Source organism: Bos taurus, chromosome 4 (assembly GCF_002263795.3).
Source record: "Bos taurus isolate L1 Dominette 01449 registration number 42190680 breed Hereford chromosome 4, ARS-UCD2.0, whole genome shotgun sequence".
Taxonomy (NCBI): Eukaryota; Metazoa; Chordata; class Mammalia; order Artiodactyla; family Bovidae; genus Bos; species Bos taurus.
The window spans coordinates 107259412-107331500 of NC_037331.1; the positions used below are offsets into that span (position 1 = coordinate 107259412).

At 40.2% G+C, this 72089-nt stretch overlaps 4 protein-coding genes and 1 non-coding gene across 5 annotated transcripts; all 5 read left to right on the top strand.

Annotated features, from left to right (window-relative positions):
* The first annotated feature begins 3426 nt into the window (after nucleotides 1-3426).
* Nucleotides 3427-4359, top strand: OR2A12 (olfactory receptor family 2 subfamily A member 12). Its single transcript, NM_001389762.1, has one exon. The coding sequence runs from the start codon at nucleotides 3427-3429 to the stop codon at nucleotides 4357-4359; it is 933 nt and encodes a 310-aa protein (NP_001376691.1).
* Nucleotides 4360-23980: 19621 nt separating this feature from the next.
* Nucleotides 23981-24053, top strand: TRNAG-UCC (transfer RNA glycine (anticodon UCC)). The gene has a single exon. It is a non-coding gene; the product is annotated as a tRNA-Gly (tRNA).
* Nucleotides 24054-33890: 9837 nt separating this feature from the next.
* OR2A14B (olfactory receptor family 2 subfamily A member 14B) lies at nucleotides 33891-35169 on the top strand. The gene has a single exon (XM_015470790.3). It carries the CDS (start codon nucleotides 33989-33991, stop codon nucleotides 35021-35023), a length of 1035 nt encoding a protein of 344 aa, XP_015326276.2. The 5' UTR covers nucleotides 33891-33988; the 3' UTR covers nucleotides 35024-35169.
* Nucleotides 35170-46109: 10940 nt separating this feature from the next.
* OR2A14 (olfactory receptor family 2 subfamily A member 14) lies at nucleotides 46110-47088 on the top strand. The gene has a single exon (XM_024990941.2). It carries the CDS (start codon nucleotides 46156-46158, stop codon nucleotides 47086-47088), a length of 933 nt encoding a protein of 310 aa, XP_024846709.1. The 5' UTR covers nucleotides 46110-46155.
* Nucleotides 47089-61374: 14286 nt separating this feature from the next.
* On the top strand, nucleotides 61375-62304 carry OR2A13 (olfactory receptor family 2 subfamily A member 13). The gene has a single exon (NM_001390508.1). It carries the CDS (start codon nucleotides 61375-61377, stop codon nucleotides 62302-62304), a length of 930 nt encoding a protein of 309 aa, NP_001377437.1.
* Nucleotides 62305-72089: the final 9785 nt, after the last annotated feature.

Consider the following 72089-nt stretch of genomic DNA (forward strand, 5'->3'; position numbering starts at 1 on the left):
AGTTTTATAGTACTTGATTTTAATCAATAAATTCCTTTTATTTCATTTTTTATTCTCAGATATTTTTGGCTATCCTTGATCTTTGACATTTTTGTATACAAAATTTAGAATAAGATTATTAATTTCCACAAATAAAGAAAATTTCCTAGAATTCTGATTTGGATTTCATTGAAAGTATAGATGAATTTGGAGAAGTTTAGAATCTTTACAAATTTTCCAGGTTTTAAACATCTATATATTTTCATTTTTTGCATTGACTTTTAATCCAGAATTTTTATAATTACACTTAATTTCAACAGTTCATCTATAGTTTTTTCTTCATACACAATTGGTATTTTGTATTTTCTATTTTAATGTGCTCTTTATTATTCTTTTTGCCTGTTACTGACTAGTTGAGTCAATGTTAAATAGACGCATTTTCAGTGAAGCATATTAGGTTTATTTTCTAACTCATAAGAAAAGTTTTTATCATTTTACCATTAAATATAATTTTTCTGTAAGTTTTGGAGATATTTTTCTCAGATTAAAGATGTTTCTTCCTATCTGATGTTTGCTGTCTTTGTAGGGAATACATTCTGAATTTTATCATTTTGGAGGATTACCGTTTCATTGTTATTCTGTAGTAGTTCCTGTGTGTCTTAAATGCTTTGAAGTTATCTCAGTATTGCAACTACCAGATTCTGTTTGGCTCAAACATGCTTTCCCATTATTTCATCTGTAACCTTGGTCCGTGTGTGAGAAAGACGGAGATGGAGACAAGGGCAGTGACAGAGAGTTTGCATGTTTGTATTTACGTGTAGGTAGTTTAGGTATGACTCTTGAAAAGATTTTGTAACTTGATTTTCTTTTTTCCTTTTATTATGATTAACTATATCTTTTAATGGAGAAGGAAATGGCAACCCACTCCAGTATTCTTGCCTGTAAAATCCCATGGATGGAGGAGCCTGGTGGGCTACAGTCCATGAGGTCACAAAGAGTCAGACAAGACTGAGTGACTTCACTTTCACCTGTCTTTTAATGTCTTCAATTTATGCATACTGTTTAATTTATATACATAGATTTATTAATATCAGCTTAAACTGTGTTTTCTGTTTGTTATAAAATTATTTGTTCCTTTATTTCTCCTTTTCTTCCTTCTGCTGCTGTGGATTCATAATGCTTTTACTTTCTTTTCATTTGTCTTGTAATTTGGGGATCCATAGATTTTATGTCATACCTTTTTAAAATGATTTCCATTAATTGATAGTGTCTATATTTAATCAACTACTGTAACAAATTTCAAGTGATTCAAGATTCAATTCTTATCAAGAACATTTATATTAACTATCTAATGTCCCTTTCTCTGTTTACTCATTTTCAAAAATTTAATGTCCCCTTTTAAAATGCCAAAATAATCATTTTATAATCTATAGGTTCAAAACTAATCAATATAACTTTTTCAAATTATAAATGCTTTGAAAAAATAGGTAGAGGGGATAGATGGTAACCTGGCATCTTTCATAGAATAAATGTGCAATTGAATGATAGTTATAAAATGTCTAAAACATGATGAAAAGAGTAAAAAGAAATCTAAGAGGATAATTAAGAGCCTTAAGATAGGTTGATAGACTACAACATTGATTGAATAGGAACTCCACAAGGTCAATACACAGTGAAATGTAGAGAATGAAGAAAAGACAATAGTCAAAGAGATGATTGTTGAGAATTTACAGTTTTTTGAGAATTTATTTTTTATTTATCCTACTCTGTTCTCTGAGTACATTTTTTTTCTAAAGATTATATCATCTTCAGTTATGAAAAATTGCTTGAGTGTATATTATGTTTATGTATTGCAATCATTAAGTGTGATAAATATTTGCATCTTAAGGACTTAGGTCTATTTTTAATAATGGAATGTTTATGTGAAATCTCTTCAAATACTATTTCTTCACCATTTTCTTCATTCTTTTTTGCTCTGGAAACTTTATCTTTTCTAAGCGCAGCCTCTTATCTATTATTCATGTCTCTAAACTCCATTTTCAAAATATTACCCCTCTTTCTGTATTCAAGTCTGAGTGGATTCTTAATGTGACCTCCCAAGACTCTATTTTCCTCCTTAACATTAGGACTGGAAATCATTTTATTTATTGATTTTTAAAAATTGTATGGCTATATTTCTTATTTCAGAGGTTCATAGTTGATCTATTTTTACACACTGATTGTGTTTTCCTGCTTTCCTTATTTATTTTTCTTAACTTCTTAAACATTTGAATAAATAGCATACCCTTTATTAATGTATTGAAACATCTTAACCATCCTTTATTATATTAGAGTTTTATGAAGATTCTTCTATAAATTTAGTTTCATCTTGAACAAATCAAATTTCAATTATTTACCTTGTTTTCCTCTTTAGCATGAAATTTTTTTGTATGCTTTTTAGGCACATATTTTGAGTGAAAGTCTTTTTGTTTTTGCCAGTATTTTTATTTTGATTTGGTCTTTCCACCTTTTTTTCTTCCTCCCTTGTGGTTTTAAGTTTTTTTTGCTCTTCAGATGACTTCATGGGCCCTTTACATAGAATCAGGTCCTATATAATAGTGTCTCAGGCACTAGTGATCTATTGACACAGCCAGCGAGCATATTGACTTCCTTAGAATCACTCTATCTAGCAGCCCAACGGCAGTGTTTTTTGTTTTGTTTTGTTTTTATCTCATTTTATGGGCCCAACCCAAGCCTGTAGTTTCAATCAACCATATTAGTACCCCATATCCAAAAATCTGTCCTGACCACATACCAGGTGAGTTCCAGGTATGATTCTCTGATTTCATACTTGGACCATATCATGTTTCTGATTAATTTCTGTTTGAAGAATTGTCTTGCTTTAAACTCTGGTTGTGTATTTGTGGGTGGGGGGTGAGTTCATTTTATATTTTATTTCTATGTGTTTGAAGTACAGGAGAACCTAAGAACTCATCTTGAGGATGAATATTTACTTTTTCCTTAATAAAATATAAATCAATAGTTTAAGTATACTGATAAAATTGTTCAGCATCATTAAACTTCATTTTCTGTGAGAAAATAGAGATTAGTGAAAATAGTGGTAAATGAAACAATCTGCCACTATCTTCTCATTAGCTTCAGCTAATGAATTTTAAGAAATGAAAAATATTTTATTTTTTGAAAAGAAGACAGAGATCCCAATTTTTATGCAAAATCTACTAATTTTAAAAATTGATCAATAACTAAAATTGTTAAAATATCAATAAAAGGCAAATTATCTAATCAATACCACAGGACTTTGGGCTGATTGGATACAGGAATTACTGATTTGTGGCCTCTGGCATAAATTCTCACTTTGTATGAGTATATCAACTTTTTTCCTTCTCTGCCCCTTAGCTCTAAAATTTCTGTCCCAAGTGCAGCGTTTTATTTATCTGTCAAAAGAGCATGGGAAGCAATCAGACATGGATCTCAGAAGTCATCCTGCTGGGATTCCAAATTGACCCAGAACTTGAAGTTTTCCTCTTTGGCCTCTTGTTGTTATTCTACAGCCTCACGCTGCTGGGGAACGGGGTCATCCTGGGGCTCATCTGCCTGGACTCCAGACTGCATACCCCCATGTACTTCTTCCTGTCACACCTGGCCATCGTTGACATGGCCTATGCCTCAAGCACTGTCCCTAAGATGCTGGCGAATCTTATACTGCAGAAGAAAACCATCTCTTTTGCTCCATGCATACTTCAGACTTTTCTGTATTTGGCATTTGCAGTCACAGAGTGTCTGAGTCTGGTGGTGATGTCCTACGATCGGTACGTGGCCATCTGCCACCCCCTGTACTACTCGGTCATCATGAGCTGGAGAGTGTGCACAGTCCTGGCTGCCACATGCTGGATTTTCAGCTTCCTCTTGGCTCTGGTCCATATTTCTCTCATTCTGAGGCTACCCTTTTGTGGAGCACAAAAAATAAACCACTTTTTCTGTCAAATCATATCAGTATTCAAATTGGCCTGTGCCAACACCAGGCTCAACCAAATTGTCCTGTTTGTAGGCTCCGTGTTTGTCTTAGTCGGGCCCCTCTGCCTGGTTCTGGGCTCCTATGCACGGATCCTGGCCGCCATCCTGAGGATCCAGTCAGCTGAGGGCCGCAGGAAGGCCTTCTCCACCTGCTCCTCCCACCTCTGTGTGGTCGGGCTCTTCTTTGGCACTGCCATCGTCATGTACTTGGCGCCCAAGTCCAGCCATTCTCAAGAACAAAGGAAGATTCTGTCATTGTTTTACAGTCTTTTCAACCCTATGCTGAATCCCTTAATCTACAGTTTGAGGAATGCAGAGGTGAAGGGTGCCCTGAGGAGATTTCTGGAGAAGAAGAGATCCTTGTGAGAGATGGTTTGAAGTATGGTGTGTGAGCCTGTCCTTGTGACTCTGAACCTTGAATGTCTTTTTGAGTCCTTTAACAAACCCTGTACTCTTTATTTTTGGAATTCTTATAAAATGAGAAAATAAGTATCTTTACTGTTTAAGCTCTTGATAGTAGCCCTGAGTTAAACATTATGAAATAGAAAACACAGTCTAATCCTATTCATGAATACAAATGCAAATATCTTAAAATATTAGTAAAACAAGTCCATAAAAAGTAAATTATGATAAAGTTTTTATCCTGAAAAATAAATAATTGTTTAACTTTCAATGAAAAAAAAAAATTGTCACATTAACAAAATATACAATGAAGAAATTGACAAAATTTAACATCAGTTAATGGTAAAACTCTTTTCAAACTAAAGATTTACCACCAAAATATAAATAAAACAATCAGAATAATAAATTAACTTATTAATGTAATCCATAGTTAAAATGAAATTTTATAAAATGTCACCATAAGTAACAAATTTAAAATGCTTAGAAATAAATCTAACAAAAGATGTACAAAAGTATAAAGAGACAATTAGAAAAATTATTGAGGCCCTATGGTAACTAAATATACATATATATGATATGAGATATATCAGGCTCTTGAATTGAGAGACATAATGTTGTAAATATTTAGTGTCTCCAAATTGATGAATATATTCAGTGTAATTCTAATAAATATCTTACAATATCTCAGAAATGTGTGGGTATCTGCAGAACTTGAAAAGCTGATTCTAAAATATGAAGAGCAACAGCTAGACCAAGCACCATTAAAAAGGATGAAGTACAAGGTGGGAGGATTTTATAACAAAATGTACTATAAAGTGCAAATAAGTAAAACAGTATAGTCTTTATCCAGGGATTCACCAATAAACAAACTGGAAAAAAAAAAAGTAAGGAAGCTGACTCATGACTTTATAAACAGTTGCTATGTGAGTCCATATATGACATAGAATATCACTGGGGAAAGGAAGGGCTTTGCAGGAAATACTTCTGGTACTATTGACTAACCATGTAGATGCTCAAGCATGCTAAAAAACCATTCCTAGCATTTTCAAGTCCTAAGTGTCAAAGGCAAAACTATAAAGCTTTTAAAAGTATGAAAGGGAAGGATTTTTAAACCAATGTACAAATGAGCCACCAGAGAAAACATTGATAAATTTGACTAGATTGGAATTAAAAATATCTATCAATCAGCAAAAAGCTTAAAAAGACTGAGAAGACAAGACGGAGATTCCTATTTTACTGGATCTTCTAATTCATCAGGTCTCAAACATCATAGACTTCAAATTTCTTCCTCAAAGACCAGCATATTTCAGAGTCCCACTTGTCAGAACTAGGTGAGTTTCTATCACATATCTCTGAAGTGTCTCTTTTTCATGACATTTTCAAGTATCTGAAGTTTTCCTCCTTTGTATTTGCTCATAGGTTTATTTACAGTTTACAATCTCTAACATACAAAATCACTATCACCATAAGTATTCCCTTTGTCTTCCTCATAGCTGTGTCTGTAGTAACTAGAACAGAACAAGACACAGAGAAAGTCCTCCTTAAATCTCTGTAGACAAACTGACCAATAGGCATCCCCATGTTTTCTTCTTGAAACCAAGGAGCACTCAAGTTAGGGGAGAGACAAATACATTTTTATTTTATACTTTTAAATCTCATTTTTTAAACATGAGAAGACCAAGGAATAGAGAGGCTGAGTAATTTATCCAGAGTCATTGTTGAGGTAGCATATGAAAAAGTTGGTGCTAATGTTGTAGCCATGTGTTCTGGGAAACAAACTCACTCAGAAGGACAGTGCAGATAGTGGAGTGCAGTTTATTACACTGGCGGGCCCAAGGCAGAGTCTCCTCTTAGCCAAGGACCCTGACCAACTTTTGTGAAATCCTTAAGTGTACTGCTGAAGCCCACATCCCCACATTCCTTGAACCTAGCCTGGAAAGTGTTAAAGGGAGATACAATCAGATTACAGCCATGATTCATAATCAGAAGGGTCAGCTGGTTATACACTGTAGCCTACACCAGTGGGTGCCATAAAGATTACAAAGGTGATTGACTACGTTTGGGATTACTAGATTCTTTTTGGCAATGGGAATTCTTGTTATGGAATCTGGTGTTTATCAGCCTGGGAGGCCGGTTTGGCCATAGGTATGTTATCCCCATGGCTACTAGGCACATGGTCCAAAGCTCACTAAAAGTGCAAGATGGAGTTTCCTTCTTTTCCAAGATGGAATCAGCTCAGCCTGTTCCTTTCCTCCCTCATTCCCCACCCTCTTGATGCTCCCAACTTCCAGTGTGAGCATCACTCATCAGGATGAACTGCATTTTAGGTTTCCTGCTATATATTTGGGTAAATGAATTTAGCCTCCGTGATACAAAGTTACCAACACATTGGAGAATACAAGGTCCACATAACAGAATAAACAGAACAACTATAACAATGGTTAATATAGTTTTCACCAATCACCCTTTACCCATGATAGAATAGAAGTCCAAAAAGGAAGATTATCATCAGACATAGCTTTTACCTGACCTTTCATGTCATCTAGGGTGGCTGATATATAGCCAGATAAATCAGGAATATATACATAGCATTCAATTATACCACAGGTCCCTCCTTGTGCTGAAACTATGGTTAGTCTCAAGATGATACCAGCAAGTCCTTGTAGCAGCAGTTGATTGTAGAGCTTCATCTCTTCTTCTTCTTTAAGATAATCTTGGTTTCATGGGGATCAGTGGGCTCCTTTTGTGTAGTCCACTCAGTGTCCTCTGAGTCTGTGTGGCATGCTTTCTTCAGCCTCATCTGGTGGATCCAGGGAGTGACACCTGTAACTTTAACTGCTATAGGGCTGGTTAGAACAACAGTACATGGACCCTTCCAATGTGGGGCCAAGGAGTCATGTTTCCAGTCCTTGACCCACACCTGAGCCCCAGGCACAAATTCGTGAATCTGTTCCCCAAAGGGGAATGGCACCTTTTCTTGTACAAACTTAGTTACCTGATTTATTATCTTACCCAGTTGTTCCATCTGCTGTGAAATCTCATCTCCCCTTACCTGAGGCAAATTTGTTGACACCTGTTTTACAATGGGAGGGGGCCTCCCAGACACAATTTTGTATGGAGAATAGCCATGGAACCATGGGTCATCTTGAGTCTGGGCAGAGCCTTTGGAAGCAAGTCCACCGGGGAGCAGTCAGTCTCTATGATCCACTTGGAAAGTGTTTCTTTGAAGTGTCTGGTTGGTTCGTTCCACCATCCCAGAACTATGGGGCCTATATGCCATATGTAATTTCCACTTGATATTTAGAGCTTTACATACCTCTTGAATTAAGTCAGCTACAAAGGCAGGGCGTTGTCTGATCCTATACTGGTTGGAAACCCAATCTGGGGATTATTTCTCAAAGCAGACAGTGAGCCACTTCATTTGCTTTTTCAGTTGGGGTGGGGAAGGCCTCCACCCATCCTGAGAAGGTACATACCATGAGTGTCAGCAGGGTTTAAAGTCCACTTAGAGTGCCTTTTATCTGTATTCCTGGAGGTTTTTGTTCATGTCCCAGGGCAGCATTGCCCTTTTTCATTTTTGGTGGCCCTTTCTGCTTCAGCCAGCTGGTCTTGGGCCAGGGTATACTGTGGGAGAGTTAAAGTTAACTCAGGCATTTTTGAGAGTACAAAGGTTCTGAAAGATGCCTCCCCCCCACCCCACAAGCAGGCCCAGATTTCTCAGCCGCGTGTTTTGCGGCTTTATCTGCTAGTCGGTTTCCCCTCGTTTGTGGGGTGTCTTCCTTTTGGTGACCCCAACAATGCATCACTGCTACCTTTTCAAGTTCCCATACAGCACCTAATGGAGTTGAGATTTCTTCTTTGTTTTTAATGTCCTTTCTGTTGGCTGTCAGAGGACCTTGCTCTTTATATAAAGCCCTGTGTACATGTAAAGTAGCAAAAGCATACCTGGAGTCTGTGTAAATGTTTGTCTTCTTGCCTTTTGAGAGCTGGAGGGCCCGGATTAGACACATATTTCAGCCCATTGAGCAGACCAGTGTGATGGCAGAGAGCGAGCCTCAACGATGGCTTCTTCCGTGACTACTGCGTATCCCGACAGTGGTCGTCCTTGTTTCGCCAGGCTGGTGCCTTTGTGTACAGGACCCACTCTGGGTCTGGGATTGGCTGGTCTCTCAAGTCAGGTCTGCTGGCATAAACTTCTTCTAGGATTTCCTTGCAATCATGTGAGGGCCTACCTTCTCCCACAGGAAGGAGAGTGGCTGGATTCAGGGCCTGACAAGGCTCAATAGTAACGTGGGGATTCTCACATAACAGTCCCTGGTACTGAGTAATCCGGGATGTCGACAGCCATTTATGGGGGTCCCCTCACAGGAGAGTGTTGACCTTGTGTGGGACTTTTACGATCAAATCTTGTCCTGAAGTCAGCTTGGTTGCCTCCTGGACCAGTAAGGCAACCATAGCAACTGTCTGTAAGCATCCCGGCCATCCAGGGGCAACATTGTCCAGCCAATTCAAGAGATAAGCCACGGGTCTGTCCTGTGTCCCCATAGTCTGGGACAACACTCCCATAGCCACCTTGTCCTTTTCAGTCATGTAAAGAGTCAGCAGCTTAGCAAGGTCTGGCAGGCCCAAGGCGGGTGCGGACGTAATTGTACCGGGTTTGAGGGTTTGAGTTCTATTACCAGTGGGACTTGTTTTGCAAGCCTGGGTGGGGGGCGGGGGGCCGGTGGTTGTCTTCCGCCCAGACCTCAGGGAATTGTTGAGTTAACTCTCTTTCTCAACTGGTCAGCTTGTTCAGTTTCCCTTCTGGGAAATCGTGCAATCTCCATTCATCTTGAGGGGTTACTGAGAGAAAGAGTAAATAGGTGGTTGAGCCCACTTGAAGAGTGGGTATTTCGTGGGGGGAAAGGTCACTCGTGCCCCCAATTTAGACAGCAAGTCTCTTCCAAACTAAGGTACTGGGCATTCAGGGATGTATAAAAATTCATGAGTTGCCAGTCAAAATGGCTGTGATCCAAAAGTCTACAAGCAATAAATGCTGGAGAGGGTGTGGAGAAAAGGGAACCCTCTTACACTGTTGGTGGGAATGCAAACTAGTACAGCCACTATGGAGAACAGGGTGGAGATTCCTTAAAAAACTGGAAATAGAACTGCCTTATGATCCAGCAATCCCACTGCTGGGCATACACACTGAGGAAACCAGAAGGGAAAGAGACAGGTGTACCCCAATGTTCATCGCAGCACTGTTTATAATAGCCAGGACATGGAAGCAACCTAGATGTCCATCAGCAGATGAATGGATAAGAAAGCAGTAGTACATATACACAATGGAGTATTACTCAGCCATTAAAAAGAATACATTTGAATCAGTTCTAATGAGGTGGATGAAACTGGAGCCTATTATACAGAATGAAGTAAGCCAGAAAGAAAAACACCAATACAGTATACTAACGCATATATATGGAATTTAGAAAGATGGTAACAATACCCCTGTATACGAGACAGCAAAAGAGACACTGATGTATGGAACAGTCTTTTGGACTCTGTGGGAGGGGGAGAGGGTGGGATGATTTGGGAGAATGGCATTGAAATACACATAATATCATATATGGAACGAGTTGCCAGTCCAGGTTCGACCCACGATACTGGATGCTTGGGGCTGGTGCACTGGGATGACCCAGAGGGATGGTATGGGGAGGGAGGAGGGAGGAGGGTTCAGGATGGGGAATACATGTATACCTGTGGTGGATTCATTTTGATATTTGGCAAAACCAATACAATATTGTAAAGTTTAAAAATGAAATAAAATTAAAAAAAAAATTCATGAGTCCCTTGGTGTCCCCCGATCTGACATTTTCAGGGTAGGCTAGAGACACAAAGGCTGCATTTATCACCACCTGAGACCCAGCAGGCTCTGGATCTATAAAGTCTATAGGTCTCGCACAGTCTTTTATAGAACTCAGAGGGTGATTCGCTTTCCCTTTGAATCACTTCAGAGGGTTTTACCATATTCATAGGTTTTTGGGCCCCCGCTCTTGAGACCTTGTAAAATGGCCGCCTGATATCTCTCCAGGTGGCCCCTCCCTTCCTCTGTGTTACAGTCCCAGCTGGGCCTCTCATCGCGGTTGGCTCATTCTGCCCACCGCTGCGGGTTTGCAGTACCCTCAGGTGCCATTTCTCTTAACCATTTTCTGGCCTCTGTTAGGATCCTGTGTCTTTCCTTAGTGCTGAAAAGGGAGACTAGTAGTTGGATTATGTCATCCCATGTAGGGTGGTGGGCTTGAAAAATAGTCTCCATTAGCCTAATCATGGCTTGTGGCTCCCTGGAGTACAGTGGAGCATGTCTCTGCCAGTTTAATATATCTGTAGAGGAAAATGGCTGGTAATACTAGGCTACAGGGGGCTGATGGTAGCGCCCCCATGCGTCCTGAACTGGAGGCTGTTGTAGCTCTCTGAGGGGCATCTGTAGTGGTGTTCTTTCCCCCTGTTCCTTGGTGGAGTGCAGCCTCTGTCTAATTCCTGTGTTTTCTTCCCCCTTCCCATCAGTACTCTCCAGGAGAGGTGGATACAATCTAGGTGGTCCGGTTGAGGTGGAATCCTGGGGGCGTTGACCAGAAGTCTCCATTGCTGGGATAGGAGCCTGCTGAAATGGTGGCTCTGTGATCTCTGGGAGAGCTGGTGGAGGAGCAGGGGCTGCTGCAGGAACTTCACCTGGCCCTGGATCGGTCAGCAAGGCAGCCTCCAGTCCTGGTGGTGTGCTGGGCAGTGGGCATGTCATCGTCCAGTATGGGGTAGGTCATCCCCATCCAAATCCTCTAGAATTTCTTTTTTATCATCAGTCAATTTTTGTGCCATTAATATTTTTCCCTTTCCCTTCTGGATACAAAACCTCCTCCAAGGAGGAGGGTCTTGAGCTAACCCTAGCCATGAGTCAATATATGGATATTGATCCGGGTGTCCCAGCTCTCCTGTGACTACTGTGTAGACTGCTTCCACTATTTTTAAGTTCACAGTGTCCTCTGGTGGCCATCCTACTCCCACAGGGGGCCATTCAACCTCACAGAATATGTGGAGGTGGTTAGGTGTCATCTTCACCCCATAGTCTCCTCTAAATCCCTTCTTTAAATTTTTAATCATGCACTCCAATACAGTTGCCTTAGATTCATTTCCTCCCATCTTGCTTACCTTCTCGGACCTTCTTCTACTTTTCCTTCTCGTCTGTCTATGAAGTTCTCAGTACCCTATGTTCTTCTGATATTTCCACTCAATGAAACACTTAAATTGCCATTCCACCTCCTTCATAATTGGGGTGAGAAGAGCCTTACCTGCCAGACCCCAGAGAGAGAAGGGGAATCGGCATGTCTTCACCTGCCGGTTGGCATGGTCAAACCAGAACACCACGTGATCCAAGACTGTTTCTCCCTTAGCTTTTAAAGTATGTTCTGCCTTGGTGGGCTTGATCAGGTGTGGATGAAAAGACAGATGGGTTAAATAGCCCACGTCCCAGGCTGTCTCTGGAAAAGCCAATTCATACCCACTTATGTATCCTTCTCCCCTCCTTCTAGCCTGACAATTCTGAGGGGCTCAAGAATTTCACGGCAGATGGGACACTTCCTAGGGGAGGGAATAATACAAGCAAAGACCAAGTTTCTTCTCCTAACAATCCCCTGGCGATTGCTTGGTAATAATTTTCCCCAAGATGGCATGGACACCACCTTCTAAATGACATTCACAAATTTCCTTCCTAAGCCCTAAAACACTCATCAACCTGTGTACCAAGCAATTGCCTCCACCTGCCTATTCCAGTCTCCTGCAGGTCCTTGCCCCTTCTAGTCCCTCCCAGGGGGGTGATTAGGCCCCTTCTTCCACCCTACTGGGTGAGTTCCTCCTCACCTGAGCACTCAATTCCCCTGCTGTCGTCCACTAACTGCTAACTTGAAAGGTCTGGGTGTTGAGAAGCAGAATCCTTCCAGAAGGGCGAGGTGCCTTTCCCCGTCCAGAAGATTTGAGTCGCAAGGCCTTGGAGTAGTCCCAAATGGGACTTGTCTCCTCAAAGTGAGGAATTTTCTGGTCAATGCACCAAAAGTTGTAGCCACGCATTCCAGGAGACAAATTCACTCAGAGGGACAATGCAGATAGTAGAGTGCAGCTTATTACACTGGTGGGCCCAAGGCAGAGTCTCCTCTTAGCCAAGGACCCCGACTGACTTTTGTGAAAACCTTATATACCTTAAGTGTACTGCTTAAGCCCACATCCCCAAATTCCTTAAACCTAGCCTGGAAAGTGTTAAAGGGGGATACAATCAGGTTACAGCCATGATTCCTAATCAGAAGGGTCAGCTGGTTATACATTGTAGCCTACACCAATGGGTGCCATAAAGATTACAAAGGTGATTTACTACATAGGGGATTATTGCATTCTTTTTGGTGATGGGAAATCTTGGTATGGCATCTGATTTTTATCAGTCCAGGAGGCCAGTTCAGCTACAGGTATGTTATCCCCATGGCTACCAGGCATATGGTCTAAAGCTCACTGAGAGTGCAAGAGGGAGTTTCCTTCTTTTTCAAGATGGAATCAGCTCAGCCTGTTCCTTTCCTCCCTCACTAAAACATGGGTAATCTAGATCCAGACCCTGTATTCTTAATCTAATTATATATGCAAGTGTGCTACTGCTGCTAAGCCGCTTCAGTCGTGTCCGACTCTGTGCGACCCCATAGACGGCAGCCCACCAGGCTTCCCCGTCCCTGGGATTCTCCAGGCAAGAAGTGGGTTGCCATTTCCTTCTCCAATGCATGAAAGTGAAAAGTGAAAGTGAAGTCGCTAAGTCGTGCCTGACTCTTAGTGACCCCATGGACTGATATGCAAGTGTAGTTTACACCAAGAATCCAATGACTCCACACGATACATAGATATTTCTCTCCTCTGTCCCAAGGAGAAAGAGTTAGCAAAAATTACCAAAGGAGAATAAAGATAAGACAAAAGTAGAAAGAAAATAAGATATTTAATTCCCAAAACAATCTTCAAGAAAGAAAGCAGTATGAATATATTTATGGGAGCAATATGGTTGATAAACTATATTCAGATGTTTTGGTGGTAGAACTTTTCTGGCATAACAATATTTAAAATTTATAAAGAAGCAAAGAGAAAGAAAGAAATAGAGGAAAACAGTAGAACGGGAAAGACTAGAGATCTCCTCAAGAAAATTAGAGATACCAAGGGAACATTTCATACAAAGATGGGCACTATAAAGGACATAAATGGTATGGACCTAGAAGAAGCAGAAGATATTAAGAAGAGGTGGCAAGAATACACAGAAGAACTATACAAAAAACATCTTCATGATTCAGATAACCATGATGGTGTGATCACTTACCTAGAGCCAGACATACCGGAATATAAAGTCAAGCGGGCCTTAGGAAGTTCAGTTCAGTTCAGTCACTCAGTCGTGTCTGACTCTTTGTGACCCCATGAATCGCAGCATGCCAGGCTTCCCTGTTCATCACCAACTCCTGGAGTTCACCCAGACTCACGTCCATTGAGTCAGTGATGCCATCCAGCCATCTCATCCTCTGTCGTCCCCTTCTCCTCTTGCCCCCAATCCCTCCCAGCATGAGAGTCTTTTCCAATGAGTCAACTCTTCGCATGAGGTGGCCAAAGTACTGGAGTTTCAGCTTTAGCATCATTCCTTCCAAAGAGATCCCAGGGCTGATCTCCTTCAGAATGGACTGGTTGGATCTCCTTGCAGTCCAAGGGACTCTCAAGAGTCTTCTCCAGCACCACAGTTCAAAAGCATCAATTCTTCGGCGCACAGCCTTCTTCACATTAGGAAGCATGACCACAAACAAAGTTAGTGGAGCTGATGGAATTCCAGGTGAGGTATTTCAAATGCCAAAAGATGATGCTGTGAAAGTGCTACACTCAATATGTCAGCAAATTTGGAAAACTCAGCAGTGGCCACAGGACTGGAAAAGGTCAGTTTTCATTCCAATCCCAAAGAAAGGCAATACCAAAGAATGTTCAAACTACCGCACAATTAAACTCATCTCACACACTAACAAAGTAATGCTCAAAATTCTCCAGGCCAGGCTTCAACAGTGTATGAACCGTTAACTTTCAGATGTTCAATCTGGATTTATAAAATGCAGGGGAACCAGAGATCGAATTGCCAACATCCACTGGATCATCAAAAAAGCAAGAGAGTTCCAAGAAAACATCTACTTTTGCTTTATTGACTACACCAAAGCCTTTAACTGTGTGGATCACAACAAACTGTGGAAAATTCTGAAAGAGATGGGAATACCAGACCACCTTACCTGCCTCCTGAGAAATCTGTATGCAGGTCAAGAAGCAACAGTTAGAACCAGACATGGAACAACAGACTGGCTCCAAATTGGGAAAAGAGTACATCAGGGCAGTATATTGTCACCCTGCTTATTAAACTTCTATGCAGAGTACACCATGTGAAATGCTGGGCTGGATGAAGCACAAGCTGAAATCAAGATTGCCAGGGGAAATATCAATAACTTCAGATATGCAGATGACACTACCCTTGTGGTAGAAAGTGAAGAGGAAATGAAGAGCCTCTTGATGAAAGTGAAAGAGGAGAGTGGAAAACCTAGCTTAAAACTCAACATTCAAAAAACTAAGATCATGGCATCTGGTCCCATCACTTCATGGCAAATAGATGGGGAAACAATGGAAACAGTGATAGAGTATTTTGGGGGGCTCAAAAATCACTGCAGATGGTGACTGCAGCCATGAAATTAAAAGATACTTCCTCCTTGGAAGAAAAGCTATGACCAACCTAGACATTATACTTAAAAGCAGAGACATCACTTGGCCGACAAAGTTCTGTCTAGTCAAAGCAATGGTTTTTCCAGTAGTCACGTATTGATGTGAGAGTTGAACTATAAAGAAAGCTGAGCGCCAAAGAATTGATGCTTTTGAACGGTGGTGTTGGAGAAGACTCTTGAGAGTCCCTTGGACTTCAAGGAAATCCAACCAGTCCATCTTAAAGGAAATCAGTCCTGAAAATTCATTGGAAGAACTGATGTTGAAGCTGAAGCTCCAATACTTTGGCCACCTGATGTGAAGAACTGACTCCTTGGAAAAGACCCTGATGCTGGAAAAGATTGAAGGTAGAAGGAAAAGGGGATGACAGAGAATGAGATGGTTGGATGTCATCAACGACTCAATAGACATGAGTTTGAGCAAGCTCTGGGAGTTGGTGATGGATAGGAAAGCCTGGCATGCTCCAGTCCATGGGGTTCCAGAATCAGACACAACTGAGTGACTGAACTGAATTGAAAGAGAAAGTCTTTTTGTATGTCTTTCTCTTCTCATCAGGAAAGAATTTTCCAGAACTATTTCTTCTCAGCAGATTTTTCGTTGTATTCCATTGGCCAAATTGGGTCAAATAGCTATCTCTAAACAAACACTGAAAAAGAGGATGAAATTGAGAGCTTAATTTGTATCAGTTCCCTGTGACTCGGGGGTTTCCTTGGTGGCTCAGATGGTAAAGAATCCGCCTGCAATGCAGGAGACCCGGCTTCAATCCCTGGGTCGGGAAGCTCCCCTGGAGAAGGAAATGGCAACCCACTCCAGTATTCTTGCCTGGAGAATCCCATGGACAGAGGGAACTTGGTGGGCTACAGTCCACGGGGTTGCAGTGTCAGACACGACTTAATGACAAAGCACAGGCAGGCTTGTGACTCACTGAGGCCCCTTTCTCTGATAACTTCACCACCGAATACCTGAAGATCATTGCTAGGACAGCAAAAAGGGATAATTGCCATAGGGCAGACAACTGGCAGTATCTGCTAACCAGTTTCAGTTCTGAAGCAAACTTTCTTAAATCTTGAGTAGAAAATTGAAATGTGCTAATGTTCTCATCTTTCAGTTTTAGAGATCTAGTTGATACTCTCTCAAAATAAGGCAGTATGGTTAGAGACCTAACGGCTACAATCTAAATACAATGAAGAATTATACTTATATCAAGAAGATTGATTTAAGAATTTTTGTAGTAAATTAAGCATTTTAGTTTCATAATAGATATTTTTGTAGTAAATTAAGCATTTTAGTTTCATAACAGATATTTTTGTAGTAAATTAAGCATTTTAGTTTCATAATAGATATTTTTCCTTCTGCTATATTAAATATATATATACATGCAAGGGGAGCCTGGTGGGCTGCCATGTATGGGGTTGCACAGAGTCGGACACGACTAAAATGACTTAGCAGCAGCAGCAGCAGCATGCATATATATTAAAAAAGTATGAGGAACATGAACCAATTTTTATAAAAATAATTTCTCATTATCTGTTTACCTTTTTCTGTTTATATTTTTCTAAGACCAAAAGAAATGTAGGATTCTAGTAACCAAATGTGTGACTGATATGGTTGTAATTCTCTAAATTGCTTATTTTCATATTCAGAAAATATTCCCTTTACACATAAAAATGTCAAATTACTGTTCTAAAATATCCTATGATTACATGGTGTTAAATTATTCATCCATCTGTCCTATTAGCCTGGAGTCTGTACATATTCATGAAGAAATCACTGAGATGCTGAGCTGTTAATCCTAATGGCTAGTTTAGGTGATCTGATATGGAACACTTTTAGATTTTTCCTTAGAACTTTTCAGAATTGCTTTATTTTGTATTATGGAGCTTATGTCCTTTTTACAATAAAAACATTACATTTTTTTCCCCTAAAAGTGGGTGGAGAGAGAGAAAGGTAAAGAATGGTGGAGAATTTAAAGAAAGAAGGCAAGGTGGATGCAGCCTTCCTGTTTACTCCTAGGATGTGAGTCAGAGGAATGCAGGTTTTGGCTCTCTGGATCAGTGATGTCCCTTAATGCCTTAACCTAAAGGGTGCCTGATGTTAATGGTACATGATAAACACTTGATAAGGGTTAGCACCAACTCTGCAGCTTCTGAGTAAAGTGCAACACGGTGTGTGTTCCCATTAATCAGCCCAATGAAGGAGGAGAAATCCCTGAAGACATCCATGGTTGTTAGAGCACCATGCTCTAACATGGGGGTTGAAGTGGGGGTTGAAGCAGCACCCCCACTTGAAGCCCATTCACCCACAGCACATCAGCCATGACAGCAAATTTGACTAGAAAACCTTTTATTAAGCAATATTTTCTGTCACATGATTTTCTAAGCAAGAAGTACGGAGGGATTAAAGGCTTACAGCTGCAAGTAATAAAAGTGATGTTAACCAGTTCCCTACTTTTCCCCCCTCTGCTTGGATTCTTTGTGCCAATGGCTAAGACTTTCCACACTTTACAAACCTCCTCAGCCACCTCTGATAATATACCCATCTCTGCAGAGATTCTATTTTCCTTCTGTCTGGATTGGATGCTTTCTAGGCACTTCATCTGCCTTTATTATGTATTGTACTCCTTAGTATTTTAATCTCATATATTTCTCTTTCCTGGTTTATTCCTTTGTTTTCATGGAGCACATCCTACAATAGCTTCCTCTGGTTAAAAAGGTGTTGCATGACAGAAGTTATGGTAAAAAGAGTCATCAACACTTATAATTTCTCATCATTTCTTATAACATTTATCTTTCTTCAAATACCCCATTGAAATAGTACATGCTAAAAGGACTTAAAAAATAAGAAAGAACTCAATCTTGTGTAGGGAGAATTTCTGTCTCAGAGATAGCAAAACAATAAAATGATATTTAGGTGCAGCTGTAGATATGTATTTAACTGTAATCTGAAAACACTTTTATCTCTAAATTGACTTTCATTTAATAGGTGTCCATTAATGGGTGTTCTTTAGAAGGAATGATGCTAAAGGTGAAACTCCAGTACTTTGGCCGCCTCATGCGAAGAGTTGACTCATTGGAAAAGACTCTGATAATGGGAGGGATTGGGGGCAGGAGGAGAAGGGGACGACAGAGGATGAGATGGCTGGATCACTGACTCAATGGACATGAGTCTGAGTGAAGTCTGGGAGTTGGTGATGGACAGGGAGGCCTGGAGTACTGCAATTCATGGGGTCGCAAAGAGTCAGACATGACTGAGCGACTGAACTCAACTGAACTGAACTGAATGACTGAGCCAATTATGCTTTATAATATTTATTCTTACTAAAATATAAAATATCGATGAATATGCTGCTGCTGCTGCTGCTAAGTCACTTCAGTCGTGTCCAACTCTGTGTGACCCCATAGACAGCAGCCCACCAGGCTTCCCCGTCCCTGGGATTCTCCAGGCAAGAAGACTGGAGTGGGTTGCCATTTCCTTCTCCAATGCATGAAAGTGAAAAGTGAAAGTGAAGTCTCTCAGTCGTGTCTGACTCTAGCGACCCCATGGACTACAGCCTACCAGGCTCCTCTGTCCACAGGATTTTCCAGGCAAAAGTATTGGAGTGGGGTGCCATTGCCTTCTCCGATTGATGAATATAAATATTAAATAAATACATGAAGTCTAAGGCTTTTCAGAATAAATATTTTTGCCCTAGCCAATTCAAATATTAAGTAAAAAAAAAAAAAAAAGGAGACAGATAGTTATACCTTTTTGTATCCACAAAGCTACAATAACTGTCACCATACTGTCTTCATCAAAATAAATAACATTATAATTGTGCTCAGTCATGTCCAACTTTTTGCAACCCTATGGACTGTAGCCCACCAGGCTCCTCTTGTCTGTGTTATTTTTCAGGCAAGAATACTGGAGCGGGTTGCCATTTCCCTCCTCCAGGGGATCTTCCCAACCTATTGATTCAAACCCCTGTCTCGTTGTCTCCTGTATTGGCAGGCAGATTCTATACCACTAGCGCCACCTGGGAGGCTCTAAATTCAGAGGCTCTATCTGACTGTTGGTGAAGAAAGTTTGTTTTTCTGTAATAATCTGGCTTCCTTTTAAAATATAGGAAAGATAGACAGTAAAATTACTAAAATGTAAAAAGAAATTAAACATAACCTTAAAGGATGCAATCAGTGTTTTTAGTAGACCAGAAAAAGGGAGTCCAATTTGGTCTGAGATAGTTGAAGAGGCTTCATGAGTGTTTTGAAGGATTAGTATTGTGTTTGGAGTCAAGTGGGTAATACAAGGATAAAATTGACTTGAAACAAGGAATAAGAATTTGAGAGCAGAAGTACTGGGGAATTTCCTGGGGCTTCCTTGGTGGCTCAGATAGTAAAGAATCTGCCTGCAATGCAGGAGACTGGGGTTCAATTCCTGGGTCAGGAAAATCCCCTGGAGTAGGAGATGGCAACCCGCTCTGGTATTCTTGCCTGGAGAATCCATGGACAGAGGAGCCTGAAAGTCTACAGACCATGGGTTCACAAAAAGTCAGACACAACTGAGTGACTAACACTTTCACTTTCACTGGGGAGAAGTGCTTGAATGGATAGAGTGTGCATTAGAGAATAAGGAAGTAAGTAGACTGAGGCTCTACTGGACACACAAGATTACCAGAAGAAAAAAAAGATAACCCCAATTTGCCTCCTCTTAAATATGTTTTTGTCTGCTCTCTAATACATTAAATATATCTTTTATGTTAAAGTGCTCCATCCAACCCAGTTTAAGAACTAAGACCCTCTAGAAAACTGAATTAAGATCAAAACCTAGAAAGTTAGGTCTGTAAGAGCTTTGTAATCATCAAACAGTATCACTTAGTGCATCAGAAGGAGGACAATTGAGAGAGACAGAGAGATTAAAAGAAAAGTGTATATTTCAACTGTATGGCCTTAATCTGCAATGAAGAGATAAAAATGTAGCTCTAAAATCTAGAGATGTTTGAAAAGGAGGGCCAATTAAAGAAGGTTAAGGAGAGGTATAGCTAAGCTGCCAAGTCAAATATTTGAAAGTGATAAAAGTGCAGTGATTACTTGGCAATATTTTCTACATTGGGGATGACTGTCTCCCTGAGATGATATCTTAACAGGGTCCATAGCACCCCTCCCATGAGAGATCGAGAAATCACAGCTTCTCCTTTACGAACAGGAGGAGTTAGAGGTAGAACTACTTTGAGTTTAACAACATAAGCATTGAGACAAATTAATGTATGACATGATCTTGACTTTTTTTTTTTAATTTTCTGAGCCGAGTCCAACATAGTAGAGTGACATCTGGGCCTCACTCAATCTCAGGAAAACACAAATACACACAAACAAACAAATGCCAAACAAGACCCATGATAATTCCAATGGCATCCTGAAAGAACTAAATGAATAAACACGGGAAATGCTTTCACTGGCTCACTCACTGATGGGAAAGCAGCAGACACTTTAATTCTCTCCAGGGAGGACATGAGTAGAGCTGAAACACAGGCTTCTGTCCCCTGATCATTTTTCCTGTCTTTAGGGAAGGGGTTGGGTCCAAATGATAGAAAAAGCCTTCACTTGCAGGAGCACGTCTATCATACAGGTCTGTGTCTGGGCTTCACCTCTCTAGGAGGCCCCCGTGGAGGAGAACAATCCTAGCCTGCCCTCCGTGTGAAGTCTCCTCTCAACCAGAGGCCACGTTGAAGAGGACAGCACAGATTCCACACGGTAAGAGGGTTCATTAGTCATGAGAAAGCTTGGCAGGTGGAAACAGGAAAGGGAGAGTGAATGAAATCACTGCCTTCAGGTGTCAGAGACTCAAAGCCTTCCCCGTTGTCCTAAGCCTAACGTTAGACTGTGGTCCTGAGGGTATTTCTAGGGACCCCTACCTAGTGCCATTGTGCTTCCTTTGTGCTCAGCTGGTAAAGAATCCGCCCACAATGCAGGAGACCTGGGTTCGATCCCTGGGTTGGGAAGATGCCCTGGAGAAGGGAAAGGTTCCCCACTCCAGTATTCTGGCCTGGAGAATTCCATGGACTGAATAGTCCACAGGGTTGCAAAGAGTCGGACAGGGCTGAGTGACCTTCACTTTCGCTCACGTTACCTAGCACCATGCTGTGGCCTTGATGCCTCTGACCTTCCAGGACGCCTGCCATGTCCCTTCATCATCCTTCTGAGGCAGCTCCTGGGTTTGTCACGACTGTGTCAGACAAGAGGGGTAGGCTCCATGTAGGACAGGATCTGGCTAAAGGGCTACAGAGGGCATTGGAGGACCCATGGCTCATGCGCCTCTTCTCCACAGAAAACATCCTGAAGGCAGAGGCCAGTGGTTCGCTTACCCAGTGTCTCCTGGCATATAGATTCTGTTCCTTATTTCAACAGAGAAGTGTTATGATCTCTAACCTGCCTCTTTATGAAATTAGATCCAGAATTCACTCTCCAATATTGACTTCCACTCCTTATAGTAAATATTTAAATGCTAAGGTGGCTTATAACTTTTCAAACATCCTATGAGTTAAGGTTTATCTACCCCAATTTGCAGCTGCAGAAACGAAAGGACAGAGAGGAACAAAGAGATCACCAACCTAGCCTACAACAAAGCCAGGACTTGAACCCATGCAGTCAGGAGCGGAGTCCATGTCTGCTTTTTTTTTTTTTTAAACTAGCTACTCATGAAGATTAATCTGTGTTGACGTTACTAACAGAGAGAGTAACTAATATCTGAGTAATTGTGAAAATTGGACAAATCTCTACTTCCTCAGTGCTTCGGCTTTGACAACCCCAAGGCACATATTCTGAGAGAGTGATCAACAGAAACATTTGAGTCAGTGTGGTATTCTAAATTATGCCCCACTTTCTTTCATAAGATTTACTTTCTCTCACATTGGTATTTTGGCATAGCAGAACTGCAGTTTAACTATTAAAACCCACATTTTCTTCTTCAATCCAGAAGTGAGGTTACTTTCAAGGATTCTTCTATTTTTTTTAAATCTATTCTAAGTTTAATTATAAAAATCATAATATAAAAAATTAATAGAAATAAGAGTAAAGCGATGTGTTTTCTATTTAAAATAAAAAATAACCCAAACAAGCAAGATAAATATGAAAGCATGTACATACCATAATTTTGTTGCCTCTTTATATTTGATTTATATTCCCAGTGATTTTATATTCTCTTGGAATTGTGATCCCTTTAATACAATTAGTAAAAGCTAACATTTATTTCTGGCTTCCCTGGTGACTCAGTGGGTAAGAATCCACCTGCAATACAGGAGACACATGTTCGATCCCTGGGTCAGGAAGATCCCCTGGAGAAGGAAACAGTAACCCACTCCAGTATTCTTGCATGGCAAATCCCAAGGATAAGGGAGCCTGGTCAGCTACAGTCCTTGAGGTCACAAAAGAATCAGGCATGACTTAACAACTAAACCACCATCACCCAACATTTATTTAACTCCTACTGTGTACCTGCTTAACAGTATTTATTCTTATATCAGTCCCTTAGACCTTGCTGTCACCATCTTCCAGATGAAAACAATGATGCTGAGAATCAGTGACTCAGGCTCACTGGTCCCCCTGCAGAGAGGGCAGTGGTGGGCTGACCAGTGCTGCTGGCCCTGCTCTTTTCACCCCTTTTCAGGGATTTTGCTCTTTTCAGTTCCTGCTGATTTTCATGCTATGGAAGAACAGAGCGATGTATCCATCAGACTTTTTGCATCATTCTGTGCATTGACGACTTTTCCTTAAGGGACAGCAAGATGGACGCTTTTTAAAGGCATCTTCATTTCAGGTGTTTGTATCTCTATTTTATCTGTCACAGGCTTTCTCTCACAGGGAAAAAACTCTAGATTCTTGAACTGTGAAATTCAAAATGCAAAACCGTACCAGTATTTAAAGGGAGAAAAATCAATTTCACCTTACGCTACATTTTTCTGCTTTTCTTGTCCTGACAAACGAGTTGGTCAACAACTATTGTGTGTACACAGCCACCATGGCAGTGCTGTTGCCTCCTGACTTTCCTATAAAACTGAGAAGCGCACTTGACATCGGTGGTTTGTCTAAATTTCACACCTGATGAAAAATGTTGTGTCATAATTCGTTCTATTTGTCTCCTTATTTGTTGCTGCCTCTTGAAAATAGGTTTCTTCTACGATAATAATTTCTTTAAAATTTCTCTTGCCAAAAATATTGCATGTACAAGTGTAATTTCAGATTGTTTGAATTACCAACTTGGATTCGTCCAACAATTCTAATCATTTGGGAAAGGGAGGCTAATGACTTGCCTATCCCTGTGTCTGCTACCTTCGGTCCCTGGTCTGGGTACAGTAGGAGCGCAGATGCTCACAGCACAGCTGAGCCCGCTGGGCTTTTCCCCTGTTGCTCTCCCAGGACCCATCTCAGGCCCACACAGGCCTCCCTGGCCCAGAGCCTGACTCAGCCTGTCTGTCCTTCAGGTTCTTACTCACACTTCCCCTGCCGTAGGCCTCCCATGACTCATTCAAACACTCTCCTTGGAAAGAAATACAGTTTCCTGTGTATTTACTAGCCCTAACACCTGAATATGAGACTATTTCTGAAGTAATTTTTAAAATTTTGATTATTACTTTTGTTCCTTCTTATTCAAAATGAACCTTAAAAAAAAATATCACAAGAAGTTCATCCTGCAGGCGTCCCAGAGATTAAGAGCTCCGAAACCGTCCTCTTCAGCTTGAATCAGTGAGAGCAACCCGCACAGTACTTGGTGTCTCCCCAAAGTGCCATACTCCATCCTGTCATTACATTTGTATTGTCCAGGGACTTCCCTGGCAGTCCAGTGGTTAAGACTCTGCATTTCCACTGCAGGGGGCCCAGGTTCAATCCCTAGTCAGGGAACTAAGATACCACATCCTGCAATGCTGCACAGAGCAGTCCAAAGATTTTTAAAATTTGTATTGTCCTGGAAATTGGCAGTTTCCCATTTCATATTTGCTAATGGGACTTGGACTGTGAAGCAAGTTGAGTGCCAAAGAATTGATGCTTTTGAACTGTGGTGTTGGAGAAGACTCTTGAGAGTCCCTTGGACTGCAAGGAGATCCAACCAGTCCATTCTAAAGGAGATCAGTCCTGGGTGTTCTTTGGAAGGAATGATGCTAAAGCTGAAACTCCAATACTTTGGCCACCTCATGCGAAGAGTTGACTCATTGGAAAAGACTCTGATGCTGGGAGGGATTGGGGGCAGGAGGAGAAGGGGACGACAGAGGATGAGATGGCTGGATGGCATCACCAACTCGATGGACGTGAGTTTGAGTGAACTCCAGGAGTTGGTGACGGACAGGGACGCCTGGTGTGCTGTGATTCATGGGATCGCAAAGAGTTGGACATGACTGAGCTACTGAACTGAACTGAACTGAATGGGACTAATTCAACTAGAATATATATCCTTTGATTATGCTCTGTATGTGTGAATTTTAAAATAAATCTCTTAAGAAGAAGCCAAACAATTTCTATCAGCTCCAATAAGATCAATTCCATAACAGCTCAATGACTTGGTAAGATATTTTATTGACTATAATTTGCTGCTATTTGGGAAACTCGAGTGAAGTGAACACTCATAACTTTGGAAATTAGTGTAAGAGAAACACCAAATCTGTGTAGGCGTAGACACGGAAGTTCACATGCAGGAGGGTAAATGTTTCTGAAATTTGCAATTTTATAGCACTCTGATCAAATGTGTCTTCCAGTGAGCATATTGGTTAATCCCAGGAATATAAATAAGAGGCGTTCACAGAGGCAAACCCTGGCCTGTGTCATTCGAGTGGTATGCAGGGAAAGTGGAGGCTTTCATGAGTCCATCTGAAATACATGGTCCCTCTAGCAAGCAGTTTGATACTAAGTGACTTTTTCTAAGTAATTGATACAAAAATTCCTGGACTAGAGGACTGCTAAATTCCCTGTAACTTCTCATTCTGATTTTACGTGTATTGGTTTTATTATTGTTTTCAATGTTTTGGTTTCTAAATCTGAAATCCCCAGAAGTTACCTTACAGATGAAAAAGGGCATTGAAATCTACTTTGCATGACAAAGGTCACTTTCTTTGATCTGTGCAACAACAAAACTTAGCCTTGTCTGTGCTCCTCCTCATAATTGGTTGATGTTGCAATAATTTTCAAGCTGATTTATAATCTATTTCTCCTTTTATTCAATAGAAGATCTTGATCTTTTTCTGTATTTGGACAATTCAGGAAAAAAAATCTCTAAAGAAAAATGAGATTGAGATTTTCAGTTTCCCCTTTCTTGCCAAAAGTTAACTATATCATAATCTTATGACTTATTCCTCCCTTTTGAAGCTCTAAGAAAATCTACTCAAACTTGAGATTTTGGTTATACTTGGTATTAGCTGTTTTCAGCAGGAATAATGTACAACTTTAGCCTTATATTGTTATTGTTGTTGTTCAGTCACTAAGTCATGTCTGACTCTTTGTGACCCCATGGACCACAGCACGCCAGGCTCCTCTGTGTTCATTGTCTTCCAGAGTTTGCTCAAATTCATGTTCATTGCATTGGTGATGCTATCTATCTCATTCTCTGCTGCTTTCTTTTCCTTTTCCTTCAGTCTTTCTCAGCATCAGGATCTTTTCCAATGAGTAAGTTCTTCACATCAGGTGGGCAGAGAGTTAGAGCTTCAGCTTCAGCATCAGTTCTTCCAAAGAATATTCAGGGATGATTTCCTTTAGGATGGACTGGTTTGATTCCCTTGCTGTCCAAGGGACTCTCAAGAGTCTTCTCCAGCACCACAGTTCAAAAGCATCCATTCTTCAGCACTCAGCCTTCTTTTTGATCCAACTCTCACATTCATACATGACTACTGGAAAAACTATAGCTTTGACTATACCGATCTATATTGGCAAAGTGATATATTTGCTTTTTAATACATTGTCTAAATTTGTCATAGCTTTCCTTCCAAGGAGCAATCAATTGTCTTTTAACTTCATGGCTGCAGTAACCATCTGCAGAGATGTTGGAGCCCAAGAAGAGAAAATCTGTCACTGCTCCCACTTTTTCCCCTTCTACTTGCCATAAAGTGATGAGACCAAATGCCTTGATCTTAGTTTTTCAAGTGTTGAGCTTTAAGCCAGCTTTTTCACTCTCCTCATTTACCCTCATAAAGAAGCTTTTTAGTTTCTCTTCACTTTCTGTCTTCAGAGTGATATCATCTGCATATCTGAACTTGTTGATATTTCTCCCAGAAATCTTATTTCCAGCTTGTGAGTCATCGAGCCTGGCATTTCACCTCATGTATTCCTCATAGATGTTAAATAAGCAAGACAGAATATATAGCCTTAATGTACTCCTTTCCCAATTTTGAATCAGTCAGTTGATCCATGTAAGGTTCTAACTGTTGCTTCTTGACCCACATTCAGGTTAATCAGGAGACAGGTAAGATGGTCTGGGAACCTGGGAACATGTCTTTAAGAACTTTCCACAGTTTGTTGTGATCCAGATAGTCAAAGGCATTCAGTTCAGTTCAGTTCAGTTCAGTCGCTCAGTCATGTCCAACTCTTTGCGACCCCATGAATTACAGCATGCCAGGCCTCCTGTCCATCACCACCTCCTGGAGTTTACTGAAACTCATGTGCTTCGAGTCGGTGATGCCATCCAGCCATCTCATCCTCTGTTGTCCCCTTCTCCTCCTGCCCCCAATCCCTCCCAGCATCAGAGTCTGTTCCAATGAGTCAACTCTTTGCATGAGGTGGCCAAAGTACTGGAGTTTCAGCTTTAGCATCATTCCTTCCAAAGAAATCCCAGGGCTGATCTCCTTCAGAATGGACTGGTTGGATCTCCTTGCAATCCAAGGGACTCTCAAGAGTCTTCTCCAACACCACAGTTCAAAAGCATCAATTCTTCAGTGCTCAGCTTTCTTCGAGTCCAACTCACATCCATACATGATCACTGGAAAAACCATAGCCTTGACTAGATGGACCTTTGTTGGCAAAGTAATGTCTCTGCTTTTTATATGCTATCTAGGTTGGTCATAACTTTCCTTCCAAGGAGTAAGCATCTTTTAATTTTATGGCTGCAATCACCATCTGCAGTGATTTTGGAGCTAATAAAAATAAAGTCTGACACTGTTTCCACTGTTTCCCCATCTATTTCCTGTAAAGAGATGGGACTAGATGCCATGATCTTAGTTTTCTGAATGTTGAGCTTTAAGCCAACTTTTTCACTCTCCTCTTTCACTTTCATTAAGAGGCTTTTTGGTACCTCTTCACTTTCTGCCATAAGGGTGGTGTCATCTGCATATCTGAGGTTATTGATATTTCTCCCGGCAATCTTGATTCCAGCTTGTGCTTCCTCCAGCCCAGCATTTCTCATGATGTACTCTGCATAGAAGTTAAATGAGCAAGATGACAATATACAGCTTTGACATACTCCTTTTCCTATTTGGAACCAGTCTGTTGTTCCATGTCCAGTTCTAACTGTTGCTTCCTGACCTGCATACAGGTTTCTCAAGAGGCAGGTCAGGTAGTCTGGTATTCCCATCTCTTTCAGAATTTTCCACAGTTTATTGTGATCCACACACTCAAAGGCTTTGGCATAGTCAATAAAGCAGAAATAGATGTTTTTCTGGAACTCTCTTGCTTTTTCGATAATCCAGTGGATGTTGGCAATTTGGTCTCTGGTTCCTCTGCCTTTTCTAAAACCAGCTTGAACATCTGGAAGTTCACAGTTCATGTATTGCTGAAGCCTGGCTTGGAGAATTTTGAGCATTACTTTACTAGCGTGTGAGATGAGTGCAATTGTGCGGTAGTTTGAGCATTCTTTGGCATTGCCTTTCTTTGGGATTGGAATGAAAACTGACCTCTTCCAGTCCTGTGGCCACTGCTGAGTTTTCCAAATTTGCTGGCATATTGAGTGCAGCACTTTCACAGCATCATCTTTTAGGATTTGAAATAGCTCAACTGGGATTCCATCACCTCCACTAGCTTTGTTTGTAGTGATGCTTTCTAAGGCCCACTTGACTTCACATTCCAGGATGTCTGGCTCTAGGTGAGTGATCACACCATCATGATTATCTGGGTCGTGAAGATCTTTTTTGTACAGTTCTTCTGTGTATTCTTGCCACCTCTTCTCAATATCTTCTGCTTCTGTTAGGTCCATACCATTTCTGTCTTTTATCGAGCCCATCTTTGCATGAAATATTCCCTTGGTATCTCTAATTTTCTTGAAGAGATCTCTAGTCTTTCCCATTCTGTTGTTTTCCTCTATTTCTTTGCATTGATCGCTGAGGAAGGCTTTCCTATTTTTTCTTGTTATTTTTTGGAACTCTGCATTCAGATGCTTATATCTTTCCTTTTCTCCTTTGCTTTTCGCTTCTCTTCTTTTCACAGCTATTTGTAAGGCCTCCTCACACAGCCATTTTGCTTTTTTGCATTTCATTTTCATGGGGATGGTCTTGATCCCTGTCTCCTGTACAATGTCACGAGCCTCCGTCCATAGTTCATCGGGCACTCTGTCTATCAGATCTAGTCCCTTAAATCTATTTCTCACTTCCACTGTATAGTCATAAGGGATTTGATTTAGGTCATACCTTAAGGGTCTAGTGGTTTTCCCTACTTTCTTCAATTTAAGTCTGAATTTGGCAATAAGGAGTTCATGATCTGAGCCACAGTCAGCTCTAGTTCTTGTTTTTGCTGACTGTATGGAGCTTCTCCGTCTTTGGCTGCAAAGAATATAATCAATCTGATTTCAGTGTTGACCATCTGGTTATGTCCATGTGTAAGAGTCTTCTCTTGTGTTGTTGGAAGAGAGTGTTTGCTATGACTAGTGTGTTCTCTTGGTAAAACTCTATTAGCCATTGCCATGCTTCATTCCATACTCCAAGGCCAAATTTGCCTATTACTTCAGGTGTTTCTTGACTTCCTACTTTTGCATTCAAGTCCCCTGTAATGAAAAGGACATCTTTTTGGGTGTTAGTTTTAAAAGGTCTTGTAGGTCTTCATAGAATCATTTAACTTCAGCTTCTTCAGTGTTACTGGTTGGGGCATAGGCTTGGATTACTGTGATATTGAATGGTTTGCCTTGGAAACGAACAGAGATCATTCTGTCGTTTTTGAGATTGCATCCAAGTACTGCATTTTGGACTCTTTTGTTGACCATGATGGCTACTCTGTTTCTTCTATGGGATTCCTGCGCACAGTAGTAGATATAATGGTCATCTGAGTTAAATTCATCCATTCCAGTCCATTTTAGTTCACTGATTCCTAGAATGTTGACGTTCACTCTTGCCATCTCCTGTTTGACCACTTCCAATTTGTCTTGATTCATGGACCTGACATTCCAGGTTCCTATGCAATATTGCTCTTTACAGCATTGGACCTTGCTTCTATCACCAGTCACATCCATAACTGGGTATTCTTTTTGCTTTGGCTCCATCCCTTCATTCTTTCTGGAGTTATTTCTTCACTGATCTCCAGTAGCATATTGGGCACCTACTGACCTGGGGAGTTCCTCTTTAAGTATCCTATCATTTTGCCTTTTCATACTGTTCATGGGGTTCTCAAGGCAAGAATACTGAAGTGGTTTGCCATTCCCTTTTCCAGTGGACCATATTCTGTCAGACCTCTCCACCATGACCTTTCCATCTTGGGTGGCCCCACACAGCATGGCTTAGTTTCACTGAGTTAGACCAGGCTGTAGTCCGTGTGATCAGATTGGCTAGTTTTCTGTGATTATGGCGCAGAAGTGCACCGACTGTGACGGACGGTGCAGAAGCATGGCCAAGATGAGCTACCCCTCACGCAAGGTCAGGGGCGGCGGCCGAGAGAAGCAACCCCACGTCCAAGGAGTGGTGGCTGCGTGGGCGCAGGATGGCCAAGAGGAGCTACTCCACATTCAAGGTCAGGAGGGGCGGTCATGAGGAGATACCCCTCGTCCAAGGTAAAGAGCAGTGGCTGCGCTTTGCTGGAGCAGCCATGAAGAGATACCCTACGTCCAAGGTAAGAGAAACCCAAGTAAGATGGTAGGTGTTGCCAGAGGGCATCAGAGGGCAGTCACACTGAAACCATACTCACAGAAACCTAGCCAAAGGCATTAGCGTAGTCAATAAAGCAGAAGTAGATGTTCTTGTGAAATTCCCTTGCTTTTTCTATGATCCAGCAAATGTTGGCAATTTGATCTCTGGTTCCTCTGCCTTTTCTAAATCCAGCTTGTATATCTGGAATTTCTCAGTTTGCATATTGCTGAAGCCTAGCTTGAAGGATTTTGAGCATAACCTTGCTAGCATGTGAAATGAGCGCAATTGTTTGGTAATGGGAACATTCTCTGGCATTGCCCTTCTTTAGGATTGGAGTGAAAACTGACCTCTTCTAGTCCTGTGGCCACTGCTGAATTTTCCAAATTTGCTGACCTATTAAGTACAGCACTTTAACAGCATCATCTTTTAGGATTTGAAATAGTTCAACTGGAATTCCATTACTTTGTTTGTAGTGATGCTTCTTAAGGCCCACTTGACTTCACATTCCAGGATGTCTGATTTTAGGTTAGTGACTATACCATCATGGTTTTCCAGGTCATTAAGACCTTTTTTGTATAGTTTTGTGTATTCTTTCCACCTCTTCTTAATATCTTCTGCTTCTGATAAGTCTTTACTGTTTCTGTCCTTTATCTTGCCTGTCCTTGCATGAAATGTTCCCTTGATAACTCCAGTTTTCTTGAAGAGATCTCTAGTCATTCCCATTCTATTGTTTTCCTCTATTTTTTTGCATTGTCCATTTAAGGTCTTCACACCTCTCTCTGCTATGCTCTGGAACTGTGCATTCAGTTGAGTAGATCTTTCCCTTTCTCCCTTGCTTTTCACTTCTCTTCTTTTCTCGGCTGTTTGTAAAGCCTCATCAGACAACCATATTGCCTTCTTGCATTTTTTTTCCCTTTGGTATGGTTTGGTTACTTCCTCCTGTATAATGTTACAAACCTCTGTCCATAGTTCTTCAGGCACTCTGTCTACCAGATTTAATCCCTTGAATCTATTATTCATCACCTCCACTGTATAATCATAAAGGATTTATTCAAGTCATACCTGAATGGCCTAGTGGTTTCCCCTACTTTCTTCAATTTAAACCTGAATTTTGCCATAAAGAGCTCATGGTCTGAGCCTCAGTCAGCTCCAGTTCTTATTTTTGCTGACTGTGTAGAGCTTCTCCATCTTGGGCTGCAAATAATATAATCGATCTGATTTCAATATTGACCTTTTGGTGATATCCATGTGTAGCATCCCCTCTTGAGTTGTTGGAAGATGTTGTTTACTATGATCAGTGTGTTCTCTTGACAAAACTCTGTTAGCCTTTGCCCTGCTTCATTTTGTACTCCAAGGCCAAACTTGCCTGTTACTCCAGGTTTCCCCAGATATCCGACTTTTTGTATTTTAACCCTCTGTGATGAAAAGGACATCTTTTTGGTGCCAGTTCTAGAAGATCTTGTAGGTCTTTATAGAACCAGTCAACTTACATTAAATGATAGATTTTAAAAAAATGAATGTCTTATTTTATCCTGTGATAATGCACAGGTTTATTAAAAAACAAACAAAACTACAGTAAACAAACAATACATACAAAATGTAAGACCCTCCATAATGCTATTCTCTAGAGTTAATTAATTGAGATTTCATGTGTAACTTAAAGAATCTTCCTACATATATCTGAAGAGGCCCTAAAGACATATTATGTATAGATGTGTTTGTATTTTAAAATATAAATAGAATCATATTACACATACATCCTTTGACTTTATGTGGAAAAAATTTCATTCCACCCTATAAAGATCTGTATTATCCTTTTTAATGCATGAGAGGATGAGATTGTTGGATAGCGTCCCCAGTTCAATGGACTTGAACTTGGGCAAGCTCCAGGAGATAGTGAGGGACAGAAAAGCCTGGCATGCTGCAGTTCATGGGGTCACAAAGAGTCAGACACGATTTAGTGATTAACCAACAGCCATGGTATTATATATCATACAATTTGCCAAAATTTCAGTTCATCTCCAGCTTTCAAACTTTATATCAATTCTAAATTTTTGAAACTATAAACTGGATAACAGTGAATAATTCCAACCTCTTGGTCACTACATTTCGTGTACATTAGACTGTTTTCTGTTTCCATTACTCACCAAGTCCTTCCTACCCAACACTTCGCCTTTACTATTCCCCGTGCAGGAAGCAGTCCACTTTGGCTGTTGTCAGGTGGCACTTCCTTTACCACTTAGACTCTACCCATGTGTCTCCTCTTTAAGAAGCCTTCTCCTGACAATCCCAGCTAAAGGAGCCTCTCCAAACCAAGTCACTTGCTACTAGTTTTCCCTGTTCTTTTTCTTTCATAATGCCTTTTCATCAACACCTATTTTATGTTTTTTGTACTTTTGGTGTTTTAAGGGTGGTGATTAACCACGACATCTCTTTGCTCCATGTCAGGCTGTCTCTGGAAAAAATGTGAGGAAATGTAAAGAGACAGCACCTGGTTACAAGGCTTCTCAGTGTAATGTTGCCATCCATCCCTTTCATGACCATGCTCCTGTGGATAGACCTAGGCACTGCCAGGACGAGCTCCCTAGAGAGAACTAACCAATGGATGCTCCAGCTGATCCTACTCCCTGTGACTGACTCAGAATCCAAAAGAACAGCAGTAGGTGGTCAGCATGGTAACAGGTGATGAGGAAGGGATTCAGGAGATATGATGGCAATAATACTGCAACAACTAAAGATTCTTTTCACAACAGATTCTCAAATTTGCCTCTGTATTACATTATAAAGGGAAAAGAGAAAAGAGGTGAATAAAATGTAATTAAAAAGCAGGGGTCAAAATGAATTGGTGTTTTTCCTTCTGGCTTACTTCACTCTGTATAATAGGCTCCAGTTTCATCCACCTCATTAGAACTGATTCAAATGTATTCTTTGTGATGGATTCATTTTGATATTTGGCAAAACTAATACAATTATGTAAAGTTTAAAAATAAAATAAAATTAAAATTACAAAAAAAAAAAAAAAAAAAGCAGGGGTCATCTTTAAACACACCCACAGAGAATGTAAATTCATTTTCACCTTTTGAATTTCATACTTAGGCTGCAGAAATGTCGCCATGCTTAACTGAATTTAAGACAATATGTGTGCCTGTGTTCATCTACTCTGATAATTTTTCACTTATGCTTAAATTTCAGGATCAGGTGCTGATAAAAAATAAATAAGACAGTACAAATAAAATTGCAAACTCTGGAGATGGGAAAGAAATGGCAGAAGATGCTTCTATGGAATAATTAGTCCACCGTTGAGAGGAGTTTTATGCAAAGTTTGAAATACTACAAAATTTAGAGGTTATTTAATAAGGGAATTCAAATCTGAAATAAGTGGATAGAAAAGCATATGAGAAGGTAAGTGGAAAAATAAACAACATGTAAATAACAAAGTATCATAAACACTTTATTTCTTGAACCAAGAAGATAAGCAAGATTAGGAAATGAAACTACCTCTTACTACATATGGACTGTCAGGGTTGTCTCTCTTCTAAGCACGTTAATAATCAACACTCACACCTTTGAAGGGAAGCCAGGATACTTGAATTTTACTAAACAGTGCACATCTGTATTTGTGTGTATACTATTACACAGAGTATATAATAATGCATTTATCATGTTATATATTTTATTATCTATATTTTACATATCTTAGTATCCATTGGTAAAAGGGGAATTTGTTTCTGATTTGTATGATCACACCAAGTTTGTGTATATAGTGTATCTAAAAATAAGTTATAGAAAACCCACTCAAAGTAATACATCCATATGCTCATTTTGTTACACTCAGAAGGTATTTTGTGTCTTGATTTCCCTACAACTCTGACTGTCCTATTGAAGGCTTGGGCTTCTCTGTTTCTAGCCAGGAGCATGGGAAGCAACCAGACATGGATCACAGAAGTCACCCTCCTGGGATTCCAGGTCGATTCAGCACTGGAGTTTTTCCTCTTTGGACTTTTCTCTCTCTTCTACACCCTCACCCTTCTGGGGAATGGAGTCATCCTGGGGCTTATCTGCTTAGACTCAAGACTTCACACCCCCATGTACTTCTTTCTCTCACACTTGGCCATCATTGACATATCCTATGCCTCCAACAATGTCCCCAAGATGCTGGCAAATCTTGTGAGTCAGAAAACAACCATCTCCTTTGTTCCTTGCATTATGCAGACATTTTTGTATCTGGCTTTTGCTGCTGCAGAGTGCCTGATTTTGGTGGTGATGTCCTATGACAGGTATGTGGCCATCTGCCACCCCCTCCATTACACTTTCATCATGAGCTGGAGAGTATGCACTGTCCTGACCAGCACTTCCTGGGCATTTAGCTTTCTCTGGGATCTTGTGCACTTAGTTCTTATCCTGAAGCTGCCCTTCTGTGGGCCTCATGAAATCAACCACTTCTTTTGTGAAATCCTGTCTGTCCTCAAGTTGGCTTGTGCCGATACTTGGCTGAACCAAATTATCATCGTTGCATCCTGTGTTTGCATTTTAGTCGGGCCCCTCTGCCTGGTGCTGGGCTCCTATGCACGGATCCTGGCCGCCATCCTGAGGATCCAGTCCGCTGAGGGCCGCAGGAAGGCCTTCTCCACCTGCTCCTCCCACCTCTGCGTGGTTGGGCTCTTCTTTGGCAGTGCCATCGTCTTGTACATGACCCCCAGATCCAGCCATTCTCAGGAACAAAGGAAGATTCTGTCATTGTTTTACAGCCTTTTCAACCCTATGCTGAATCCCTTAATCTACAGTTTGAGGAATGCAGAGGTGAAGGGTGCCCTGAGAAAAACTCTGGGGAAGAAGAGGTCAGTGTGAGGGATGGTTTGGAGTGTCCTGTGTGAGCCTGTCTTCATGACTCTGGACCTTTGAATGCTCTTTTGAAACCATTAATTTAACAAATTAGCACCCTTTATCTTCAACATTTTTAAAAACTGAGAAAATAAATACTCATATTTAGTCATTGATAGCAAACCTGAAGTAAACATCATAAATAAGAAAGTTATAATCTAATCCTATTCTTTAACACAGGTGCAAGTATCTTAAAATATTAATCAAGTAATAAAAAGATACTAAATTATGATACAATTTTTATCTCTAAAATGCAAAAATTGCGTAACTTTCAAAGCAAGAAAAAAATTGGTCCATTAACAAATTAAAGTATCCATTGTCAGTAGATCAAAGCAAGTGTTTGACAAAATTTAACATCAGTTCATGATAAAGCTCTTTACAACCTAGCATAACAATAAACATTCCTAGAAGAAGATTTACCAAAAAACCCCAGTACCATAAACATTCACGTATCAGACATTATACTTAATGGTAAAATGCTAGTATCTTTCTCCATAAAATAAAAAATAAATAAAATAAGATGTACACCATCACCACTTGTGTTTCTTATTTTTCAGATTTTTGTTAGAGATATTGATGTGTACAGTTAAACAAAAAGAAGAGATATATATGTATGTGGGTATCTGTCATGTGAGGTACCCACATGAGAAGGAGTAAGTAAATTATGTTGTTTTTGTTGTGTGGCTAAGTTATGTCTAACTCTTTTGTGACCTCATGGACTGTAGCCCTCCAGGCTCCTCTGTCCATGGGATTTCCCAGGGAAGAATACTGGAGTGGATTGCCATTTTCTTCTCCAGGGGATCTTCTTGACCCAGCGATTGAACCTGGATCTCCTGCATTGACAGGTGGATTGTTTACCACTGAGGCACCAGGAAGTCCAAATGAATTGTGATCATATGCAAATAGTGTAATGGCATTTGTAGGAAATCCAAATGAATCTTTTTGTATATTAGTGAAATTATGAGAAATTTAAACAAGATAACTTGATATAAGATCAATATAAACATCTATTATAGATTTATATAACAAATAATTAAAATGAATTTTTTCCAAAATGCTACCATTAAAAGCAGGACTTAATTTTTAAATGCTTAGGAATATAGCTAAGAGTGCATGCTTAGTCACTCAGTCATGTCCAACTCTTTGCGACCTTGTGGACAATAGCCCACCAGGCTCCTCTCTTCATGGGCATTCTCCAGGCAAGAATACTGGAGTGGGTTGCCATGGTTCATGGTTCAGGGGATCTTCCTGGCCCAGGGACTGAACCTGCGTGAAGTCGCTCAGTCGTATCCGATTCTTCGCGACCCCATGGACTGCAGCCCACCAGGCTCCTCTGTCCATAGGATTTTCCAGGCAAGAGTACTGGAGTGGGGTGCCATTGCCAATGTTAGTGTCTTAAAATAGCCCAGTGGAGCATGTGAGTATGAGCAGAACACTTTAGAATTCGACAAGCTGATTCTAACATACTTGCTGCCATGGCTAGTCCAAACACATTTAAAAAAGATTAAGTATAAGGTGAGAGGATTGATTCTCCGGATCACAATATCTGCTACAGAGTGCCAATAAGTAAAATAGTGTGGTCTTCATCCTCGGGTTGACAAATAAACAAACTGAAAAGAGCATAGATGCTGATGTCTATGATTGGAAACTGGCTGTATGAATGGTGTGGCGTGGTAGACCACTGGGGAAAGGGAGGGGTGTTGCAGAAAACAGCTCTGGCACCACTGAGTAACCATGCAGATACTCAGTCATGCATGAAAAAACTCAGTCCCAGTGTTTTTAAGACCTAAGTGGCAAAGGCAAAGCTATAAAGCTCTTAGGAAATATGGAAGGGAAAGATTTTTAAATTAATATACAAAATTGTTAGTCTCCAGAGAAACACTAATACGTTTGAATAGATTGATTTAAATAGATCAAGAATGCATGTTAATCAACAAGGAGCATAAAAAGAATGAGAAGACATGGAATTGTCTTCAACCAGACTTCTGATTTATCAGGTCTCAAACATCACTTCCTCAAAAACCAGTGTATTTCAGAGTCTTACTTGTCTTGACCAGGTAATTTTCCACCATGGTAGCTCAGCTGGTAAAGAATCCACCTGCAATGCAGGAGACCCTGGTTCAATCCCTAGGTCAAGAACATCCCTTGGAGAAGGAAACAGCTACTTACTCCAGTATTCTTCTTGCCTGGAGAATACCATGGACAGAGGATCCTGGCAGGCCCCAGTCCATGGGTTGCAAAGAGCTGGACACAACTGAACATCTAATTTTTCAGTCCAATATGTCTTTTTTCCATAGCATTATACGTTAACTGAGGTTATCCTCCCTGTAAAGTTACTATTTTTAACATGAAAGATCACCGTCAGCATTAAATTTGCCTTCCTCATTGCTGTGTTCATCATATCTAGAGCAAAACTAAGCACAGACAAGGCCCTAAGGAAATCTTTGTTGACTAACTGACCAATAGGCATCACCAGAAAAGTGTAAGCACATCCTTTGCCTCCTATATTTTTTATATTAAAAAAAAATTTATATTGGAGTATAGTTTTTAAAAATTTTTTAAATTTTTAATTGAAGGATAATTGCTTTATAGTATTGTGTTCAGTTCAGTCTCTCAGTTGTGTCCGACTCTTTGTGCCCCATGAATTGCAGCACACCAGGCCTCCCTGTCCATCACCAGCTCCTGGAGTTCACTCAAACTCACGTCCATTGAGTCAGTGATGCCATCCAGCCATCTCATCCTCTGCCGTCCCCTTCTCCTCCTGCCCCCAATCCCTCCCAGCATCAGGGTCTGCTCCAATGAGTCAACTCTTTACATGAGGTGGCCAAGGTATTGGAGTTTCAGCTTTAGCATCAGTCCTTCCAAAGAACATCCAGGACTGATCTCCTTCAGAATGGACTGGTTGGATCTCCTTGCAGTCCAAGGGACTCTCAAGAGTCTTCTCCAACACCACAGTTTAAAGCATCAATTCTTCAGCACTCAGCTTTCTTCACAGTCCAACTCTCACATACATACATGACTACTGGAAAAACCTTGGCCTTGACTAGATGGACATTAGTTGGCAAAGTAATGTCTCTGCTTTTGAATATGCTATCTAGGTTGGTCATAACTTTCCTTCCAAGGAATAAGCGTCTTTTAATTTCATGGCTGCAATCACCATCTGCAGTGATTTTGGAGCCCAAAGAAATAAAGTCTGACACTGTTTCCACTGTTTTTCCATCTATTTCCCATGAAGTGATGGGACCGGATGCCATGATCTTCGTTTTCTGAATGTTGAGCTTTAAGCCAACTTTTTCACTCTCCTCTTTCACTTTCATCAAGAGGCTTTTTGGTACCTCTTCACTTTCTGCCATAAGGGTGGTGTCATCTGCATATCTGAGGTTATTGATATTTCTCCTGGCAATCTTGATTCTAGCTTGTGCTTCTTCCAGCCCAGCATTTCTCATGATGTACTCTGCATAGAAGTTAAATAAGCAGGGTGACAATATACAGCCTTGACGTCCTCCTTTTCCTATCTGGAATCAGTCTGTTGTTCCATGTCCAGTTCTAGCTGTGGCTTCCTGACCTGCATATAGGTTTCTCAAGAGGCAGGTCAGGTGGTCTGGTATTCCCATCTCTTGAAGAATTTTCCACAGTTTATTGTGATCCACACAGTCAAAGGCTTTGGCATGGTCAACAAAGCAGAAATAGATGTTTTTCTGGAACTCTCTTGCTTTTTCCATGATCCAGCAGATGTTGGCAATTTGGTCTCTGGTTCCTCTGCCTTTTCTCAAACCAGCCTGAACATCTGGAAGTTCACGGTTCATGTATTGCTGAAGCCTGGCTTGGAGAATTTTGAGCATTACTTTGCTAGCGTGTGAGATGAGTGCAATTGTGACGTAGTTTGAGCATTCTTCGGCATTGCCTTTCTTTGGGATTGGAATGAAAACTGACCTTTTCCAGTCCTGTGGCCACTGTTGAGTTTTCCAAATTTGTTGACATAAATATTGAGTGCAGCACTTTCACAGCATCATCTTTCAGGATTTGAAATAGCTCACTTGGAATTCCATCACCTCCACTAGCTTTGTTTGTAGTGATGCTTTCTAAGGCCCACTTGACTTCACATTCCAGGATGTCTGGCTCTAGGTGAGTGGTCACACCATCATGATTATCTTGGTTGTGAAGATCTTTTTTGTACAGTTCTTCTGTGTATTCTTGCCACCTCTTCTTAATATTGTCTGCTTCTGTTAGGTCCATACCATTTCTGTCCTTTATCGAGCCCATCTTTGCATGAAATATTCCCTTGGTATCTCTAATTTTCTTGAAGAGATCTCTAGTCTTTCCCATTCTGTTGTTTTCCTCTATGTCTTTGCATTGATCGCTGAGGAAGTCTTTCTTATCTCTTCTTGCTATTCTTTTGGTTTCTACCAAATATCAACATGAATCAGTCATAGGTTTACCCATGGAGTATAGCTGATTAACAATGTTGTGTTAGCTTCAGGTGTGCAGCAAAGTGATTCAGTTACACATATACTTTTGTATTGTTGTTGTTGCTGTTCACTAACTCCCGACCAACTCCTTGGCACACCAAGGTCTGAAGCTCACTAGGCTACCCTGTCCTTCACTGTCTCCCAGTGTTTGTTCAAATTCATGTTCATTAAGTCAGTGATGCTATGTAACTATCTCAAATTCTGCCACCCCTTTCTCCTTTTACCTTCAGTCTTTTCCAGCTTCAGGATCTTTTCCAGAGTCAGCTCTATGAATCAGGTGTCCAAAATATTGGAGCTTAAGCTTCAGCATCAGTCCTTCCAATGAATATTGAGGGATGATTTCCTTTAGGATTGATTGCTTTGAACTCCTTGCTATCCAAGGGACTCTCAAGAGTCTTCTCTGGCACCACAATTCAAAAGCATCAATTCTCTGGTGCTCAGCCTGCTTTATGGTCCAATTCTCACATCCATCTATGACTACTGTAAAACCAGAGCTTTGACTATATGGACCTTTGCCTGCAAAATGATGTCTCTGCTTTTTAACATGCTGTCTATGTTTGGCATAGCTTGTCTTTCAAGGAGCAACTGTCTTTTAATTTTATGGCCACAGTCATTGTCCACAGTTACTTTGGAGCCCAAGAAAATAAAATCTATCACTTTTTCCCCATCTATTTACCATGACATGATGGGACATGATGCCATGACCTTAGTTTTTTGAATGTTGAGTTTTAAGCCATCTTTTTCACTCTCTTCTTTCACCTTCATCAAGAGCCTCTTTAGTTCCTCTTCACTTTTTGCCATTAGAGTGGTATTGAAAGAAATCAAGTTATAACATGGAATTGAATCTTCTAGTTTCTTTGCCAGTGTTATAGAGTTCAGAGAAATCACGACTCACCCAATTCCAAACACAAACACACACAAATCCCAAGCAATTGGACACAACAATTCCCATGGTATCCTGAAAGTACTTAATGAATAAAAATGGGAAATGCATTCCTTGGTTCACTTACAGATAGGAAAACCACGCTTTACCCTCTGAGCCACCAGGGAAGCCCCGATAGGAAAAAACAAACACTAAACTCTCCAGGGAGAGAATCAGTAGAGGTGATATACACAGTTCTGTACCCTGATCGTGACTTATGTCTGCAGAAAAAGGTTGGATTCAAACGAAGGTAAAAGCCCTGGCAAGTCTATCATAAACTTCTCTGCTGAGAGTTGTGTGTCTGGGCTTCACCTCCTGATGAGGTCCCTGTGGAAGAGAATATATCCTAGTCTTCTAAGGCCATGCTGAAGAGAAGAACACAGATTCCACTTTTGAGTTCTAGAGAGTTCTAGACTAGAGAGTTCATTAGTCGTGAAAAGGGTTTTCAGGTGGAAATGAGAAAGGAGGAGGAATGAAATGACTGGTTCAGGTATAAGGGTCTGAATGCCTTACCTGTACCCTAAGCCTTTCTTTACAAGATCCTCTGGGCATTTCTAAGGACCCCTACCTCTCCCCATGGTGTGGTCTTGACTCCTCTGACCTCCAAGACCTGTGTCTGTGTCTCCTTCACCGTCCTGCTGTGGTGTCTCTTGGTTTTCCTCATGACTGTTTCAGAGAAGAGGGATCAGCTAGTCATCCATGCCGTGCATGATCTGGCTCAAGGGCTACAATGAACTTCACAGACATGTGACTCAAATGCCTTTTCTACAAATGAAACAATCCTGAAGGCAGAGGTAAGTGGTTTGCTGGCCAGTAGCTTTGTCTTCCTTTCCCATGTATTGACTGCCTGCCCTTGTGGACTTTCAAAAATATTTTCTGGCCAAACAGGTTCCATTTCTCATGTATTCAGGCAAGAGATGACATTTCTTACTGGAAAAGCCCAGTATCTGTTGCTGTACACACTCTCTGTTCCTTATTTTAATAGGATATTAATGTCTCATTATGATGACTGGATCCAAAACTTACTCTCCAATAATGGCTTTCAAATCTCTCATAATATATGCTTAAACTCTTGTTAAGTGTCTTGTTTGAGTTAACTCATTTAAATTTTCAACTCTCCTATGAGATGGGGGAATTGACGAATGGAGAGATACAGAGAGGTACAAGATTTGCCTGCCAAAGTTTTGAGTAGGTCCCAGATAGTCAGGCCGAGAATCCAAGTTTGTTTTTTTTTTTTACATTATGCTACTCATGAGGATCAAGCTGAGTGGTGAAGTAAGTAATTCAGATGGTAAGTAATTTCTGAGTAAGTCAGAAGACTTACATAATCTGTCCTGCCCCAGAGCTTTGACTTTGTCAGCCCCAGGGCACTCACTCTGAGAGAGTGATCAATAAAAACTTTTACTTCAGGTCGATGCAAAATATCCTAAGCATGGCCCCCTTTCATTTCATAGGGTTTACTCTCTGTCTCACGTTGGTATATTTGGTATAGCTGAGCTGCATTTTGAGTTTTAAAACCTGTGTTTTCTTCTTCAGTCCAAGAGTGAGGCTACTTTAAAGATTCTTCTATTTCTTTAAAATCCTTTTTAACTTAAAAACCAGCATATAAAACATCAATACAAATGAAATTAAAATCATATGTTTTCTTACTTAAACATAACCAAAAAGGAAAGCAAGTGTGGATGACTTTACAATATCATGATTGATATTAATTACCAATCCCAATAATTTAGATTCTCCTTGAATTTTGTGCTGTCTTTAATACTATTAGTATCTGCTGACATCTGGTAAACTCCTACTGTGTACCAGCTAGTGCTATTTATTCTTCACATCAGCCCCTTAGACCCTGCTCTCACCAGCTTCCAGATGAAAACAATGAGGCTGAGAATCAGTGACTCAGGGTCACCTGGTTCCCCTGCAGAGTGGAGATGGGCGCGATGGTCTGCCTTCATCCTTATTTAGGGACCCTGGTCTTTTCAGTCCCTGCTGATTTTCCTGCTATGGGAGAACAAAGTGATGTATCCATGATATGTTTTCCCTCATTCTGTGCAGGACAGCGCACTTTCCTTAAGGTGCAGCAGGGTGGACCCTTAAAGGCATCTTCATTTCCCGTGTCTCTCTTTCTGCCACAGGAGTTTTCTCAGAGGAAAGAAAAATCTGACTTCTTGAACTATCATTTTAAAAATGCAAGAAATCATTGCATATTTAAAGGGGAGAAAATTGCTTTCTTTATTCTATTTTTTCTATCTTGTTCTCACAAAGGTCCCGATCATTAATAGTTTAAGCAGACAGCCACCACTGTAGAGCTGTCTCCTCACAACCTTTCTACACCCAGTGTTACATATGGTTTGTCTGGAGCTCATAACTGATGAAGGAAGCATTTCCACTAAGAAATATTTGCCTTATTAATTATTGCTGACATTTGAAAATAAAAATTTTTTTCTAGGCTACTGGTTTCATTCAAAAATATTTTACCAAAATATTATATGTAAAACTCTATAATTGCTGCTGCTGCTGCTAAGTCACATCAGTCGTGTCCGACTCTGTGTGACCCATAGATGGCAGCCCACCAGGCTCCCCCGCCCCTGGGATTCTCCAGGCAAGAACACTGGAATGGGTTGCCATTTCCTTCTTCAATGCATGAAAGTGAAAAATGAAAGTCAAGTTGCTCAGTTGTGTCCAACTCTTAGCGACCCCATGGACTGCAGCCTACCAGACTCCTCCGTCCATGGGATTTTCCAGGCAAGAGTACTGGAGTGGGGTGCCATCGCCTTCTCTGCTGTATAATTGCAGATTATTTCAATTATGAACTCAAACAATTCTAATCATTTGGGGAAAGGAGGCTACTGACTTGCGTATTTGATACTGAAGCATCCCTGTGCCTGCTTCCCGAGGCCCCTTTTAGGTGCAGCAGGAACCCAGACATCACATCACAGCTGAGCCCACTGGGCTCTGCCTTGGTTGCTCCCCCAGGATCCATCTCAGGTCCTGATTCAGCCTGCTCTTCCTTCCTCTTCAAGCTCTTACCTACCTTCCCTTTCTGGAGATCTCCCATAACTCCTTTAAACATTCTCTTTGGAAAGAAATTTAGTTTTTCCAGCTTTCTGTGTGGTTATTAGCTCTTGCTGTTAAATCGTGTAGGACTCTTTGCAACCCCATGCACTGCAGCACACCAGGCTTCCTGTCCTTTGCCATCTCCTGGAGCTTGCTCAGACTCATGTCCATTGAGTCTGTGATGCCATCTCACATCACATGAGTCTGTGATGAGAACTCAACCATCTCATCCTCTGTCATCCTGTCCTCTTCTCCCCCTGCCATCAATCTTTCACAGCATCCGGGTCTTTTCCAGTGAATTATTTCTTTGCATCAAGGGCCACAGTAAAGACAAGCATATGAGACTTTTTTCTGAAGTTCATTATATAATTTTCTGTTACTGCTTTTGTTCCTTGCTTTCCTTGATGACAGAAACTGCTTACTCAAAAAGAGTCTTAAAGATTTACAAAATATCCATAATTCTGGAAGTCTCAGGTATTAAGAGCTCCCTGAGCCTTCCTATTTAGCCTGAGTCTTAGACCTATTAATACTATATTTGACATGTTCCTAAAGTGCCAAATTCTATTCTGTCATTAAATTTGTACCATCCAGAAAATTAGACAGTTTCCCATTTTGTATCTGCTAATTAGAAATTTGATACATATCCTGTAACTATGCTGTTTGCACGAATTTTAAAATAAATCAATTAATAAAAGCTAAAAATATATCAGCTAAAAATTAGTTAATAACATTTGAGTGACTTGGTGAGATACTTACTGAGCATAATTTGCTGCCATTTCTTCAGAGACCCAGTAAAGTGTTGACCCTAGACTTTGGAATTAGTGTAATAGACCACCTCCTTCTAAAAGAAACACCAGATTCCTGTGGGACGAGACACGGAACTCATAGGCAGAGGGCAAATGTCTTTGGAATTTGCAATTTCATGTCACTGATCGATTATGTCAATATTTTTCTCCTGTGCAACTTCAAAACAGTTCTTTTCTCGTGCTCCTTTTCACATTTAGGTGGATGTTGAAGTAATTTTCAACTTGATTTGAAATCTTTTCCTACTTTGACTCAATGGAAGATCATATTTATCAGGACAATTCAGAAAAAATATCTCAGTAAACAAAAATGAGATTGAAATTTTTAATTTCCTCTTTCCTGTCATATGTTAACTATTTTTCAGTTAACGTAACATGGTGACTCATTTCCTCCATTTAAACCTTTAAGAATCTGCTCAGGTTTGACATTCCTGTTACAACTTCCTGAGTACTACTTTTGAATAAGCAAGAAAAATGTGCAACTTTGCTTCTGTATTACACAGCAGATTTTTTAAATGTCTTTTTTTGGTAATGCACATTTATTAAAAAACAAACAGTGACCATATAATATATTCAAAAGGTAAGTTCCCATATAATCCTACTCTCTAGAGATAATCAATGTAAAGAGTTTCGTGTTTAAATTACAGAGTTTTCCTTCATGTATGCAAATAGATCCCAAATACATTTATGTATGCTAAGTCGCTTCAGTCATGTCCGACTCTGTGCGACCCCATAGACTGCAGCCCACCAGGCTCCGCCGTCCCTGGGATTCTCCAGGCAAGAATACTGGAGTGGGTTGCCATTTCCTTCTCCAATGCATGAAAGAGAAAAGTGAAAGTGAAGTCGCTCAGTCGTGTCTGACTCTTAGCAACCCCATGGACTTCAGCCTACCAGGCTCCTCTGTCCATGGATTTTCCAGGCAAGAGTACTGGAGTGGGGTGCCATTGCCTTCTCCGCATGCTTTGACTTTATGTGGAAAAATTTTTATCACAATAGAAAAGTCTATATTATCCTTTTAAATGGCTATATAATATTCTATTATAGAAATAACCAAATATTTAAATGCATTCCAACTTACAAATTTTGTGTCAGTTTGAAATTGTTTAAAATATCAGTAAGATAACAATGAGTATTTACAGCCTCTTTGTCACTATGATTCAGGAATATTGGACTTTTTTTTTCTGTACCTAGAACTCAACAAATCCTTTTTGCTCAAGATTTTGCCTTTACTTATTCCTGTGCAAGGAACAATTTGTTTTAAGAAGTTATCAAATATTTCTAAGGACTTCAAATCTGAAGCTAGTGGATAGAAAAGCAAATGAGAAGTAAAGGGATATGTAAACCAAAGCAACATGTAAAGAACAGGGGACCCTAATAACTTCATATCTTGGACCAAGAAGACAGGCAAGCCTAGAAAACAAAACTCTCTCTTTTTAGAGATGGTTTGTCAGGGTTCTCTTTCTTCTAACTGCATTAATAATCAAGACTCATAGCCTTGAAGGGAAGCCAGAAAACTTGAATTCTCCCAAACTTTGTATGTGTGCATGCAAATGTGCATTCTGTTAGGTAGAGTATATAATAATACATCCTATTACATTTTATTATCTATAATAAATGTTACATATATATGCTATTATTTCTTTGATACAAGGATAACTTTTTCTGATAAATATGAGCACACAGAATTAGTTTTAACACTATATCTAACAATAAATTGTAGGAAATCCATCCAAAGTAATACATTTCCAAATGCTCACTTTGTTACACTCAGAAGGTATTTTGTGTCTTGATTTCCCTGCAGCTCTGACCTTCCTGTCCCAGAGGGCGGCTTCTCTGTCTCTACCCAGGAGCATGGGAGGCAATCAGACATGGATCACAGAAGTCACCCTCCTGGGATTCCAGGTCGATTCAGCACTGGAGTTTTTCCTCTTTGGGCTTTTCTCTCTCTTCTACACCCTCACCCTTCTGGGGAATGGAGTCATCCTGGGGCTTATCTGCTTAGACTCAAGACTGCACACCCCCATGTACTTCTTTCTCTCACACTTGGCCATCATCGACATATCCTATGCCTCCAACAATGTCCCCAAGATGCTGGCAAATCTTGTGAGTCAGAAAAGAACCATCTCTTTTGTTCCCTGCATTATGCAGACATTTCTGTATCTAGCTTTTGCTCACACAGAGTGCTTGATTTTGGTGGTGATGTCCTATGACAGGTATGTGGCCATCTGCCACCCCCTCCATTATGTTATCACCATGAGCTGGAGAGTGTGCACTGTCTTGGCCATCACATCCTGGGTGTTAAGCTTCCTCTTGGCCCTGGTCCACTTAGTTCTCTTTCTGAGGCTGCCCTTCTGTGGGCCTCATGAAATCAACCACTTCTTCTGTGAAATCCTGTCTGTCCTCAAGCTGGCCTGTGCTGACACCTGGCTCAACCAAGTTGTCATCTTTTTGGCCTGTGTTTTTATCTTACTGGGGCCCCTCTGCCTGGTGCTGGGCTCCTATGTGCGCATCCTGGCCGCCATCCTGAGGATCCAGTCCCCTGAGGGCCGCAGGAAGGCCTTCTCCACCTGCTCCTCCCACCTCTGCGTGGTTGGGCTCTTCTTTGGCAGTGCCATCATCATGTACATGGCCCCCAAGTCCCGCCACCCTGAGGAGCAGCAGAAGGTCCTTTCCCTGTTCTACAGTCTTTTCAACCCCATGCTGAACCCGCTGATCTACAGCTTGAGGAGCAAAGAGGTCAAAGCTGCCTTTAGGAGAGTGCTGTGGAAGGACAGGCTAATGTGAAGAATATCAAAGGGCAACATGCAGGAGGAACTTTGTTCTCTCTGAAGTATGGTGAATGCACACTAAGTTGCTTTAGTTGTGTCTGACTCTGTGCAACCCTATGGACTATAGTCCGCCAGGCTCCTCTGTCCATGAGATTCTCCAGGCAAGAATACTGGAATGGGTTGCAATGACTTCCTTCAGGGGATCTTCCCAATTCAGGGATCAAACCCGTCTCTTATGTCTCCTGCTTTGGCAGGTGGGTTCTTTACCACTAGCGCCACCTGTTAAGCCCCTGAAATATGGTAGGGGCATTTTTTGCCTTTAGCTGTAATGCTACAATATTATAGCATATTATAGATCTAACTGGACTTCCCTTGTGGCTCAGCTGGTAAATCTGCCTGCAATGTGGAAGACCTGGGTTTGATCCCTGGGTTGGGAAGATCTCCTGGAGAAGTGAAAGCCTACCCACTCCAGTATTCTGGCCTGGAGAAGTCCACGGACTATATATTCCATGGGGTTGCAAAGAGTCAGACATGACTGAATGACTTTCATTTACTTACTTACTTATAGACCTAATTGGCGCTTCTGAATTGTGGTGCTAGAGAAGACTCTTGGGAGTCCCCTGGACAGCAAGGAGATCAAACCAGTCAATTATAAAGAAATCAACCTTGAATATTCATTGGGAGGACTGATGCTAAAGCTGAAGCTCCAATACTCTGGCCACCTGATGTGAAGAGCTGACTCACTAGAAAACACCCTGATGCTGGGAAAGATTGAAGGCAGGAGGAGGAGGGGGTTACAGAGAATGAGATGGTTGGATGGCATCATTGACTCAATGGACATGGGTTTGAGCAAGCTCTGGGAGTTGGTGATGGACAGGGAAGCCTGGTGTGTTGCAGTTCATGGGTTTGCATAGAGTCAGACATGACTTAGCCACTGAAAAACAACAACAATAGACCTAAACATATAATCAGAGGCTATATAGACCTTAGAAAATAAAATAGATAACTATTCATGACCCTGGATAGGCATAGGTTCTTAGAGATGATCCAAAAAGTACAAGACATAAAATTTGAAAAATTGGTAAATATTGGATTTTTTGAAAATTAATTATTCTACTTGTCAAAGTCATGATTGAAAAAAAAAAGAAATACAAATTACAGACCATGTACTTTTTGAAAATGTTAGTCTGATCACAGGAGGGGACAAAGGAAAGGCTTAGACAAAAGCAAGGTTTATTATACATTTAGGTCGGGGACAGGAGACATGGCCCACCATGTGGGGTCACATGGGGGACACAGCTGGTGGTCAGGAGGCAGAAGACAGCATAAGGAGGAAGGTTAAACTACTGCCTTTATTGGCATTTCTGCAGGAAACCCTGAAGTAAGCGGTTTATATGAATAAGTTGGAGTTCTTATAATAGATAAATCTTAACCATGTAAAGAAGGAAATCAGGTAGACTGAATGCACAGGAGAATTCTCAAGGCAAGAATTCTCTAATATTTTGAACCCACGCTATCTTACTTTCAGTAATCTCATTTTAAGTCTTTCTGGCCTCTCTTCTTTCTTGAAATAACAAGTGCTATACAGTAGTATGCTTTATTGTTTTCTTGTTGCTTTCTTGGTTTTCCTCGGTTTGAAAATCAACATCCCCATTTCTGAATTGCATACAACTAAGTGCAGTTTTTCTCTCAGTTTTTAACAATTCCCTGGTATTAAAATATTCCCCTGACAAATTGATCTGCAATTTGATTTGAAATATCTTTCGCTATCTTCTCACAAAAAGAACTGGACATTTCTGACTTGCATTTGTCTTACTTAAAACATATATTAAAGAAGAAATATATGAAGTTATCTGAAAAAAGAAAGAATAGTTTTCAGTTGCAAACTTCATGCTCATGAAATGATGAATCTCTGATCTATAAGGCAAAATAAAAAAAAATTTTATCCAAAAGAAAACATTTTAAGTTAATGACTGTAGTGCTTTTCTTCATATAAGAAGATGCAAGAGTCTGGGCTCATTGTAATCATCCCTTGGTTTTGCATCTGAAGTATCTAGAGCCAGTATCTTGTTCTTCTCCATCCTGAGCTGCCCTCAGGACGCACCACCAGCTGTAGGGCTTGTGGCTAGTTGATGACAACATTTTTGGAGTTGTCTGACAGATTGCCTTCCTCAGGCTATAGTCCTCAGAAATGTCCCCACATAAAACAGAGCTTGCACCATTTAGGTTGTATGTTTTTTAAGAGAGAGGCTCACAGCTGGAGGGTGATGTTGTCTCTTAACACAATTATGCCAGATGCACAAAAATGGGAAGTCATATGTTTGCCAACACCAACCCTACTTTTGGAATTTAACAAGGTCAGATGGAAGCATGCAATCCATGAGCACCATTGTACTGGCTGGTCTTATGATTTGAGATAAGATGTTGGTCTTGTGATATGATGATAAACTGGATCCATTGTTGGTGACTGAATGGAACTCTAGTTGTGTAGCAGTAACTTTTGATTCTCATTCTTCAGGTTGCTTCTATTAGAAAAGATTTCACTGGGAAGAAAATTTCTGAGACCCATTCTCCTTGTGGCCGTTAGACCATGTAACACAATTTTCAGCTGATCAATCACTGTGTTAACTATAAACCTTGATGATCAAATGCTTAGAAAGGTCCTTGGTTATAGTGGACAAAGTATATTAGTTTCATTCCTAGCAGACCACGGTATACTATGCACAGATACTCATCACCTCCATTTTTGTGGATGGAAAGCTGTTAAAACAGAAGAGGAGAGACAATGGGCTTCCAACAGGAATAAACTATAGACTTCACATGGCAGGTGTGAATTTCTTGAGAAATAGCCCCACCCTGAAAAGAGGAAAATTTTTGAAGGCCTTGAAGCATGTTCAGACTAAATTACATTTAGGTAGGCTAGCAAGCCCTATATGGAGGACCCAATATTTGGGGGTAGCAAAACATACTTGTAACTGCACTCATGTTATTAATACACAATGATAACCACAGCATGGTGGATTGTCCCACAAAACCAAAGAATGGCTTTAAAAGAGAAAGGTGGCCATCTAGGCATCATTGAACATGCTGAATTCACTTTTAATGAGGTGTGACAGCCAGTTGAAAAAAATACATATATTTTTAACTAGAATGAGAAGATTAGAGGGAATTCTCTTCTAGGAAAAAAGTAAGGGATAAGAGTCAGCCTGGAAATAGAATGAGACCTTAGTGAAATGGATGAGACAGACTCAGCAAATATAGCTGGATACTGCTAGCACTCAGCCCTTACTCAAGACCTCTTGACAGTTTTGATCCAGATGGAGACTAAAGTAACCATGAGACAAAGCCCTTCCATTCTAGCTGCTGGAGCCAAAGGAACACAGTTATGGGGATCTTACAGACCTTGGAACTTAGTTCCTCTGGCAGTGTTTGTAATTTTCACTGAAGCATAACGAGTGCATGCTCAACTGTGAAGAGTAGATCAGAAGAAGACATACCTGTAGTACAGTTAGTCTGAATATCACTGTGTCCTCCTCCTCATGGTGGGACAGGCAGAGAAGCAGGCCCCACTATATAACAGCCTACAAAAGAAGCTAGCTTTAGTACAAGCCTCTAAATTGAGATAGGGTAACTGGCTTTGTCCCCTACTGACTTGGAACCCAGAAATAAGTGAGTCATGGCTAACTGTAATGACACTTGTCCATAATGCTAATCTGGTATATGGACAAGTGCCAGATCTGTTGGAGAGGCAAAGACCTCTGATTGTTACTGATAGGTTCTGAAATGAAAACTGAATTGTACCATGACAGTAATATGGTTTAGCATTGGCTGATTACTAAGATTCAAATATATATATGCTCAGATACTCAGACGTGTCTGGCTCTTTGTGACCCCATGGACTGTATCCCACCAGGCTCCTCTGTCCATGGGATTTTTTCAAGCAAGAATACTGGAGTGGGTTGCTATTTCCTTCTCCAGGGGATCTTCCCCACCCAGGGATCGAACCTGAGTCTCATGCATTGCAGGGAGATTCTTTACCAACTGAACCACCAGGGAAATCGCAAAGATTTGACTACCTTATATAAATAGGTAGTCATTGATATTGATACTGATGATCAAATGTATTGGGAGATTAGGTTAAAGCCACCTCAGAATCTAATACCAATGGAAAATGGCTGGCCTGAAGAAGAACTTTATTTAGCTAACCATCAGCTCAATTCTATGCCAAATAATTTTGCATAAACTTATAAGCTCAAAGGGGGAAAAATAGTCAAAATAGTACAAAAATGTGAAAATGTGTATCATGACTTTATAGGATATGAATGTTCCTTTGAGGTTACTCTTATCCTACACTCATTCCTCCAAATGTTTGGCATTGTGAAATGAAATATTTCCTGCCATATTGGTAAACAAGAATGTCACAGTCATCAGCGATTTGGGGCCTTCAAATGTGAGTTTCTGAGCCCAGGGAGGAAACCCAAAAGGAAGAACAACACCTGCTTTATAACAGCCATCAGACTGTAGCCCCTCCCTACAGTGAGCCCTGAGGAAAGGAAGTTCAGGATGTGAAAACAGGATAGTGGCCCCAGATAGATTAGGTGCATATGAAAGAAATTATTTCAGTAAGCCCAGCTTCCATCTTCTCATACACAGAAAAGCACTAAATTCCCTGAGATATCTGGTTTTCCTTGATTAACAATCAAGCACTAATCTGGGTACTGCTGAGAAGGGATTTTACAAATCGATTGATGTGAAGCATGGAGGCTATCTTTTAGCACTGACAGTCAAATACAACTTAGTGACTAAACAACAAAAAATGGAAGTTATCCTGGGGCCTGCCCCAGTCAGGCAGAAAATGAAGAACTTATGGCAGAAGGTGAAGAACTAAAGAGCCTCTTGATGAAAGTGAAAGAGGAGAGTGAAAAATTGGCTTAAAATTCAACATTCAGAAAACTAAGATCATGGCATCTGGTCCTATCACTTCATAGTGAATAGATGGGGAAACAATGGAAAGAGTGACAGATTTTATTTTGGGGGGCTCCAAAATCATGGCAGATGGTGAGTGCAGCCATAAAATTAAAAGATGCTTGCTCCTTGAAAGAGAAGTTATGATCAACCTAGACAGCATGTTAAAAAGCAGAGACATTACTTTGCCAACAAAGGTCCATCTAGTCAAGGCTATGGTTTTTCCAGTGGTCATGTATGGATGTGAGAGTTGGACCATAAAGAAAGCTGAGTGCCAAAGAATTGATGCTTTTGAACTGTAGTGTTAGAGAAGACTCTTGTGAGTCCCTTGGACTGCAAGGAGATCAAACCAGTCGATCCTAAAGGAAATCAGTCTTGAATATTCATTGGAAGAACTGATGTTGAAGCTGTAACTCCAATATTTTGGCCACCTGATGCGAAGAACTGACTCACTGGAAAAGACCCTAATGCTAGGAAAGATTGAAGGCAGGAAGAGAAGGGGACAACTGAAGATGAGATGGTTGGATGGCATCACCAACTCAATGGGCATGAGTTTGAGTAGGCTCCAGGAGTTGGTGATGGACAGGGAAGCCTGGCGTGCTGCAGGCCATCAGGTCGCAAAGAGTCAGACGTGACTGAGTGACTGAACTGAACTTAACTGAACTGACCCAATCAGGTGAGCCTCTAACACTCATAGCTCAGTTGGTAAAGAATCTGCCTGCAATGCAGGAGACCTGGGTTCAATCCCTGGGTTGGGAAGATCCTCTGGAGAAGAAAAGGCTACCCACTCCAGTATTCTGGCCTGGAGAATTCCATGGACTATATAATCCATGGGGTCACAAAGAGACAGACAAGACTGAGCAACTTTCACTTCACTTCTAACAGCAGAGAGTTTTCTACAACTTGCAGCAGTGGAGGAAGTCAGGGAGCTCTGGTGTGAAGATGAATCTCACCTCATGCAAGGACTTCACATGAGGATTCCAGATCCAGCCACACCCTCGATTTCAGCCTGTGCAGAGAATCCACCCGACCAGGGCCAGGATGGCTGACCAACGGAAACTGTGAGACAGTAGGTATGTTATTTTAAGCCATTAAACTTGTGTTAATTTGTTGCAGCAGGAATAGAAAACAAAAACATTTTGGTATCAGATAAAATTCTTTATTTTCCAACTCTGGCCATTGCTAATCTATCATTTAGTTCAATCTTTTTGATTGGGCATCAAAAAAGTTTGGGCATAAAACTTTTTGGTTGGGACCCCTTTGAACTCTTAAAAATTACTGATACAAACATTTATGTGGCTATCTTTGTTGATATATGTCATAATAGAAACTGAGAATTTGTTTAATATTTACTTTTAATTCATTTAGAACTATTTCCATTATATGTTAATATACTGTATTTTTATGAAAAATATCTTTTATAAGACAAAAAAACAGTTAAAACAGTAGCTATATTTTACATTTTTGAAAAATGTCTAAATGTTTGGACATCTAGCTGTTATATCATCTTCTACATTCTGTGTGTTGCACTATTATATGTCATGATGCTTCTGGGAAACTCTACTAACTGAGAGTGAAAAAGGCAAGAAGTGTCTAAATATTATTATAAAAATATTTTTGATCCCACAGACCCTTGGAAAAGTTCTCAGAGATTCCCACTTAAAGAATCAAAAACTTTATCTTTTAAATAATTTATTTATCTAAGTATATATATATAGTATATATTAATATATGCAATTATATTGATAATTTATATGTCTGTATATTATAATTTAACTTAAATTTATATTTAAACTTCAGTCTCCACATCAGTAAAAAGATAATGATGATATTAAACTATGTAGTTCCAGGTGGCATTAGAGGTAAAGAATCTGTCTGCCAATGCAGGAGATGCAAGAGATGCAGGTTTGATCCCTGGGTCAAGAAGATCCCCTGGAGAAGGGAATGGTAACCCACTCCTGTAGTCTAGCCTGGAAAATCACATGGACAGAGGGGCCTGCCAGGCTACACTCCATAAGGTTGCAAAGAATACACAGTCTGATATAAAGCATCTGGCACATTTTCTTAAAACATAAGAATGGTTTTATAATTATTGCTTTTGGCTGTTAGAATCCTTCCTCATTAATATCTATTCACCAGTACAGCAGACAAAGACACATCTTGGCATGGAGGATCTGTTCTGTCTCAAGGCTGTCATAACAGACTCCATGGAAAGTCATCTTTCAACCATCTAAATGTATACTTTCATGGGGATTGTAGAGAAGCATACGTTCTTAAAACCAATCACTTGAAGGGAGTTGGCAATGTAATTTATGATATCTGTCTCAGGTTTATAACTCTAGATATATTGAAAATGTGTGTAGAGACAGTATGATGCTAGTGTCTGCTCTGACTGTTTTCTAGAATTTTTCCTCCATGGGCAATTCCACACAATCTTAGCTCTTCTGCAGAGGGAAATTTTAGGGATCCCCCCCCACTCCCCCTTAGAGAGAAGATAAAAATATGTTGTATCTTATGATCCTTCTGGGAATTTGAATTCTCAATAGAAACTCCAGAATGTTTTTAATTCATCTGATTCTAAAATAAAACCTATGCCTCTTGGGGTTCTTTGAAGAACCTTAACAAGTCCAATAAGCAATCCATCCTGTGTCTGGAATTCAATCCTCTGACAGCTGCTGAGGGAGCAGGACTCTGAACCATTTCAGAGGTACTGTGCTCACCCTTGCGGGGTTTTATTCTAGGTCAAAGAAGATTCTTATGAGAAATCCAGAGCTAGCATCTCCTTGAGTAGAAGAGATTGATTTATGCTGGGAGGTGATTTCCACTACAGGTAGGTGAGATAGGACAAGTCAGTAGCAGACACCACCATGGCTCTGGGCACAAGAACGACATCCCTGGGTGATCTTTCCTCCCATTCATATTGTGCATCTTAGGTAGGAAAATAGACACGCATGTCTCCCTCCCTGACCTTAGGAAATTTCTGCCTACTGAGCTGTGTGTGTGTGTTTAGCATCCCTCTCAAAATCATCTCCCAGTGTAACTGAGTGGTGGAGGTTCAAGCTGGCCCCACTCTCAATGAGAAGGGGCTCAGACAATGAGAGGCTCTATATCCAGGCATTGTCTCTGAAACAGCCAAATTAATAAAATGACTTTATGTATCAGCTGGGCTTCCCTGGTGGCTCAGATGGTAGAGACTCTGCTTGCAGTGCAGGAGACTTAGGTTCAATCCCTGGGTCGGGAAGATCCCCTGGAGAAGGGAATGGCTACCCACTCCAGTATTCTTGCCTGGAGAACTCCATGGACAGAGGAGCCTGGAGGGCTACAGTCCATGATGTCACAAAGAGTCAAACACGACTGAGCAACTAACAAAGATATTGATGTCCAGGGAAGCCTCCCTTAGAAAATAAAATTCTAATAACAATTACAGCAAATCTTTTCTTTGCTGAAATAATGTAAGAGATACATTTTCCATATATCTAATCTTTTTTAGAACCATCCTTAGGGTATCACCCTGTTGTGATGATTATCAGATTTGAAATCACAGTATTTTATATAAATAACTTTCCTGTCATAAAGAAGATAGAATGAGTTCCAACACTTCCAACGAGAGGTGGAGAAATAAATAAAATCCATAGATCATGAAACTTTCTAATTTATAGGACTGGCCCAGTAGACAGAATTACTCATACTGACCATGCAAACCTTTTCTTATCTGAGCTGTTATTGTTTTATTTACTGTACTGGAAAGGCAAAGATTTGGGCATCACTTTTCTGACATTTTCTTGCTTCTTCCAGTACAGTATCTGCTTAAGAGTTTTAATCTTTATTCAATTTTATTTTTATGCTGTTTAATTTTAACAGAAAAATGATAATAATGGTAATGAAAAGGAAAAATTTAAAAATTATTAATTCAGGCACAAAATTAGCTAGACCAAAAGGTGATAAACGTACATTCCTACTGAATAGTAATAGACTGAGTTACCTTCAACAAATATTATGGTTCTTCATGTTCAGAGAGTAAATGTGTGCTTGTTGCTGTTGTTTAGTTGCTAAGTCATGTCCAACTCTTTGGGACCCCATGAATTGCAGCACGCCAGGCTTCTCTGTCCTTCACTATCTCCCAGAGTTTGCTCAAACTTGTGTCCATTGAATCAGTGATACAATCCAACCATCTCATCCCCTGTTTCCCCCTTCTCCTTTGGCCCTCAATTTTCCCCAGCATCATGGTCTTTTTCAATGAGTCAGATCTTCACGTTAGGTGGCCAAAGTATAGGAATTTCAGCTGTGTCTAAGAATTTCTCAGTAGAGATGTTGCTATCTCCATTTTATGTAATATAGGTATGTATAGGTATGGTCTTTCATTGTAGCAAAAATCAATGTCACAAACTTAATACCATTTACACAGAACCCCCCCGCCCCCAAAAGCAATCACATTTATGGAAATGAAGAAACTGTAATTTTGTCTCTGTTTCATTTGCCAGTAATCAGATCCTAACTAAGAACTTTTCTAACAAAATAGAAGCCATGTGTTGGTCAATTGAAGGTGGCAATAGAAGATATTAGAAATATGCATTTTTGAATTAAAATGAAAATCATCCATTTAACAAACATTTCCTGAGCTTGCTTCACCTAGAATCATATTAGTTATTATGAGACATAAAAATGTACATGACATATTCAGTTCAATTCAGTCACTCAATTGTGTCTGACTCTCTACAACCCCATGGACTGCAGCACACCAGGCTTCCCTGTCCATCACCAACTCCCAGAGCTTACTCAAACTCATGTGCATTGAGTCGGTGATGCCATCCAACCATCTCATCCTCTGTCGTCCCCTTCTCCTCCTGCCCCCAATCCCTCCCAGCATCAGAGTCTTTTCCAATGAGTCAACTCTTCGCATGAGGTGGCCCAAGTACTGGAGTTTCAGCTTTAGCATCATTCCTTCCAAAGAAATCCCAGGGCTGATCTCCTTCAGAATGGACTGGTTGGATCTCCTTGCAGTCCAAGGGACTCTCAAGAGTCTTCTCCAACACCACAGTTCAAAAGCATCAATTCTTCAGAGGTCAGCTTTCTTTATAGTCCAGCTCTCACATCCGTACATGACTACTGGAAAAACCATAGCCTTGACTAGATGGACATTTGTTGACAAAGTAATGTCTCTGCTTTTTAATATGCTATCTAGCTTATTAAACTAGTCAAACTAGTTATAACTAGTCATTAAACTGGTCATAACTTTCCTTCCAAGGAGTAAGCGTCTTTTAATTTCATGGCTGCAATCACCAACTGCAGTGATTTTGGAGCCCCCCAAAATAAAGTCAGCCACTGTTTCCACTGTTTCCCCATCTATTTGCCATGAAGTGATGGGGTTGAAGATATAACTCCTTTAACTTTCACTGTTGACAAAGCCTACACATTTAACAGGTGCCTGAGGAGTCTCCTCATATGAATCTACTCAAATCTCAACAGTAGAAAATAACCATTTTATATGTCGTCTGAATACTAGCCTTAAAATGGGGTTAGAGACTGAATGACTAAATTCATCCTATACTTATAAGCATTAAAAAAAATGTGTGAACTAAAATAATATCCACCATTTTAAGAGACAACTCATAATTACTTGGAGGGAATTTACTGTAAGCCATGTGTGATAAAATGCCATTATATTTTTGCAACATTTTAACAAGGTATGGTATTAATTGTATGAAAGTAATGTTAACTCCAAAAAATAACGTTAACCCCAAAATCACTGCGAATGGTGACTGCAACCATGAAATCAGAAGACGATTACTTCTTGGCAGGAAAGCAATGACAAACCTAGACAGTGTGTTGAAAAACAGAGACATTACTCTGCTAACAAAGCTGTATCGTTAGGCTGTGGTATTACCAATGGTCACTGACCACTGTGAGAGCTGCACTGTGAAGAAGGCAGACCACCAAAGAATTGATGCCTTCGAACTGTGGTGCTAGAGAACTCCTGAAAGTCCCTTAAGACAGCAAGGATATCAAACCAGTCAATCTTAAGGGAGATCAACCCTAAATATTCACTGGAAGGACTGATGCTGAAGGTGAAGCTCCAGTATTTTGGTCATCTGATGGGAACAGACAATCTTTGGAAAAGTCCCTGATGCTGGGAAAGATTGAGGGCAGAAAGGAAGAGGGCGTCAGAGAATGAGATGGCTGGACGGCATCACCGATAAAGTGAACATGAACTTGGGAGATGGTGAGGGACAGGGAGGCCTGGCGTGCTGCAGTTCATGGGGTTGCAAAGAGTCAGACATGACTGAGTGACTGAGCAACAACAACTTGTAATTATTTAACGTGTATAAGCAAAAATCTTTCTTTTACTGTAATGAATCAAATAATTACAGTTGCCATCACATAGGAGAAACAGGAATCTCTCTCAAGTTAGAAACTGGAATTGAGAAGAAAACACTAGGTTAGATACAACATGAGAAATCTGTGTTTCTTGTTCTTAATATAGATGTAAAGCTATCCAGGACGGAAATATGAAGAGTGGTATCAGGGCGGTTTGTTTCATGTGGAACCTGGAGAGTAAAAACACGAATGAAAGTGTTATAATTTATGAACTTAATTAGGAGTTAAAATATTAAAACATTTTTATTCAAGGAAACAGTATGCAGCCATTCAAAGTATGTTACAGAGAAATATTTAGACATGGAAAATCATTCCTGATGTTTATAAGTGAAAGAAATAGGTAACTAACAACACTGACACACATATATATACGTATACATATAAATGGATGTACAGTAAAATGGTGTGACTATGTATACAGAACATTAACAATGATCATCTATGGTTGTATGTTTTAGAGTACTACCTCTTCAGTCTTTTAAATACAGTTTCACGATGTTTTCCTAAGAAGCTTTTGAAACAATGTCAAAAACTCATGCAAGGTAGGTACGACATTATTCACACCAGGAACCACACTCTTAATATGTTCAAAAATCTGTGGTTTTTTTGAATAGAAATAAAAGCAAGAAAATCGTATAAACATTGTCATTAACAGGCTACTAGTTACAAATACAGGGCTTACCAGGTGGTGCTAGTGGTAAAGAACCAGCTTGCCAATGCAGGAAATATAAGAGACTCAGGGTCAATACCTGGGTGGGGAAAATCCCCTGGAGGAGGGCATGGCAACCCACTCCAGTATTATTGCCTGGAGAATCACACAGACAGGGGAACCTTGTGGGCTACAATCCATAGGATCACAAAAAACATGACTAAAGTAACTTAGCACACATGCAGTTACAAATATATATATTAACTTAAAAAAGTACTGAATAATATCAAGACCATTTTCTTCAAAACTATTATTCAATTTAGTGAAATTGATTTGAGAGCATAAGGGAAGACAGGTAAGATATATTTTCAAAGTAATTAAAAGAATCAGTTATTCCCTATAACAATTTGTGCACATTCCCAAATTAAATGTTGATTCTTTTCAATGAGGACATAAAAATCTGGCAAATATCATGATAAAAGTAAAAATTATTAAAATTCAGATACTGCTTTATATGATTTGTTTTTACTAAAAGTAATCAGATCTCTTTGGAGAAATGACTGTGTCCATGGCTGAAGTGGAAAATGTAATAAAACAGCTTGAAACATCTTATCAGAAGTAAGAAAGTACTCAAAAATTATGGGAACACATTAAAATGCCAAAGGAGTGAACTTTGAGGTTCATATCTAGAACAGTTAAGGATGTAATGATAAATAAATAGTTGTAATCCATTGATAAAAAAAATCATGAGTCCATATTGACAGACAAAACAGAGAGAGAGAAGAGACAGATACAGATGCACTTGTTGTTGTTCAGTTGCTCAGTCATGTCAGACTCATTGTGACCCCAGGGATTGCAGCACACCAGACTTCCCTGTCCTTCACCACCTCCCGGAGCTTACTCAAACTCATGTCCATTGAGTCAGTGATGCCATCCAATCATCTCTTCCTCTGTTGTCCCCTTCTCCTCCTGCCTTCAATCTTTGCTAGCATCAGGGTCTCTCTGATGAGTTAGCTCTTCACATCAGGAGGCCAAAGTATTGAAGCTTCAGGTTCAACATCAGTCCTTCCAATGAATATTCAGACTTATTTCCGTTAGGAGTGACTGGTTTGATCTCCTTGCTGTCCAAGGGACTCTCAAGAGTGTTCTCCAGCACCACAGTTCAAAAGCATCAGTTCTTCAGTGCTCAGCCTTCTTTATGGTTCAACTCTCACATCCATACATGACTACTGGAAAAACCATAGCTTTGACAACGTGAACCTTTGTTGGCAAAGTAATGCCTCTGCTTTTTAATATGCTGTCTAGGTTTGTCATAGCTTTTCTTCCAAGGAGCAAGTGACTCATAGAGACAGATAGATAGATATAGGACTTTTCCATATACTAAACTTGACAACCCATATATATAAAAGCAATGAATGAGTTGGAATGCCACATTTTGTAAACATCATTACTAATAATTGAATCAGGCAAGTAATCGATAGATGCTCAAATGAGTTGCTGAAAGCTTTATGAGGAACAGAATATTTACATATTAATTTTAATGGATGCTCCATTAAATTACATTAGGGGAAAAAAAGAATGATTTTATAATGGAGATGGTTGTGATGAATCATCTTTACCAAGTGATCTGAGTTAGTGTCACCAACAATGGGACAAGTTAATATCATGCACCTACTCAGGGATGTTTTTCCTGAAGAGGGTGAATAATCTGAATCAAAAATGGGGAATTTTGTATCATTCCATTTGAGGAACACTCTACTAAAGAAGTACTCTTATTCCCTTAAAATATATCAGTGTCATGAAACCCAAAGAAAGATTGAGTATTCCAAATGAAGGAAAACTAAAGAGTGGGAGGACTAGCGAGAGAAAACTATGAATTAAAAAATCATGTTAATATGAAATTGCCTGATTTTAATAATTGTATTGTGGTTAAGTTAAATAAGTATCTTTGCTCTTGGAGAAATAAATGAGGAATTTAAGGTAAATATGCATCATGTCTCCAATGTAAACTGAAGGGGTTCAGAAAGAAAGAATATGTTATATATGGAGAGAAAAAGAGAATAAAAAGGCAAATATAAAAGAAATATTAAAATTCATTGTATCTGGGTTTTTGTATATGGGAGTTCCTTGTACAGTTCTTAACGCTTTTCTATCTTTAAATATGTCTCATATTCATCGATTTTGAGGAGTACGTAGGACAAGGACTCAACCTTTGTCTGAGCTCATTTTGAGATGAGTAACTCCAATTTCCTTGATCCTCCACCTCTAACTCCTCTTATCACATTTCATTCCTTGACAAGCTGTCATTAAGGAATGGAAAGTAACCAGTCATGGGTCACAGAATTCATCTTGGTAGGCTTCCATCTCAGCGCAAAGATGGAAAAGCTTCTCTTCTGGATCTTCTCCCTGTTTTACATCTTCAGTCTGCTGGCAAATGGCATGATCTTGGGACTCATCTGTCTGGACCTGAGACTGCACACCCCCATGTACTTCTTCCTCTCACATCTGGCCATCATCGACATGTCCTATGCTTCCAACAATGTCCCCAAGATGATGGCAAACTTAGCAAACAAGAATAGAACCATCTCCTTTGTCCCATGCATACTGCAGACTTTTTTGTATTTGGGGTTTGCTGCTACGGAGTGCCTGATTTTGATGGTGATGTCCTACGATAGGTTTGTGGCGATCTGTCATCCCCTCCAGTACACTGTCATCATGAACTGGAGAGCTTGCAGGGTCCTGGCTACCACTTCCTGGGCATGTGGATTTATTCTGGCTCTGGCCCATGCAGTTCTCCTCCTAAGATTGCCCTTCTGTGGGCCTTGGGAAGTGAACCACCTCTTTTGTGAAATTCTGTCTGTCCTCAAGCTGGCCTGTGTTGACACATGGATCAACCAAGTGGTCCTCCTTGCTGCTTCTATATTTGTCTTAGTTGGGCCCCTGTGCTTAATGCTAGTCTCTTACATACATATCCTCTGCGCTGTCCTGAAGATCCAGTCAAAGGAGGGCCGCAGAAAGGCTTTCTCCATCTGCTCCTCCCACCTCTGTGTGGTTGGACTCTTCTTTGGCATAGCCATGTTGGTTTATATGGTGCCAGACTCCAATCAACGAGAAGAGGAGGAGAAAATACTGTCCCTGTTTCACAGTCTCTTTAATCCATTCCTGAACCCTCTCATTTACAGCCTGAGGAATGCTCAGGTGAAGGGTGCGTTGTACAGAGCTCTGCAGAAGAGGTCCGTGTGAGGGGTACATACAGTGTTGTTTGGGGATTTTCTTTTAAAATGTGTGGCTTGCTGAAAGAAAAACTCAGAAAAATTTCCCGATGAGAAATTTGATATGAATATGGTAATTGTCCAAATTCTATAAGGCAAAGACTCTTGGAAATGAGCATCTTTTGTCCCTTTGTCTTTCAGTTCAGTTCAGTTGCTCAGTCGTGTCCGACTCTCTGCGACCCCATGAATCGCAGCATGCCAGGCTTCCCTGTCCATCACCAACTCCCGGAGTTAACCCAAACTCATGTCCATTGAGTCAGAGATGCCATCCAGCCATCTCATCCTCTGTCGTCCCCTTCTCCTCCTGCCCCCAATCCCTTCCAGCATCAGGGTCTTTTCCAATGAGTCAACTCTTTGCATGAGGTGGCCAAAGTACTGGAGTTTCAGCTTCAGCATCAGTTCTTCCAATGAACACCCAGGATTGATCTCCTTTAGGATGGACTGATTGGACCACCCTTTGTCTTTAGGGACAGCTAAATTATCAGATTATTTAGTCTTTCTTAAAAAATATTGAACTCTATCTTTTAAAACTAGGAATATTAATGAATGAAGAAAAAATGTAGGAAAATTACATTCTTATATTTTTCTGGCTTATGTACTTAGACATACATGACTTCTTATCGCCTTCTAGTAGCTGGACACAGTACAGTAAAATTATGTCATAAGAGAAATCCTCCAAAGTAGAGCTGAAATTTCAATACAGAAAATACTGAAGTTAAATTATTCTCTCTCACCAATTTTAAGGCCAATGGATGAAGCAAGAGTTTAGATAATCTCTAAATTCCTTGTGGAATAATTTAGAAGTAGAGAGAAAAAGTTAGAGAGTTAGTTAGTTAGTTCAATGAGAAACTCTGTAAACAAACATATAAAAGTTTAGGATTTGATCAAATGAAGAAAATTCATTAATAATGTTTAAATTATACTGGAGGTATGGGTTTTGAGTACTGCTCAAACTTTATATTTACTCTTATATTATGATGATTTCTAATAAGACAAGATTTAATCAGTTGAAGTTCCTGAAATTTTCATCACCAATATTTTTGTAATTTTAACCAACCTGTCTGAAGATGGTTTAGGGTGGCACCAAGCAGAATGAGACAACTATGATATAACTGACATTATTTCTCATTCATGGTGGCAAAAGTTTCATGGACTTATGAAAACAGATTAAACAACTGTCTCCATGATGCTGATGGAAATTATTACGATTGGATGTTTGCATATATTGCAAAATGATCACCTAAATAAGTCTAGTTACATTCATCACCATAGGTAGTTACAAAAATGTTTTTCTTGTGATGAAAACTTCTAAAATCTACTATCTTAGCAACTTTCAAGTACATAATATAGTATTATTAATCATAGTCACTACTCTGTAATATGTCCCCTTGACTTATTTATTTTATAATTGAAAGTTTATTACTCTTGACCCCTTAACCGATTTTGCCCACCCTCCACCCTCTTCCTCTGCCTCTGGGAACCACCAATCTATTCTCTGTATCAATGAGCTCGGTTTTTGTTCTAATATTTGTTTTAGGTTACACATATAAGTGAGATTATATGCTATTTGTCTTTCTCCCTGACTTATTTTACTTATCATATGCCCTCAAGGCCCTTGCAATGTTGTTGCCAATGGCAAAATTTCCTTCCCCCATTATATATACAATTTATTCATTGAGGGACGCTTAGATTGCTTCCACATCTTGGCTATTGTAAATAATGCTGCAATGAACATGGGGGTACATATGTCTTTTTGAGTTGGTGTTTTTGTTCTTTTGGATAAATACTCAAAAGTGGAATTGCTGGAGCATTTGGTAATACTATTTTTGAGGGAGAACCCTCCATACTGTTTTTCATAGTGGCTATACCAATTTGCATTACCACCAACAGTGCACAAAGGTTCTCTTTTCTCCCCATCCTTGTCAACACTTGTTATTTCTTTGTTGTTGTTGTTTAATAGATATTCTAATAGGTGTAAGATGGTTTGTTATTGTGGTTTGTTTGTATTTCCCTAATGATTAGTGATATTGAACACCTTTCAATGTACCTATTGTCCATCTGTATGTCTTCTTTGGAAAAAGTATTCAGATCCTCTGCCCACTTAAAAATTGGTTTCTCTCTCTCTCTCTCTCTTTTTTTTTTTTGCTATTGAGTTGTATGAATTCTTTATATACTTTCGATACTAACCTCTTGTAAGATTTCCAAATATCTTCTCCCATTTGGTAGGTTGCCTTTTCATTTTGTTGATGGTTTCCTTTGCTGTGCAGACTCTTTTCAGTTTTATTATTAAATGCATCATAATGACATTGATTATTCACTATTTTCTGACAGGTCATGAAAATTTTATTTACCTCAAGAGTTGAATTCTAGATTAAGTACAAAATTGATCATAATTAACTTACATTTTAAAAATATATAGTGCCCAAAGCATGAAATATACTATTCAACACTGTAAGTAGATATAATAGGTGTTAAAAAAGACAACCAGTCAAAAAGGTGACGTCCAGATTACTGCTCTAGACATTACACATAAATAAACACATGGATAGAGTCACTTAGCCTGGCAGAAGATAATTATTTTTACAAACTTCTTTGTTGCAGGTTTTTTCCATAATTATTTTATGCCTAAATTGTTCACATGCTGCCAATGTATAATTGTAATTATAATTTTAAAATAAAGGGAATCCTTAAAATATAAACTGCTACCATTTTTAGAGTTAGAAGTTCTTCAAATAAAATAGTTCTAGAGAAGGTCTAAGTGTTTCAATTCAGTGCTCCCAGTGAGAATTTAAAAATTTGGTTATGCTATGCTATGCTAAGTCACTTCAGTTGTGTCCGACTCTGTGTGACCCCATAGACGGCAGCCACCAGGCTCCCCCGTCCCTGGGATTCTCCAGGCAAGAACACTGGAGTGGGTTGCCATTTCCTTCTCCAATGCATGAAAGTGAAAAGTGAAAGTGAAGTCGCTCTGTCGTGTCCGACTCTTAGCGACCCCATGGACTGCAGCCTACCAGGTTCCTCCATCCATGGGATTTTCCAGGCAAAAGTACTGGAGTGGGTTAAATGTTGCCCAAAGTCAATACCTAAGATTCTAAAATGTCAGTCTATATATTTTGAATATGTTTAAGTATATTCAACAATATAAGCAATCCTTGTCAACTATAAGGTTATTTCAGTGAATCAAATGTTTATTTTCTCTGTATAATTGAAAATAGGAAAAATCATCATATGGTTGTAAACATAATGCATTTTTAGGTAAAAGTATAAAGCATTTCTCCATTTTGTTATTTCTTTTAAAGAAAGAATGAATGAAAAAAAAAAAACCAGTAAAATTCAATGCTCTTAAAATAAGGTAATAAAAAATAGCATCTCTAAACAATTATCTAGTTCAAAATTATTTTTAGAGTATGATTTTTTAGCATAATTTTATTTTCACACTTGTTCTTAGCTATACATTTTCCCTTCCATTCCTATAATACTGTCAAGATGTTAGAGCGATATTTTTGTTGTTCTGATGTAGCTGTGAATACTGTATTGTACGTTGCATTACAGGAAAGCTTATAGAACCTTTCATTCTAGGAGAGGGCCAGTATAGGAGCCTTCTGGTAATTGGAAGTTATGAAGTTTCTACTGAGTCATAGTGGAGACAAATTCTACCCTGTATCCTGACTGAAAGCTTTCATTCTCACAAAAAAGGTCATGGAAGAGGGAACACACACACACACACACACACACACACATTTGGACACAACACTGCCATTATACAAAACAATACAATGACCCAAATGTCAAGGATTCAGAGATACATCAGGTTAAAAGAGCAGACACTGCTAGGTTGGAGTCAGAGAGACAAGTGAATGAACCCCATTTTCCCCTACTTATTTTGTGGCTGGAGTCAGTACTTAAAATATAGGACCCTCGTGGTGAAATAGGAACAATCTTATGTCATAGAAAATTAAGACCTGCCAATGAGATACTGCGTCAGCACAGTGCTCGACACATAACATACACGGAGAAAATGCTGTTCTCGAGTACATAATATCTAGAGGCCAGTGGTCAAGCCTGAAGCCTGAGGGTTGTCCCCAGTTGTGGACACGATATGAAGAGTCATGTGTCCAGCTGCCCAGAAGTAAGGCTCTCTCCACTTGAGCTCTGCCTCCAAAAGCAGGGTCCTGCTCTGGGGCCTCTCACAGCTGAACAAGTAGTTGTGTTGGCAGCAGTTGCATACTTACTAGTTATCGTTATTATGCCAGATCAGTGTTATTCATTCACCTTCAGAGTCTTCAGAGATGTCTGGTTTCTTATCCCCAGCAAGGATCCTTTCATTCTTCTACTATTTGAGAAAGCAATATCTTTTATGGCCACAAGACAATGTCAGGGGCTCTGAAAAGTCAAGGGAGTAATATCTTCTATCCAAATATGGTACCTTTTCCTTAAGAATAATGTAAAGAACCTGTTAGGTGACCAGCAGCATTGACAATTGATCCTTAAACAACATGGGCTTTTGAAAATCCATGTATAACTTATAGCTGGCCCTCCATACAGGTGGATCTTCTGTTTGTGTGGATTCAATCAACCACAGATTGTGTAGCACCATAGCATTTACTTTTGAACAAATTTGCATATAAGTGGGTCCATGCAGTTCAATCCCCATGCTGTTCAAGTGCTAACTCTACATGGGTAGGGGGCTCTAATTTCTTGAAAGAGGTGCTTCTCAGTCACTTTCTCTACCATTTTCTCAAATAAAGACTAATCTCAGTGCCTATGGTGTAGAACAGCAGTCCCCAATCTATTTGGCACCAGGAATCAGTTTCATGGAAGACGATTTTTCCACAGACAGGGTTGGAGGGATGGTTTGGGGATGATTCAAGCATGTTACATTTATTTTGCTTTCATTTATTTTACTTTATTTCAAGGGCTTCCCTTGTGGCTCAGCTGGTAAAGAATCCAGCTGCAATGCAGGAGACCTGGGTTCGATCCCTGGGTTGGGAAGATCTCCTGGAGAAGGAAAAGGCTACCCACTCTGGTATTCTGGCCTGGAGAATTCCATGGACTGTATAGTCCATGGGGTTGCAAAGAGTTGTACAAGATTGAGCAACGTTCACTTTCTTATTTCTATTATTACTACATTAGCTCTACCTCAGAACGCCAGGCATTAGGCCTCAGATGTTGGGGACCCCTGGTGATAGAAGGTTCAATCCAGGGACAGATGACAAATATAAGTACACAAGAATCAGAGCAGGTAGTGGGAAATACAATTCAATAGAAGAAAATGATGTAGGCTTTAATTAGAAGCCCCAGTGGCTCTAGAGGTAAAGAACACGTCTGCCAATGCAGGAGACACAGGAGACATGGGTTTGATCCCTGGATAGGGAGGATCCCCTAGAGAAGGAAATCACAATCCACTCCAGTGTTCTTGCCTGGGAAATTCCACGGACAGAAAAGCCTGTCTGGCCACAGTCCATGGGATTGGAGCCCCATGGAGTCTAGAGCCTGCCAGGCTACAGTCCAAAGCTGGCTACAGTCCAGCTTTAATTACCTGGACCAGGTGGTTCATTCCTTTCTGCTGGGGTTCTCTAAAGTTTAACTTATTTATGATTATCTGTCACTGTTTCATCCCTGACAAGGCACAACCTGATTAGTGGTGAATCAAGCAATGGGACAGGATATCAATTAGTAACCATTTATTGAGCACAGTCATTGAATGCAGATTCCTGAGTTCAAATCCAAGCTCTGGTACTTACCAGACACTGTGTCTGGGCTGGTTATTTAAACAGTGTCTCAGTCTCCATCTCTGACTCAGTTCTATCATCTGTAAAATGGGAAGAATTTCACTTGGCTCATAGGGTAATCATGCAGATTGAGTTAACTTTTTAACTTCATAGGGCATGCATAAACATAGCAGGGACTGTGCATTTCACTGGTAAATCACATAGAATAGATAAATCTACCATAGCTTGGCATTGTGGTAGGATCAGAAGCCAAGAATAGAAAACTTTCCCCTTTAAGGTATCTTCCTGACCCAGGGATCGAACCCAGATCTCCCACACTGTGGGCATACACTTTACCCTCTGAGCGACCAGAGAAGCCCAGAGTTTGATTAGTCAGTCATAGACCTTGGAAGACTCTAAAGAGGTAGTTGTGTTTTTCTAGCCTTATTCTTTCATTTGGGGAAGAAATTATTTCCCCCACTTTATAGATGAAGCAATCAGGAATATTCAGGAAGTTTAAATTACTTATCAAAAGTGAAAAAAGTAAAAAAGAACTCAATGAGAAGAGAGGAACTAGAAACTGAGGAAGGAGTTGTCTTAAACCTGTAGTGAGACAGGCCTTTTTGGAAGAGGCAATTCACAGCTCCTGCTGAAAGTGCTTAGAATTCTGATAAAATTTCAACAGTTTTCTAAGACACTGATAATCTTTCAAGATCCTTTCTGGGAATGTAGGGTTGCCCACTCAGCTGACTATCAGTTTTGGAACCTACTTACATTTTAGTCCATTTTGAGACTAATCTGATCATCTTTAACCAGACATTTCTTAATGGTTATTGCCTCCCTCTTTTCCTACAAAATGCTCTTACCAGCAAGGGGCATCTTTGAGTGAGGCTTATAGTGTCAATCACTCAGTGCTGTCCAAGTCTGCAACACCATGGGCTGTAGCCTGCCAGGCTCCTCTGTCCATGGGATTCTCCAGGCAAGAACACTGGAGAAGGTTGCCATTTCCTTCTCCAGGGGATCTTCTCGACCAGGAATCAAACCTAGGCCTCCTGTATTGACAAGAAGATTCTTTACCGTCTAAACCATCAGGGAAGCCCAGCAACTTCTCATTTACCAGCATATTTGAAATGAAACTGTGATGTGGGCCCCAAATTATTTTATCTGAGAAGTTGTCTTTAAATATATATGTATTTCCCGACTTAATACAGCATTCCTTTCTATATTCTTAACGATTCTTACTCCTTGCTGCTTCTCATTAATCCTAAAACTCATGGATTCATTGAATTGGAAGAAATACTAAGGATCAACTTGGCCAAATTTCTTCATTGAAAGCATAAGCATCTTCTCAACTGCAGCCATGGAGACTCAAAGAGATCTTTAAGCAAATATAAGTATCTTGAATAAGCTATGTTTATCTTTTATATGGGCAAACTTTTTTTTTCTATTTTCAGTGGATTTATTTATTATTTATTTATTGTCTTTCCCTTTCCCATAGAGGTTCCAGACAAGAGTAAAAGTAAGTCCTCTTCTTTCTCTCTCTCTCTTTCAAAGGATAAGGCAAGAGAAGATATGAGACAACAGTGGTTCTCAAACCTGAGTTTTTTACCAGAACCACTTGGAGGATTTTTAAAACTCTGATTGCTGGCCTCCAATCTGTGGTCTCTGATTCCGTAAATTTAGAGTGAGGTCCAAAATTTTGCATTTTCAACAAATTTCGAGGTTATGAAGATGGTGCCAGTCAAGGAATAGCCCATAAGATAAGCTACCTCAAAGGAAAATCCTTCTTTGATCATCCCTGAGAGAGGGGGTGGACTGAGAGAGATGTTGGGAGACTCTCGGACTGGAGGGGAAGGTGCTGAGTAGATGGAGGGTTAAAGGATGTGATGGGAGAGGGTGTCAGGAAGATTCCTGGAGGGCCTTGATGGGACGTTCCATATGGTAGTCAGGTTCTCACCCTAAGAAGCCACTTCTGATTCTCTACCATTTGACACTCTTTGTAAGGACTGGAGTGTATCAATGTAAACTGGGAAAAGAACTGGTTGAAGGTATTTTGAAACTGCCTTAGGAAAAGGTCAAGACTCCTCTTTTGAGCTCACCACAAGCGAAGTGGTGGTGAGGCAGATCCACTCTTCAGTTCAGTTCAGTTCAGTCACTCAGTTGTGTCCAACTCTTTGCAACTCCATGGACTGCAGCATGCCAGGCTTCCCTATCCATCACCAACTCCTGGAGCTTACTCAAACTCATGTCCATTGAATTGGTGATGCCATCCAACCATCTCATCCTCTGCCGTCCCCTTCTCCTCCCACCTTCAATCTTTCCCAGCATCAGGGTCTTTTCAAATGAGGCAGTTCTTCGCATCAGGTGGCCAAAGTATTGGAGTTTCAGCTTCAGCATCATTCCTTCCAATGAATATTCAGGATTGATTGCCTTTAGGATAGACTGGTTGGATTTCCTTGCAGGGGAAAGTATCTTTGTTGGTTCCTCATATCCAGAGTCCCCTCCACCAGCCCCAAAGGCCTTGTTCAATAGGACAAAGGAGTGGGGAAAATGAATGCAACTTGATTGTAATGTGGATTCCTTCTCTGCCTTCTAATTTCCTGCAGGTGGGATAGATCTAAGAAAGGCCAGGTTCTCTTAATCAAAACGATCCTCCCTAATGTTCTCCTATTTAAAGGTTATTTGGGGAACAGAATAAAATTTGGATTATTTTACAAAAACATCGCTCCCCGCCCGCACCCCCAACATCTATTAACATCTTTGGAGGTATTTTAACCAGTGTTCCCAGCGTGACCGTTGTCACCGCATCACACAGAGAGCCTGACAAACTAGCCGGCCAGGACTCTACCCCAGACCCTCGTCTTCAGAATGAGGACGCTGTAGTCTGGCATCTGAATTGTTAAAAGTTCCCAGGTGATTTTGATGTGCCCTTTAAGGGTCCAAAACAAACAAACAACAATCCGCCCCTCTCCAAAACCCAGTAGCTAGTCACTGCTCTCTGAAGCCTTTAATCCGGGTAGGGAAGAAACGCTGTAACCACCGGCCTGGCCCCGTTTAGGCGGAGGAAAAGCTGCAGGAGGTGCTGAGCTTAGGGAAAAAGAAATAAGACGGTAAGTGGGAGAGTGCTTCTGAAAAGGAGCCGCCATTACTGACCAAGGAACTTTGGCAGAAACATCCAGAATTGTACTAAAATTTGCTGCTGAAAGTCACCAGAGTCTTTAATCAACTGTGGTCTTTGAGAAACACAACAAAGAAAATTTCAGTTTTCCCAAGTCCACCGAGTTTCCGTTCCAGCTCTGAAGCTGCAGTGAGTGAGGGAGAGACTGAAGATAAGGGCCTGAAACTTTTACCTCCATTCTTTCTTTACTTAAAGGCCTAGTTTTCCGTTATTCAAAGGGCTACCCTAATTATGGCTTCTTTATAACTGGCAGACCACTCTCGGGGCGCTTAAAGGCATCAGCGCTTGGAGGATGCCCGAAAAAGGGAACAGTGGTTATTCCATGTGACATAAGGTGTTTGTTTGTTTGTTTAAGCTTTGCTAAGAGTTGTGGTTTGAATTTGTCTTGGAGGGAAATGGGATGCATTGATAATAACTTTGTAACTCATGTCTCTTACCTGGTGAATAGAACATAAATCTGAAATATTTGGTTAAAGTCTCTGCTTATTCAAGAATTTAAAGAAATAAATTTCACTGATTCACATTGTAAATGAACTCCACATCCTTAACTGTAGAAGAAGCTATTTCTTTTCTAATGCTTTTCTCTTGTGTAGCTGTTTTTGACTAGTTGACTCAAAGAATCTGGATAAAATGTCTTGAAAAATGAGCTTCTATGGATAACATGTAATGCTTAAGTATTTTTCTTAATCTGTACAAACTCTTCATCCCTGGAGATAGTTTTGTGTTTTCCACTAATTATGATGGCAGAATTTTCCCTCCATATCTGGTATTCAGAAATTGTGTGTGTGTGTGTGTGTATATACATGTGTGTTTTCCTCAAAGGCTTAAATGCTTGGAAGTTTTTTTCTCCCCCTTCCTATAAAGAAC

Coding starts and splice junctions, on each gene's coding strand:
- OR2A13 (NM_001390508.1), top strand. CDS start 61,375: ATGGAAAGTAACCAGTCATGGGTCACAGAATTCATCTTGGTAGGCTTC.
- OR2A12 (NM_001389762.1), top strand. CDS start 3,427: ATGGGAAGCAATCAGACATGGATCTCAGAAGTCATCCTGCTGGGATTC.
- OR2A14 (XM_024990941.2), top strand. CDS start 46,156: ATGGGAGGCAATCAGACATGGATCACAGAAGTCACCCTCCTGGGATTC.
- OR2A14B (XM_015470790.3), top strand. CDS start 33,989: ATGCTCATTTTGTTACACTCAGAAGGTATTTTGTGTCTTGATTTCCCT.